Here is a 72,089-nt window from a genome sequence, read left to right on the forward strand (position 1 = left end):
AAACAGCCCCACCATACAAATAAAGTAATGCTGGAGGAATCTGAAGACTGTTGAAACAATGACAAAACACAAACCCAGTTAACTCCTGACCAGATTAATTCAAATCCCCACACTCAATGCTTAGCAAAAGAAAAGGCATGCCCACTTCCAAGACCCCCCTCAAAAATACTATTTACCTCAGTGTCTCTTATTCTATATAAAATGACAATATTTTGAACAAAAATTATTAAACACACACAAAAACAAGGAGAGTGGAGCCCACAGGCACCTAAGAGTGTCTGCACTTGCCCTGTAAGTCGCTGTGCCCAAGGGAGAGTGACATTAGCAAATTAAAACAAAGAAATAACAACAACAACAAAACAGCAAGGACAACAAAAAAAAAAACAGGGAAAAGTTGGCAAACAGGAGGTTAGATCCTCAAGAAATCACACATAGAGGAAATTATATTTTATAAACTTAAAAATATAAAAAGAAATAATACCATAAAAGTAAAAGACCTTTTAAAAAAATACCAGGTAGATTTTTTAAAAGCAAATTAAGCCTCCAGAAGTAAAAACTCTAATCACTGTAATTAAAAATTCAATGGATGGATTAAGCAACAAATAGAGAAAGCAATTTAAAAATATTTCTAAATTGGGAGATCTGAAGGATTTCTTATAATATAATACAAAGCTGAAGAGCTGTTGAGTATGAAAAAAGAAGAGATATTAAAACTAAAATGAAATCCAATATAAGCCCAATAGGAATTTCATTAGGAGACAAAAGACATAATGAGAAGAAGAAATATTTGAAAAAATAATGGCTGAGAATTTTCCAGAATTAATGAAAACCATAAATCTTTAGATTCAGGAAAGACAAAAGTTCCAAGGAAAATTAATGAGTTTGAAAAAGAATCTTCATTTTTCAGTGAAAAAAGTAACTCAAAGATATGGGTAACATAATATAAATCAACAATTCAAAGTTCACTTTTTTTAGATTTCAGTTATTTCTCAAGCAATAATTTCATCAATGTCTGATGAAGGGGAGCAAAATTTGCCACCAGAAATTGTGTCTCTTTAACATGAAGATTATTTTTAAGAAACAAGACTCATAAAATTTTTCTTGTTACTTCACCCTTAACTGCCTAAAAGAATTTTGATAAATGGCCTATAACAGGAACAGAGCTGTCACCAGAGATATCTACAAAGAATATGGGTTAAGTGTGGTGAGGGAGACAGCAGGGGCCAGATCAGAGCGCTCTCCACATCCCATTGTTTCTGCGTGGCAAATGTTTGTTTTGTCAAAAAAGTCACTACAACTTAAACAGTAGATATTTTTTTGGGCAATTAGAATTGTAATTCGGGAGACACAGATTCAGGCAGAAACCCCAAAATGTGTTCCGAGGAAGACAAAAGAGGCAAGGTTTATAAAGGCAAAAAGAGATAAATTATATAAGTAATTTTGAAAAATTTGTGCTTGGTGCTGGCAACAACTGTTACTTCTTGGCTATACATGATTGCAAGCTAAGGCCATCCCTAAGACAAAAAATTCTCATCTGTAAGAGTAAGCATATTTCTTTTAAGGAGGTCAAGATGACAACAGTGAGGCACAGTTCATAAGTTTCATTTCATCTGGGTAGAGACACGACATGTATGCATAAGCCCCATATCCTTAATGGCCTCCTTGCTCCATTTTAGAAACCTTGGCTATGTTACTCTATTTTATTGCTGTCCACAGTTTACCACACATTTGCTTTTCCATCTTCATGTGAATTGCCTTCCTTCCTTTAGAAGTCCCAAACAGCTACCCCTAACATCCTCTCTGGTCTTTAGCTGAATACAGTGTTTAAGGAGATGGCTTTGGCCCTTTTGGTGAGTTACTCAGTTTTCCTGGGTCTCTTCCATGTACACACGTTACTAAACTGATTTTCTCCTGTTATTCTGTCTCATGTCAATTTAATTCCTAGAACAGCTAGAAGAAACTAGAAGGGTAGAGGAAAACTTCTTTCTCCCCTACACAACTAAATACCAAGGACTATGCTAAACACTAAGATTCGAAGGAGTAGAAAGAAGCTCAAACTCTACAGAACCAAGCATGTAAACCAAGCATAAATGTAGCTTGTGGTAATTATGAGAGGAAGCAGAGGGATTGAATGAGCTCATTAAATCCATTGTATCTGTATTTCTACTGCTTATGGCCTTACTCACTTGGAGCACCAGAATACTGGCTGCAAGAATCAGGTAGGACTGAGGCAGTGAGAATATATATCCAAGAGAATATTCCAAGTGGTTTTTAATCAGAAATTTATGAAGATATCAAAAAGGATTGAAATTGAACCTACATATTGAGAACCACATATGCCACATTGTATGTTAAATAAAAATGTCTCCTGACTCCTCAATAAAAAAGCTGATGAGAATTCTTGGACAATCAGAGAACATTCTCTTGGCCAGACTGCTTAATAGTTCTCACTTGTTCTAGCAATCACTAGATAATAAGGAGAAATTAATATACCTGGTAGGTGCCTCTTGGACCAGTTACATTGGCCAGTCCTATTTCTTTTTGCTTGTTTATCTCGTCAGGAATTTATTATCAGAGAAAGTAGGTAAAGACATTCCTTGCTATGCATGTACTCAAAGATATCCTTAAAAGCATCCTCTACAAAAACTATTTTAAGAAGATTTTGATTTTCCCTGATGTATTCTAAAAATGCTGCCTAAATCTTTATTATCCTGCAATGCCTGTTATATCCTTGCTTACTTTGCTACCTTGCTTAATGACTAATCATCTACAAGAAGACATTGCCAACACAGGATGCATTAGTTTGCTAGGGTTGCCATAAAAAAGTACCACAAATGGGGTGACTCAAGCAACAAAAATTTATTTCTCACAGTTCTAGAGGCCAGAAGTCCAAGAACAAGGTGTCAGCAGATTTGGTTTCTCCTGCGGCCTCTGTCTTTGGCTTGTAGATGGTCATCTTCTCGCTGTGTCCTTACAACATCTTTCCTCTGTGCACGTGCACCTCTGGTGTCTCTTTGTGTGTCCAAATTTCCTCTTCTTGGAAGGATACCATTTAGATTGCATTGGGGACCACCCTAAAAGCCTCATTATAATTGAATTGTCTCTTTAAAGGCTCCATCTCCAAATACACTCACCTTCTGAGATACTGGGGGTTAGAGCTTCAACATATGAATTTTAGGGAGAAACAATTCAACTCATAACACTAGATATTTTCAATTTTCAAAATCTTCTTCACTTCTTTCACTTTTCAAAAGCTTCTTGATTTTCAAATGTGTTGTTTTTAACAGAGATGTCTCATTGCTCTCTAGACAGAGGAGACTGTTGCTATGGCTTATGAAAGTAGTCTTTAACATCCAAAAAGTCTGTAATTCTGCATTGTTTTCCTATTAATAATTGGTGCCCTAGTGTTTATATTTAAATTAATATCTCTCTTCTCTAAAATGTACAAATAAATTGAATTTTTCTTTATTAAGCCCAAAGAGAAATATTTTATTTTTCCTCTTGTTTCACAAGATATACTTGAAGAAGAAGAAGAAAGTAGGAAGAGTTACTCCAGTGGTTATCAACATTTATTAAATCTAAAGTAATTAGCATTACTTTATTATATTGCATTGGCACAAGGATAGACTTATAAAAGAAAAGACTAGAATAAGGAGTTCAGAAACAGATCTGTGGATGGACACCTAAATTACAGCATAATTGGTACTGCTTATTAGTGTTATTAGTCAATTGACTAACATTGAAAAAATAAAATTATAACCTAATTTCACACCACACACAAAAATTGAGTCCAAGTATACTGTAGATCTAAGTGTAAAATGTAAAATAGTTAAGCTTCTCAAAGTTAAAATAGTGCAGTGGCTTTCAGAGTGCGATCCTCAGACCCGCAGAATTGACATCATCTGGAAGCTGTAAGAAATGCAAATTCTTGGACCTCTTCCCTGAGCTAAAGAACTAGACACTCTGGAGGTATGTCCCAGCAATCTGTGCTTTAAACTCCTTCCAGATGACTCTGATGCCCACTCAACTTTGAGAACCTTGAGAACTTTGAGATTAAGGAGAGTATCTCATGACTTGGAGTAGGAGTAAATAATTTACAGGAGGTGATCACAATAGCCAAAGAAAAATATCAACAAACTGTATCCCACTAAAGTGAGAAGATTTTCATCCTAATACAACTTTAAGATAGTGAAAAGTAAACCAAAGAATGGGAGAAAATATTCACAATACATACATCCAACAAAGAACTAGTATTTAGAAAATATAAAGAAATTCAAATCAATAAGAAAGACACTGACCTTCTTCCCTGCCACACACACATAAATAACTAAGAACTGAACTAACAATTAACAAAGAGTGTATCTAAATGGCTAATAGATGTATGAAAATGTAAGTACCAGAGTCAACAGGGAAATATGAACTAAAATAGCAGCTGGATACACTATACCCCCACCAGAATGGCTAAAATCAGAAGGGTTAATAATATCAAATATGGGTGAGGATGTGGAGAAATGGAAGGTAGATTGGTATAAGTACAATGAAAACCAGTTTGCTGGTATCTATTAAATGTAAAAAACATGTATAACCTATGACCCAGTATATCCATTGCCATGTGTATTCCCAAGAGAAATGAGTGATTACGTCCACAAAAGGCATGTACAAAAGTGTTCAAAGCAGTATTATTCAAAATAGTTAACATCTGGGGCCGGCCTGGTGGCGCTGCGGTTAAGTGCGCACGTTCCGCTTCTTGGAGGCCCAGGGTTCCCCGGTTTGGATCCTGGGTGCGGACATGGCACCGCTTGGCACGCCATGCTGTGGTAGGCGTCCCACATATAAAAAGCAGAGGAAGATGGGCATGGATGTTAGCTCAGGACCAGTCTTCCTCAGCAAAAAGAGGAGGATTGGCAGTAGTTAGCTCAGGGCTAATCTTCCTAAAAGAAAAAGTAGTTAACATCTGGGAACAATTCAAATGTGCGTCCATAGTAGAAGGGATAAATTATGCTATATTCACAAAGTGGAATGCTACACAGAAGTGAAAACAACGAACTAATGCTACGTATCCCAACGTGGATAATTCTCACAGAAATAAAGTTGAGTGAAAGAAGATAGACACAAAATAGGACTTACTATGTGACTCTAGTAAGATAAATTTTAAAAACAGAATCAAAAGTAATCTGTGGTGATCAAGATCAGAGTAGTTGCTGTCTTTAAGAAGATGTTGACTGAGAAGTGGAGCCATGAGGGAGAATTCTGAGTGCTGAAAGTATTCTTGTCAGGGTGGTGAGTTATGCCTATGTTCCTTCCAGAAAGCAGACTCTAAAACAGGAATGAACAGAAAGTCAAAGTAAACTATACTGATGTGGGGAGATTTATAGATAAGACTTTATTTGGGGACATGATACCTGGTATGAGGAATGGGCCCTGGAAAGAGCAAAACAGGAAAGGAGAGAAAGCCAATACAATGGTGCGTTATCAGAGTGGTCACCACTATGGAAAACCTGGATCTGATCCCATTGGAACCCTCTGAGGAATCATGCAGATCATGCCTCAGTATTGTCCACTGAGGGATCACATATGCATGACTCTTGGCCCCTAATAGTCAAGGATTGTTGCAAGGGGTGTCAATTCTCCTAATCTTGTAGTTTTGAGCAGCCACAGTGATGACCAGCTTCTCACAGCTGTCCCAACCACATCCTAAGAAAAGCCTTCATGTAAAAATGCAAAAGATAAGCAGCGCAGCAGAAGTTAGGATCTGTCGCCAGTTCCTTAGCAATGAATCAGGGGGAAAAGTTGGCTGAGAAGATGTGAGGCAGGACACGAGACGTGTCTGACTGTAAGGTTTTTTTTTAAAGATCAGCCCTGAGCTAGCATCTGTCGCCAATTTTTTTTCTTCTTCTCCCCAAAGCCCCCCAGTATATAGTTGTATATTCTAGTTGTAGGACTTTCTAGTTCTGCTATGTAGGACTCCATCTCTGCATGGCTGATGAGCCGTGCTCAGGGTCCGCACCCAGGATTGGAACTGGCAAAACCCTGAGTGGCCAAAGCAGCACGCACAAACTTAACCACTCGGCCACAGCGCTGGCCCCTGTCAGGTTTTTATGAGCAAACAAACACAAAAATATATACACAAAATCAATCACATTCTTTTCATAGGAAACTTGAATATCCCACAGTCTGTTCAGGAACTGTTTGACTCCCAGTGACCTCTAGTGGTGAAATGTAGGTATTCACAACCATCAAGTTACAGCTCTTCCTCTGAAAACGCTGTACCGCTGAGTTTCACTGCATTCTGAATGAAAAGCCCAGTGCCTGATGCTGACAGCCATCTGCACTAACAGCTGTTCATCTGTTGGGATCCTTATCTTAACCCACCACTTTAAGAAGAGCAGGCAAGCTCCACTTGGTGCCTTGTAAGTAAACTTCATTGATGTGGGGAGCTTTGTAGTAAGACTTTGCTGTAAGTGGAGGATTTTGTCTGACTCTGGGCTACTTCCCCCATATATTTTCTCATACTTAAAGTCAGCCTTAAATGAGATCTCTCTGTTGCATTTGTAACCTAAAAATCCAAATTTCTCCAGCTTTTGGGAGTCACTCTACTTAAATCTCCAAATTAAAATATCTGTTAGGAAGTATGCCAAGTAAATTCTAAGTCAATTTAATTCCGTTATTCTAAAACCACATTAAATAATCTCTCTTTCTCCCAATTTTATTTATATCTTATTAAAAGCATATTCTTTGAGATCAAGTCTTTTCCATATGAAAAAATTGTACATCGTAAAAGCTAATCGGCAAACCAAATGTTCAATTTTACCTGTAAAGGTTTTACTTTTGGGAGTTCTCTTTTGTAGCCATTATTTCTACCAAAGTGAAATTTTCCCAGATTGAATTGTAGAGACATAAATGTTACTATATGCAGTTTTATCCACTATAAATTTTATTTTTGTTGGTTTTGCTACTATTCCTATTTATGTAAAAATTTAAATTAAGCAGAAATAGTTTGACTCATTGATGCAATTTAATAAGATGTTTCATGATTTTCGTTTGTCCTGGATTGATTTATTATATTGCTAGCTTGGTGTTTCCCCAAACTTTGTAAACTGTCTACTAACTAGGCAGGGTCTGGACTGAGGAAAGAGCACAGAGGAGGAACGATTGTTCTGTTATGGAGACTATCATGCCACCTACAGATAAAGATAGTTAGGCTTCTTGTTTTACAGTATTTGGCTTTAATTTCTTCCTTTTGCCTTATTAATTCTTATGTATTAACCTTATTCTTAATTAATTAGGTTGGAGCCTCCAGTACAATGCTGAATACAAATGGTGAGCACAGATATCCTTGCCTACTCCCAATCTTACAAGAAAAGCCTATAATGTCACCATTTAGCACAATGTTAGCTGTAAATTTTTGTTGATGCCCTTTATCAAACTCAGAAAATTTCCCTTTTATTCCTAGTTTACTGGAAGCTTTTGTCATGAAGAAGTGTTGAATGTTTCAAATGTTTTATTTGTATCTGTGGAGATAATAGTATGATTATTCTCTTATATTCTCTTAATGTAGTGAATTATGCTTGATTTTCAAACATTAAGCCAGTCTTCCTTATCTGGAATAAACCTGACATGGTCATTGTATAATCATCTTTTTATGCACTTTTATATTTTATTCAATTTTGTTAAAGATTTTTTGTGTGTAAGTTTGTAAGAATTGTTGGTGTATAATTTTCTTGTAATTTCTTTGTAAGTTTTTAGTGTTAGGGATATGCTGGCCTTGTAAAGTAAATTAGGAACTTTTGCCTTCTCTTCTATTTTCTGAATGATTTTATGGAAGATTGGCTGTTCTTCTTTAAATGTTGGTTGAATTTAACAAGCCTTCTGAGCCAGGAGTTTTCTTTGTGAGAGGGTTTTTAATGAAAAATTATTTTAATATTTCTGATTATACTTCACCTTATTTTTGATATTTCACATTTATTATAGCAATTGACTAGTTAATATCATATTAATTATTACTAATATGGAACTGTTCAGATGTCTTCTTTCTTCTTATCTCAGTTACAGGAAACTGTTTCTCAAGAAACTTTTTGTTTCTAATCTACATTTTTTAATGTATTGGCATAAAGTTTTTCATACTACTTCTACCTTATCCCTTCAATAGTAGGATATCTAGTAAAATCTTTTCTTTTATTCTTAATACTGATAATTTGGTTTTTTAAAATTATTTTATGGAGATCATATTGGCTTTTAACATTGTATAAATTTCATGTGTACATGATTGTGCTTTAGCTTACGTATAGGCTGCATCATGTTCACCACCAATATTCTCGTTTTTATCTGTCACTATAAATGTGCACCCTCACCTTTTTCAACCTACACCCATCCCCTTTGGCTCTGGTAACCACTAATCTGTTCTTCTTATCTATGTTTTTTGTTTGTTGATCTTCCACATATGAGTGAAATTATAAAGTATTTGTCTTTCTCTGACTTGTTTTGCTTAGCATAGTACCCTCAAGGTCCATCCATGTGGTCGCAAATGGTACAATTTTGTCTTTATTTACGACTCAGTAGTATTCCATTGTATATATATATACCATGTCGTCTCTATCCATTCATCAATTGATGGGCACTTGGGTTGTTTTCAAGTCTTGGCTATTGTGCATACTGCTGCAATGAACATAGGTGTGCATATATCTTTTTGAATTAGTGATTTAATGTTCTTTGGATAAATACCCAGTAGGGGAATAACTGGATCCTAGAGTAATTCTATTTTTTGAGAAATCTCCATAATGTTTTCCATAATGGCTGTGCCAGTTTACCTTCCTGCTCCCCAGTGTATGAAGGTTCCCTTTTCTCCACATCCACTCCAACACTTGTTATATCTCATCTTTTTAATACTAGCCATTCTGATGAGTATGAGGTGATATCTCATTATAGCTTTGATTTTCATTTCCCTAATATTTAGTGATGTTGAACATCCTTTCATGAACCTGTTGGACATCTGTATATCTCCTTTGGAAAAATATCTGTTCAGATCCTCTGCCCATTTTTCACAGGGTTGGCCATTTTTCTGTTGTTGAGTTGTATTAGTTCTTTATATATTTTTTAAATTAACCCCTGTCAGATATGTGATTTTCAAATATTTTCTCCTAGTTGGTGGGTTGTCTTTTCATCTTGTTGATGTTTTCCTTTGCTGTTCAGAAGCTTCTTAGTCTGATGTAGTCCCATTTGTTTATTTTTTTCTTTTCTTTCCCTTACCTGAGTAGAGATCATAGTCAAAAAGATACCACTAAGACCAATGTCAAAGAATGTACTGTCTATATTTTCCTCTAGGATTTGTCACCATCGAGCATGACATTGGCTGTAGGTTTGTCGTGTAAGGCCAAATTGCTCTGGCTAAAGCCTCCAGTACTATATTGAATAAGAGTGGTTGGAGTGGGCATTCTTGTCTTGTTCCTGTTCTCAGTGGAACAGCTTTCACTTTTTCACCATTGAATATGATGTTGGCCATGTGTTTGTCATATATGGCTTTTATTATGTTGAGGTACTTCCCTTCTATACCCATTTTATTGAGAGTTTTTATTATAAATGGATATTGAATCTTCTCACATGCTTTCTCTGTGTCTATTGAGAACATCATGTGATTTTTATTCTTCATTTAATGTGGTGTATCTCATTGATTGATTTGCAGATATTGAACCATCCTTGCATACCAGAATAAATCCCACTTTATTGTGGTGTATTATCCTTTTAATGTGTTGCTGTATTTGATTTGCTAGTGTTTCATTGAGGACTTTTGCATCTATTTTCATCAGCCATATTGACTTTTAATTTACTTTTTTTATGTTGTCCTTACCTGGTTTTGGTATCAGGGTAATATTGGCCTTGTAAAATGAGTTGGGAATCACCCTGCTCTCTTCAATTTTTCAGAAGATTTTGGGAAGTATAGGTATTAAGTCCTCTTTGAATCTCTGGTAGAATTTATCACAGAAGCCATCGGGTCCTGAACTCTGGTTTTTGGGAGGTTTTTCATTAATGTTTCAATGCCTTTACTTGTGATTGGTCTATTGAGATTTTCTATTTCTTCTTGATTTACTTTTAGGATGCTGTATATTTCTAAGAATTTATCCACTTCTACGTTATCCAATTTTTTGACATATAGCTTTTCATAGTATTCTCTTAAAATCTTCTCTATGTCTGTGTTGTCCATAGTATTCTCTCCTCTTCCATTTCTCATTTTATTTATTTCAGTCTTCCTTCTTTTTTTTGTGGTGAGTCTGGCTAACAGTTTGTTAATTTTGTTTATCTTTTCAATGAATCAGCTTTTAGTTTCATTGATCCTTTCTATTGTTCTTTTAATTTCTATTTCATTTATTTCTGCTCTGATTTTTATTATTTCCTTCCTTCTACTGATTTGGGGCTTCATTTGTTCTTCTGTTGTCTATTTCCTTTAAGTGTATTGTTAGATTGTTTATTTGAGATTGTTTTTGGTTTTTGAATAGGCCTGTATTGCCATAAAACTTCCCTCTTAGTACTGCTTTTGCTGCATCCCATAGGTTTTGGTATGTTGTGTTTTTTTGATTTTCTCCTTAAAGAAGAACATTTACTTTCTCAGCACCTGTGGGGCTGGAGTTGGAGACAACACTGATTGGCAAACAGAGAGCTTTCCTAATTCCTTTTCTTCTATTTCTATAAAATCCCTGCTTGGAAAAGAGACATACAGATCAATGGAACAGAAGTGAAAGACCAGAAATAAACCAACATATCTATGGACAGCTAATATTTGACAAAGCAGCCAAGAACTCAGAGTAGAGGTAGGAAACTCTCTTCAATAAATGGTGCTGGGAAAACTGGACAGTCACATGAACAAGAAGGAGATTAGACCAGTATCTTACACCGTACAAAAAATTAACTTAAAGTGGATTAAAGACTTGAATGTAAGACCTGAAACCATAAAACTCCTAGAAGAAAACACAGGTAGTACAGTTTAGCATTGGTCTTAGCAGTATCTTTTCTTTTAGTGAGGAAGATTGGCCCTGATTGGCCTGTTGCCAATCTTCCTCTTTTTCAATTTCCTCCCTAAAGCCCCAGTATATAGCTGTACATCCTAGTTGTATGTCCTTCTAGTTCTTCTATGTGAGATCCTCCACAACCTGGTTTGATGAACATTCTGTAAGACTGCACCCAAGATCTGAACTGACAAACCCTGGGCCACTGAAGTGGAGCATGAGAAATTAACCACTATACCACTGGGCCAGCACTTAGCAGTATCTTTTTAAATATGTCTCCTCAGGCAAGGAAATCAAAGCAAAAATAATAAAATAGAACTACATCAAACTAAAGAGCTTCTACACAGCAAAGGAAACCATTAACAAAATTAAAAGACAACACACTAATTGAGAGAAAGTATTTGCAAATCATACACCAGATAAGGGGTTAATATCTAAAATATATAAAGAGCTCATAGAATTCAACAGCAACAAAACAAACAAACCAATTATAAAATGGGCAGAGGATTTGAATAGACATGTTTCCAAAGAAGATATACAGGTGTCCAACAGGCACATGAAAAGATATTCAACATCACTAATTATTAGGGAAATGCAAATCAAACCACAATAAGATATCACCTCAGACCAGTAAGATGGCTATAATTAACTAGACTACAAATAACAACTGTTGGAGAGGCTATGGAGAAAAGGGAACCCTCACACACTGATGGTGGGAGTGCAAACTGGTATAGCCACTATGGAAAACAGAGTGAAGGTTTCTCAAAAAGTGAAAATAGAAATACCGTCAGATCCAGCTGTTCCACTACTAAGTGTTTATCCAGAGATCATAGAATCCTTAATTCAAAAATAGATATGCACCCCTATGTTCATTGCAGCATTATTCACAATAGCCAAGACTTAGAAACAATCTAAGTGCCCATCGATGGATGATTGGATAGAGAAGATGCAGTATATATATATATACAATGGAATACCATTCAGCCATAAAAAAGACAAACTCGTCCCATTTGCAACAACATGGATGGATGTTAGTGCATTACGGTAAGTGAAATAAGTCAGATGGAGAAAGCCAAACACCAGACAATTTCATTCTTGGGGAAGGTTTTAAAAACAACCATAACAAACAAACACAAAGACTCAGAGAATAGATTGGTAGTTCCAGAGGGGAAGGGGGGAGATTGAAAGGGGTAAAAGGGCACATGTGTATGGTGACGGATGACAGTTAGATTTTGGGTGGTGAACACTATGTAGTCTACACAGAAATTAAAATATAATGATGTATACCTGAAATTTACATAATATCATAAACCAACATTAGCTTGATAAAAATTTTCTTTAAAACATCAATAATGATTCTAGTTTTATATTTATTTATATTTTCAAATCACTCCAAAGTTTAGTCGAGAGCTAAAAGTAATAGTATTATTCTCGTATGATATTTTTTAATTACTTAAACATAGATTTGCACTATATCTTATACTACCAAAATTTTTAAAAGAATGTTCACAGATCAAAGAATATAGAATGTCATAGAATCTTTTCAAGGATTTTCAAATGTTGTTGATTGCATTTTTCATGTGTGGTGGCACTGTCTTATGGCTGGCTCTTCAAATCATTTTTGTCTGTATTCAGCTTTTGTAACTTGTCTGTGAATGATTTATATAATTCTTTTACAGTCATTTCAGATACTGGGAAAATTCTTAAACACACAAAAAGATGTTTCATGTGGAAAGATATAAACTTGGAAATAAATAAATTTAGTAATTATTTTACCTGGCTTAACTCTGAGGTTATATCAAATCTTAAAGGAAAATATTTAACATTTCTTACTTTATTTAAAATTATTTGATTCATCTCATCTACCATGATCTTAATTCCTTAGTTTTGTATTCACTTCCGTAAGCAATGTTTTATATTATTTGTTGTTAATGCGAGTCTTCTGCATAAATGTTCTGCCATAATTTGGCATAATTTGCTATAGTACTTACCAAATGAAAAGAATACTAATACCTTTTCTTGGATGGTGCTCTGAATGCTTGACTTTGTTCTGCCAAAAAGTGAATCACCCATATTGTATGTTCATTCACAGCATGTCAATATTTTCTAATAGTCCCACTGCTTCATCCTTATATAATTTAATCATATTTCATTTTTAAATACTTACTATGTGTTCAAGTATTATTAAGGAGTTTTCGTTTCCTTTTGCTACTAATATATAATAACCATGTTAATTATTTAATCATTCTCATTCATCAGATCGTTTTTTTCATTCCTAAAGAATTTCAGTACAAATTAAATCATAATACATTTGAGGTTTTTTTTTTTTTAAAGATTTTATTTTTTCCTTTTTCTCCCCAGCACCCCCCGGTACATAGTTGTATATTCTTCGTTGTGGGTTCTTCTAGTTGTAGCATGTGGGACGCTGCCTCAGCGTGGTTTGATGAGCAGTGCCATGTCCGCGCCCAGGATTCGAACCAACGAAACACTGGGCCACCTGCAGCGGAGCGCGTGAACTTAACCACTCGGCCACGGGGCCAGCCCCTACATTTGAGTTTTTTTAAAGGAAACAAGAATCTAGTTATTTTTCACCAACTGAAAAATTTTGTGTGTAATAGATGTTTCAAAACCTCTTATCTTTACTTGAACTCTTTGCTGAAATATAACGAACATTCAAGAAAGTGCACAATCATAATTATAAAGATCATTGAGTTATCACAAAGAAAATACGTTGGTGTTCAATTCATTAAGGAAGTAGAATTCCTTATTCCACTCCCTAAATTACTCCTCTCATCTCTAAATGAAGCCTCTCTGCTAACTTCCAACATCATAATTACTTTTACCCCTCCTTTGGCATAGTTTACCTTCTTCCTAAAGAATGCCTTTCAGCATTACCTTGTATGATGACAAATTATTCCACTTTTTTTCTCAAAAAGCAGTATTTGTCTTCAGTTGTGATGGGTATTTTAATGAACGTAGAATTCTAGATCTTCACTTTTATTGTCTTAGCTTGCTGAAAGCAACATTACATTAATTTCCGGCTTCTATTGTGTTTTTTGTTTTTGTGTTTTGTTCTGAGGAAGCTTTCCCATGAGCTGACATCTGTACCAATCTTCTTCTGTTTTGTCTGTGGGTCACCTCCACAGCATGGCTGGAAAGTAGTATTGCAGGGTCAAGATGCCATCATTAGATGAGATACTGCTGAAACTCTCCAGAATTACTTCACCACAACAATGCAGGGGGATTTCCACCTCTCCCACATCCCTGCAGATGCAGGGCTTCTGCAGCTTTCAGATTTTGCCAATTTGGTGGTGTAAAAAGATAGCTTGTCTTAATTTGCATTTCTCTAATTACCAATGAGTTTGAGTAGAACTTTAATTTTAACAAAAGATATTATATGTATGCTTCGTTTATTAATGCATCTATTCAGTATTCTTTTATTTTCTTTTGTTTGTTTTCACGGAAGATTAACCATGAGCTAACATCTGCCACCAATCCTCCCCTTTTTTCTGAGAAAGACTGGCCCTGAGCTAACATCCGTGCCCAAGTTCTCCACTTTATATGTGAGATGCCTACCACAGAAGGGCTTGACAAGTGGTGCCATGTCTGCACCTGGGATCTGAACCAGTGAACCCTGGGCCGCCAAAGTGGAACGTGCAAACTTAACCACTGCACCACCAGGCTGGCCCTATTCAGTACTCTTTTAAACATTGTCATTTATTAAACGTTTATATGTTTTAAAAAATCATGTATTTTATTTTTATTTTTAAAATTTCAATCACTTCTGTCAAATCTTCACCCATTAGCTTTGTTCAGTGTATACTTTATTGAAGAGAAAGCCACAATTTTATAAAGTAAACTGAGCAAGTTTTTTTTAAAGATTGCCCCCTGGGGGCCAGCCTGGTGGCACAGCAGTTAAGTTCACCTGTTCCACTTTGGCAGCCCAGGATTCGCCAGTTTGGATCCTGGAGCGTACATGGCATGGCTTTGCAAGCCATGCTGTGGCAGGTGTCCCACATATAAAGTAGAGGAAGATGGGCATGGATGTTAGCTCATGTCCAGTCTACCTCAGCAAAAAGAGGAGGATTGGCAGATGTTAGCTCAGGGCTAATCTTCCTCAAAAAAAAAAATAAATAAATAAGGATTGGCATCTGGGCTAACACATGTTGCCAATCTTTTTTTCCTATTCTTGTTTTTTTCTTCTTTTTCTCCCCAAAGTCTCCCAGTACATAGTGGTATATTCCGGTTGTAGGTCCCTCTGGTTGTGCTATGTGGGACACCACCTCACCATGGTCTGATGAGTGGTGTCATGTCTGCGCCTGGGAACCAAACTGGTGAAACCCTGGGCTGACAAAGTGCAGTGTGCTAACTTAACCAGTTGGCCATGGGGGTGGCCCCAAGAAGCTTTGTTGTTAATTTAATTTAATTTAATTTTTTTTGCAAAAAACATCATTTTTTGTAGTTTGTGGTTCAGAAGCAACAAGATGCAAAATAGCAGAAGTATCTGTGCTGTTCCCAACCCTGACCTGGACATGCCCACTGCTATCCTCCGAGGGATGGAGAACTCAGGGCCCCTGCCCAGCAGGAACTGGCTTAGTTATAGACCCCTAAAAAGGGCCAACTCCTCAATGTTCAAGGTCAGGAGCAAGCGATACCAGCATCCTCAGGGGCCCTTGTTTAACTAGAACTGTGTTTGTGTATGGAGAGTGGGGGCAACGACCCACCATAGGCCATTTCTCCCCAAGGCTCTAGAGTTTCCAAATTAGGAATTGAGTTTGAGAAATAATTCCCCACTAATAGGTCATAAAGATATTCTGCTATATCATATGCTATAAACTTTGTGGTATTATCTTTTGCATTCAAGACTTTATTTCAATGTGAATAAGCCTTTGCTTGTCTCTTTCAAAATTGATTTAGATATTAGTAGCCATTTATTCTTCCATGTAATAAAAAATAAGTTTATTGAGTGCTTCTGAAATCTAATTGGAATTTTAATTAGGAATTTACTGAAGTTATAGAATGATTTTAAAAGAATTACAAGTTTTTATAATAATTACTCCTTCTGTAAAATTCCAATTATCAGAAATGCTCTTATGATCTTCAATAGTTTTTAGAATTTCTCTGTAGAAGTCTTGTATATTCTTTCTTTAGCTAATATATAGCTATTTTATGCATTTTATTGCTATTATAAATGGTATCTTATTTTCCTTTTTTTGGTTGTATAAAAAAGGACTATTGATTTTTTAATATTTGATTCGTGTCTTGATGTCTTACTAAATTTTCATTGTAGCTTTAAAGGTTCCTTTTTATTCTATTAGTTTTCTGGGTAGAGATCATATCATCTAAAAGAAGAACTATTCCCTTGAAATCCTTACAGTTTTATTTACATGTTAAATTTATAACTAGATAAGTTATGAGCTCTTTTATTATTCCCAGTATTTTATTTTTTATTTTCTTGTATACAATCATATAAGCTGAAAATAATGATTTTTTTTCCCCTTATTTCTATTTTCATACCTCCTTATGTTTCTTGCCTTACTAGGTTAACTAGAACTTTCAGCACTACTGAGTAGTGATGACTATAATAAACAGACATCTTGTTCTTGATTTTCCCTGGATGCTTTAAAGCTTCAAAATTAAATATATCTCACGTAGATTGTTTGTAGCTACATTTGACCATGCAGTGGGAGTTTCTTTCTATTCTGAGTTCGTAATATTTTATCAAAATGGACATTTAAATACATCAAATTCTTTTTCTATAACTCTGGAGATGATTATATATATGTCTTTTTTAATCTGTTGAAAGAAGTGATTCTATTAAGAGAGTTTTAATGGTAAACAATCCTTGCATTCTATAGATAAATACAACTTCATTTGGTGCTTGTTTTTGTTTGTAAATATTTTATTGGGGTCTATATACAAAATTTCTGAGTAAATATACATAAATGAGATTAGCTTATAATTACTATTTTAATATTCGTTTTGTTTTTTTCTGGAGGAATTCTTGCTGACTTCGTTGTCATGAAAATTTTGCCTCCTAACATTAATTGGGATGGTTTTCCATCTTTTTCTCTACTTAGAACCCTGTGCATGAAATATGATTATCTGCTGCTCCACGTAGTCTGTACCTAGAACCTTGTGCAACTGGCAACAACTTTGACTACTTGTTCATTTTCTTAACAATTATTCATATATTCTGGTTTTCTCCCTCTTCTAGCATTTTGTAAATAAAATTTACTCTATAACAAATGTATTGATATAAATTATATATAGCATTTTCTTATTTTAATCTGTACATTACTTATTTGTAATATGTCTACTTTTCTAATATTTATTACTTTTTTAATCTTTTAAGAGAAGTTTGTATTTTTATTTTCTCAAAAAGCCAGCTGTTAGTTTTGTCAGTCATCTTTATCAATTTTTCTTTTGCTTTTTAACTTTTACTGCTTTTAAATTAATTTTCTGCTTTCTAAATTCTTATTGATTTTTGCTCTTTTTCGAGCTTCCTCAATTAAAATGCTCATTTATATGTTTTCAGTCTGTCTTATTTACAAATAAATGCATTTAAAGCTATAAATTTCCCTATACATGTCACTTTAGAATCATCTATGAGCCAGAAAAAGAGATGTGCTCACCTATGTAAAAACAATGCAAAAACTAATACGTAGTGACCACTGTTTAAAAATCTCAGAATAATTAAAATTAAACAAAACCACAAAACACCAATCTATGAGCGCAGATATGCACTTAGTTCACAGTCCATGTCCGCTTCCCATTTTAAATACTGAGGTACTGAATTTACAAATTACCGCAGAAAATTGAGCAAAGCATAAAGAAATCATTTCTGAAACTTATAGACCACATCAATTATCAAATTCACCATGTCGTTTTTAACTATGGCATCTGGACCAGTCTCTCTCCTGGACTTTTCATAAGTTTCTAACAAACCCTGACGAGGAATCAAAGTGCTGGTTCTGCTGCTGGGTGGGTGAGTGACTTTGGAAAGGCTCCCTGCTCTTCATTGTTTTCTTTAGTTAAGTGGAGGCAAAAATATTTACTCTCAGGGTTTGCATAAAGATGAAAAGACAATGTATTACAAGCATTTAATAAAACAATAACGTCATCAAATTCACCAATTACTGTTTCTAGCCCCCCAACTAGCATCACACAGAAAATGTTTCAAAGCAAAAATTGCTAATACTAATTTTCATGATACATGATATAGACTGTTTTTTCCTTTATTCTTGTTAAAATTCCCCCTAATCTCTTACTTCTGCCTGTGATGAAGTAATAGGTAAAATCCAAGACAGCGTAAGAATTTAATAACATGAGAACATGAATAAGAAAAAAGCAGAAGAGGAAGAAATCAATTTTAAAAAACAGAGGAAAAGGAAGAGGGAAGTTAGAGAAATGTTGCAAGTAAGAGTAAAATTTAGCCAAGAGTTCCCTGAGGTTCACATACACCAGAGAGGATGCTTTCAGTCACAAATGAGAGAATATCCAACTTCTTGGGCTGAAAAAATAAAGGGAATTTATTGACTGACGTAACTGAGAATCGAGAGTCATTCAGGCATTAGCGAAGTTCAATCTAGATCCTTTCACGTGCTGTCTAATGACTTTTTTTTAACATTTTGTTGTTTTCAGAATTACTGACTTATAAATGATAAATGAAAGTTGTATATATTTAAAGTGTACAACTTGATGTTTTGATGTACATATATGTTGTAAAATAATCACAACAAACAAGCCAATTAACATACCCATCGCCTCACATACTCACCATGTTCTTTGGTTTTCTTCTTCTCTTTTATGGTAAGAACACTTAAGATCTACCCTCTTAGAAAATTTCAAGTACAAAATTTCTCTGTCTTCTTGCCTGTATAATTTCATCCTCAGGCTTGCTTCTCTGATGCTAAAGAAATGGCTTTAGTTGTTTCAATCTTTATCCTCATAGCATAAAATCCAAGACTAGAGACAACATCACTTTCCCCTACATTCAGACACAAGAAGCACGCTTCCTATAGACTGTGCCACCTTAGAGCGGGTGCCTGGCCCTGAACACCCCAAGCAAGGATAAGTGGGATCTATGTCATGATTTCACTGAAATTATTGATTACCTGTTCATCCTTTAGCCTATCACATCTTTAAGGATGCTTTCTCATGATTGCCTTAGGCTGATCAGAGTCCAGGACCGCAGAGGACGATGGAGTCAACCAACCAAAAATCACATGGCTGCTGTATTAGGGTGAAAAGGTAAATTGGAGCCTAGAGAAGCAACCAACTGGTGTAACCCAGGTAGGAAGACTGCAGCGGTCCCACTGCTTGCTCTCTCCCATCCCATAGTTTTCACCTTTCCCTCTCACCTATCTCAATTTTATTTTCCCAAATTTCCAAATGTGCGGCTGCTGCCACCTGCACTGGTTCCCTCTGGATGTTCTACTTGCCTTAGGCATCCTCGTTCAGCCCCCTAGACAAATTAGAGTTAAGTCCATTTCCCTTAGTGCAATCCAAATAAATTGTCATGCTAAGAAAGAAACAACAAACAGTGAAAACAGTAAACTGTAGAATCAAATTAAGAAGGCAAAATTTTCACACTTGGAAGATAGTGACGAGCTTTCTCCTCCACTGCTTGATACCTAACAAGTCTCTGCTACATAGCAAGTGCTTAAGAATTAGTTGTTGAAATAATTAGTGAATCCTAAAGTAATTGAAGTTTACCAATATGTATGTTGACTCATACTGCTGTTTGGAGTCATTATTCAGAAAGAGTCGATCTTCATTATTCATAAATTCTGTATTTGCTAATTTGCCTGCCTGCTGAAATTTATTTGTAACCCCCAAATAATTACTCACAACAGTTTCACAGTCATTCATGGACACCTGCAGAGTGAAGCAAAATTTGTCACCCTCCTCATGCGTTTCTAGCTGAGACCCAATAAGGTACCTCTATGCCTCCTTTTTTCAGTTCTCACACTGTAAACAAGTGTCCTTTTCACAGCTCTTTAGTGCCACATTTTCTGCACGTTTCTGCTCATGGTTGTTGGTTTTCTGGTTCAAAGGGCCCTGAAGCATAGTGCTAAAGTTCTGTCTAGTGTTCCTAAGCATGAGAAAGCTGTGATATGGCTTATGGAGAAAATGCACACATAGATTAAGCTTTATTCTAGGATGAGTTGCAGTGTTATGGCCATGAGTTCAGTGTTAATGAGTCAACAATGCAGTAACTCCAGAAAAAGGTAGAGGACATTCGCTGATCTGTACGTGGAGCCACTTCAGAGTGTTAAAGAAATGTCAATAACGCTTTCATGAAGCTATGGAAAGTTGGAAAAGGAGCTAGATCTGTGGATTCAAGAGATGATGACTGCTTTTTGTTTGTTATTAAAAACTTAGTGGACAGCACGACTGTGTCACTGAGGGCCCAAGAAATTTACTATCACATTACCGAGGGTGGGGAAAATGTTAAACAATGTTTGGCTGGTGTTTTATTATAAAGGCATACTGCATATATAAATATTATAAACATATTATTTGGAAGTGTATATATTAAATAAGGTGACTTTACAGAGAAATACACTTAAAACAATGCTATGTATTCGTCAGTTGATACTAATGTGCTGATCAGAGGCTCACAGGAACCTAGCCTTGTATTTCCCATAGAAGTGATGGCTCAATATTCACTAACTCAGTGTTCCCAGTGACTTTAACACAACAGACATGAATAGGGAGGATGTACTGTATATTCTCTCTTTGCCTTGATCTAATGTCAATCTTGAGCATCAACATTCCTGTTCTCTTTTTGACATCTTCTATTCTCTTCACTGACACCTTACAATACCTATATCAGTGCTTCTCAAATTTTTTTTTTTTTAAAGATTGGCGCCTGGGCTAACAACTGTTGCCAATCTTTTTATTTTTTTTCTGCTTTTTCTACCCAAACCGCCCCCCTGTACACAGTTGTGTATCTTAGTTGCACGTCCTTCTAGTTGTGGGATGTGGACCGCCACCTCAAAGTGGCCTGACGAGGGGTGCCATGTCCATGCCCAGGATCCGAACCCTGGGCCGCCGTGGCGGAAAGCGAGAACTTAACCACTCGGCCATGGAGCCGGCCCCAGTGCTTCTCAAATTTTAATGCACTTATGAATTCTCTGCTGATTTTGATAAATGCAAATTATGATTCAGTAAGTCTGACACCTAGGATTCCATATTTCTAGCAAGTTCCAAGGTGATAACTCTGCTGTGTGTCCCTCAACCACACTGAATAGCAAGGGCCTACCTTCTGCCTTCCTCATCTTGTTTAGAATACCTGGAGCAATAGTTTCACTCCGATAGGTCTCTACAGTTCAATAATAAGAATGGTCAGAGGCAACATTGTGCTTCTCCTCAGGGGCTCAGAGAAGTCACTAAGGAACTAGGAAAGTGTGAGTTTCTTGGCCAAGTGAGAAGACTTTTAACAAGAGGAGCATCAAATGTCTCAACTACAAACACTCAAGAAGGAAAAGAACAAGAAAAGACAATAAATTTGGCATAAATTCAACACAGATTTTTATTGTGAACATGTTACATAAGGTAAGACACTTGACCAAGGATACAAATACTAAAAAGATGTGGACTTTGTCCTCTGAAAGCTTAAACTTATAATGGGAAAAGGGATCCAAACAGCGGCAATCAAGGGCAGGAAGCAAGAAGTGGATTTGGCAAAGTACAGTTCAAATGTGCTGGGAGTTCAGACAAGGCAGAGACTGCTTCCACTTGTAAATCAGGGTAGGCCCTCTGGAGGAAGTGACATCTCAAAAGGACCTGATGACTATTAATATTTGAATATGTGGGGGTTGCTAGGAACTCATTCTATTCAGAGTTAAATTTTGACTTCTAAAGTCCTGGAACCCAGGTCAGAACAACAAATCCTGAAAAATCACATTTAGCTTATGTTGAAAACTGATCATCAAGCAGAAATAAACAACAAAAAATATTGGACAAGAAGAGTTGAGTGGATGTCATCTTCATGTTTGGTTTAGATAAATCCTGAGCCCCTGTACTGCTGGGATCTCATTGTGAAGGGAGAGGAGTTCTTGGAGTTGCACAGGGTTTCCTGACAAGAATAGAGACAGAGATGGAGATCACTCTACATGAGGTGGAGGTGAGAAGTGAGGGGTAAGAAGGAAGGGAGGAAGAGAGCCGAGGAGAGAGAAAACAAACAGGATGGTAAGACAAGTGGGGAATGGGGCAAAAACTGGGAAGGATGGATACAAAGAACTCACCGGCGTTTCCTAAGCCAAAATGCCAGACCTGTCAGAAGGACCAGGGACACTATCACTCCCGCGAAGATCAAGCCCATGGAGCTGTCATTTTCTGTGGATTTGGTTGAACACTGGGTGTTAGTTCAAATCCACCAAACTCTATTGTATTCCCCTAGTATTCCTTTGTTCATTTGAGTGTCTATCTCATCAATCTCCTCTCTTCCTATTTCTTCTCTCATCCCTCTTCTGAGATCAATCCTTCATCTAACCCTCAATATCCCATTACATCTGCACATACCTCATTTTCCACTTTTCTATTTCTTGGGTAACTTACTTTTATTTCTTTTGGGTCTGAAGTCCCTAGAAACCCAAATTTTCCATCTGGCCCTGCTACTCTTCTGGAGGACCACCTACTCCCTTTCCCAGCTTGGGCCCCAGTTCTTCCTTACCCCAGGAGAGGATGATGTCCTGGCCTCCTAGACTGCTGTGTCTCACGCGACAAGACAGGCCAGCTGCCTCAATGGCTTCCACATCCAAGGACTTCCGAAGATACCATGTCCCATCTGCATTGGGCAAGATGTCACTTCGCTGAGTGCCAGGATGCTCCTGCTCGCCCTGCATCCACATCACCCAAATAGGCTTCGGATGGAAGCCAGAGACATGACAAACAAGCGTCAGATGGCCAGGACCGGAACTGGGGCCTGTGGACAGCCAGGCCTCTGGCTTTACTGCAGAGGAGAAGAAAGATATTGAGATGAGGACTCTAACATAGATTTAGTGGTTCATATCTATTATCAGTTTACATATACACATCTTCCCCACATCTAGGAATCTGTCACCCATTATTCCCTCTCCCTCTTGGTTCCTTCATAGGCAAGGGTTGATGGAAAGGTGTGATTGTAGAATAGAGAAGAGTTAGAGGAAGGGTGCAGGACTGACCTTGTCGCTGGAGATCTGCCTTCCCCGCATCAAGAATTCCCAGGAGGAGACGTGGGCAGGTGTCACTGAGGAACCTGTCTGCTATTTCTAGGCCGACTTGATTCAAATTGAATAGTCTACAGGCATCCTGAGCCCTACTTCCACCCTGTGGAGATGGCAACCATGAAGTGTTCTGGAAGCTTATGAAATCTGATCCTTGATAAGCAACCCGTATGAAGCCTACTGAAGTTTCCCCAAAGCGCAGCTCATAACCTGCTGTTGTCTGTACCTCAAAGGGATCTGGGGAAGAAGTGTTGGCAATTAATGGAAAGAGGAAGTAAAAAAATGAAATGAATGGAAGCAAAAGATGATAGAATGAGAAGGGAGAAGTTTAGGAGATTTGAGGGAATTGAGCAAAGTTTGGTTTCGGAAGAGGTTTAGAAAAAGAGGAATTGGTGGTAGTTGGAGACAGAGGAAGAGACAGATGACACCAAGAAGGGGGAAAGTTGTTTACAGAAAGCAACATGAATAGTGTGAGCAAGAGAATAAGGTAGGACTCAGTGTGAAAGAGTTGGGATTATAATAATCTAGGGCGAATGGAATGCAATAGGTTACAATGAATGTATCAGCGGAAATTGCTGAAGGGATGGAATGGGGGAGAAAATCACACCTAAGGAGTCAATCAAAGATTGAGGAAGCTGAGGGTTTCTGGTTGGAGTCCAGAGAAGGGGCTGATCACAGGAGACTACTAATGGAAGATAATAAGGCACAAACCTGCAGTCAATGAGAGGAGAGTTTGTAAGCAGCAGAAAACTTGAAGCTTTTGAAAAATCAGGGTCTGCGTTATACCTCTTTCCCCAAAGTGTATAATAGCAGTTTAATGATCAGGAGAGGTAAGGTTCAGAAGTGAGAGGAAGCTGTCTCAGAGGAATAGGAAACTCAATGAGACACATACACACACACCTCCCACTCATATCCCCACATCCCATGGAAGGAACTGAACTCACATTCAAGCTGCCATTGACTGGCACGGTTCTGAAATGCCCGAATTAATTGAATGGAGAACGTAGAGCATAACTTTTCTTGTTCTATCCACTCCTCATTGCTGAAGTTGCCCTTGGACCATGGCCACAGGAAAATGTAATTGCCTGAGTTGCTGTCCCACTTATGAGTCTGCAACTCATCCACCCAAATTGAGCCCAGAGTTTGTACCCAGGAACGGCTGTAAAAGGTATGGATCCGGATGATTTCGAAGGAGATCGGCTCCTGGAAGCCTGTGGCAAAAGAACAGATAAAATGAGGACAAAAACAGATATTGAGAGGGAGGCAGAAAGGAGAAAGAAGGGTACTAGAGAGGGGAAACTTAGAATCGGAAGGAAAGGGGAGCCATAGTTATCTTACCAGATGCTTGCCTGCCCCAGAGCCCCATGCTTTAAATTCAACCCTCAGAGGGGCACAGGGATTTGGTCAGGGATAGTCAGAATGGAATGAGGCTGACATTCTCACCCTCCAGATATATACTTGGGAAAACCCTCCACACACACACACACGCACACAGACCCTCTTGCACCCAACTTGGCAAATGCCAGACTTCTTACCATCTTTATTGTCACAACCTGGGAGGAGAATCACTAGCAATGAAAGCTGCAGAAACCGCATTTCATCTGTAGATGTTCTTTCCTTCTCTCAGAAAAGTTGGTCTTTGATTTCTGTTCTAAACAAACCTACTCCACAATGCCTCTATTCTGACTTCCTTCTCCAACCAACAGAAAAGCCTCTCATTAATCACTGTCTACTCCTTCCTTAAACCCTGGACTGTCTTCTCAGAACCTCATTTCCCCTCCAGTTCTGTGGACTGCCTGTTCAGACTCATTTCACCCCCAGTTCTTACTCATGTCTCTGGCTCCTAGTTTCTCTCTTTGCTCTAGTTTCCAATTTTTTCATCTTCCGCTAGTTCATTTCCTGTGGAACAACTCTTGTGTGGCATTGGAAAGTCACTTTACTTCTAGACCTTTTTTTTTCTCTCTCATCCAATAAAAGCATGAAACTAAATGGCTTCACAGGACCCTACCTAATCTTCTCATGACCCTACCTAATCTTCTCATTTCCCTACTCTTTTCAGTCACTCTGTCCTTCTCTAGATCTTATGAATATTCCCCAAATATTCTCTTCCCCTGTCTCACCTCCACCCCAACTCACTCATTTCTCTGAGTCTCACTGATTGCCGTATTTTCTTTTTCAGAATCCCTATGATTGCCCTGTGTAACAATATAAATTACCACCAATTCTCCATTACTCTTAGGGAAGAACCAGTATCCATCACAGAGACCACAGGAACACTAAAACACATAAAGAAAAAGCCTGTTTGACTTGAGTGATGTATATTCACTCACGAGTCACTTAGCATGTGCTTAGATCCAAGCATCTTGCTACTCTCATGAATATCCCGTTGTTGACAATGTGATCACTTTATTCAAGGAACTGTTAGTCTACTTGAGAAGAAAAATACTTAAATGAAGATATATAAATCTTTTTTTCAAGATATATAAATCTTAGTGTGCTGAGTTTTATTATACTCTAGAGACTCTCTAGACAAAAACAACATGCTTAAAACAATATCTTCTAAAATGATGACCCTTAACTGAAGTTTGTCCACTCAACTTCTAGACTTCAGTGGTTTGCTGGGGCTGTTACATCTATAGCCCTATTGTGCTGGATCCCCAACATCTAACAGAGTGCCTGGCAAGTGGTAGGTAGTCAATGAATAGTTTTGAACAAATGAATAAATTCGGTTCAGTCATCCAATGATTTTTTCAAATTATGAATATCTTCAACATGAATTTTTTTTAAAACATGAGAAAGTGCTACTTGTAACCCTACTTGGTGAAATTGGAATCTTATTATTTTATTTAGGATGAAAGCATATGCCAACAAATGGGGAGTTTACACAGAGGGTCCTGCTGTAAACCTATTACTTATAACAACAAACCAGTGAGAACTTGTGGGAAGTGAATAGAGTATTCTAGAATTATTTATCCAAGATTCCCTTCTTATCGTTCCTACTTGAATGTTCCGTGCTTATCTTATCATAAGCTAGTCCACTGGATATTCTGGCCTTCATTTTTCATGGTGTTTATAAATATTTCACCACTCTTAAATACTTGTTTGTGCTTTGTCTCATCTGGATAAATGTGTTTAGACTGTTTATTTCATTATTTCTTGAATAACAAGGAAACAGAAATTATCTCAGGCTAATTTAAGAAGGAAATAATTTTTGGGAAAATTAAGATTAAAACATAGAAAGCTGGAAAGAGCTTCTATCCTATACTTATAATTTAAAAACAAGGGATAATGAAAATCACAACTTCTCCTGAATATTCCAGAAAGCAGAAACAACAGGGCAACCCATAACCCGGAATCTAAGGAAAGACAGACTGCTCTAAGGAAACAGGGGGTGCAAATGCTTGCTGACTTGGGACAGATGTCAGATGCTAAATAAGCCGGTAAGAATAAATCAGACAAATTGTTATCAAATCACACACACACAAAAAAACAAACAAACAAACAAAAAACAGGAGCATGTAGAACCCCTGAGAGCCATAGACACAGGAAATTGACTTATATCTCGAAGGATTTTCCATGGACTTCACCAGGGGCTCCTGAAAGATTAGAGACAAGGACACAGACCAGAGAAATCCTTTCTGGTGGTGCAAGCTTGAGGTATGAGAGCAGCTATTACATGAGAAAGGCAGGAAGTCCCTACCAGATCTTTCTCCCCACCTACCACACAGAAAAAAGCCTTAACCTGGTGGGGGAAGGGCAGAAAGCCCTGTTGCCTTCAGAGCATGAGAAAACACACTGTAGCTGGGGGAAAAAGAAAAATTGACAAAAGACAGAAAACCTTCCTGTTCTGGACTATTAGAGGTTCCATACCTTGAAGAGAAAGTCAGGAATTCTTAAAGGCCCATAAAGAAAACCTAAAGAACAAAGCTCCTGCCTAAGAATGAGTCTGAACTAGAGCAAAGACAATGTCCCTCCTCCCTCTCCCAAGCAGGTTAGCAAGCATCAAGTCACGAGAGCCCTTAAGTCAGGAAGAGGAGCAAGAGTATGGAGATAATTCCTCTTGAGACACAGCACAAAGGACATACAAAATCCTGAGAGGGAAGCAGACATTAAGAAAACCCTCTGGCAAACAGCCCCACCCTACAAACAAAGTAATGCTGGAGAAATTTGAAGACTGTTGAAACAACAACAAAACATAAGCCCAGTTAACTCCTGACCAAATTCATTCAAACCTCCACACTCTATGCTTAGAAAAAAAGAAAAGGCATGCCCACTTCCAGAACCCCCTCAAAAATACTGTTTACCTTGAGTATCTATTGTTCTACACAAGATGTCAGCATTTTGACCAAAAATTATTAAACACACATGAAAAGCAAGAGGAGTGGAGCCCACAGTCACCTAAGAGTATCTGCACTTGTCCTGTAAGTCATTGTTCCCAAGGGAGAGTGACACTAACAAATTAAACAAAGAAACAACAAAAATAGCAACAACAATAAAACATCATGACAGGTTGAAAGAGAGAAACATCAAAAGAACAGAATTTTTTTTATATTATCTTTAAAAGCAATTTTTTCCACTGTTTGAGTATGAAGACTCACATTTTCATTTTTCACTGTACCTCTAAAATTATATAGCCCCAGTGCTTATATCCTTGAGTGTGGGGTAGAGAAAGTAAAGGGGAGCATTTTGAGTTTGGGTAGGAAGGAGAAGGAAGACAATTAAATGAGGAATGGAGTTCTGAGACCAAAGTCTTGGGAGATGGTCAGACACCAAGAGGCATAAAACATACAGGACGAGGAGGATGAATCAAAGAGGAAGAGCAAAGGAGAAGGAAGAGGATGTGGAGAAGAGAAGGGGGTTAGAGGAGAAGTAGGAAAGCAGAAGTGATGTGGGGTCGGTGAGCCGAGGAGTCGAAAGAAAGATTTCTTAGACTCTTAAGATCTGGCAGTAGTGCTCTTTTATTTAGAGAATAGTGTGGAATAGCATGGGGACAGGACCCACGGGCAGTCAGAGCTCCTGCTGCTGCCCCGAGTTGAGGGTTAGGGCTAAATTTAAGGCATAGGTATGTGAGTCATCTCTTTACGAAGACAAAGGAAAGAACATGAAAAAAAAGTTAAAATGGTATCAGTGCAGGTGGGGTCTGGTCATTGAGTGATCCCATGACTTTTAGACAAGAATCAAATCGGATTAAGTAAAGGTTAGAAAGGTTAGACGTCACCACCCTAAACCAGTTACATGAGATTGCCAGACAGCAACCAACTTAAGTTCTTGCCTTCCCCATTAAGAGCTTCTACAGATAAGACCATTCCCCCTTCTTCCTGGCACAGAGAGGGAGGCATCTTCACAGATAGAGGTTTCCCTTAGAAATGTAAATGTTTCCCAACAAAGGGGCAAAACAAATTCCACTCCTTGGAGCCTGAATCTCATCTGTAGTTTTAAAACTAACCAGCCTAAAAATCCTCATCAGAAGGAGGAGGAAAATGGAAGCAGGAGGAAGTAGAAGAGGAGGCTGAGAGGGAGAAGGAGAAGGATTACAAAGAGAAATGGAGCAGAGCCACAAATTTCTTCAGCTCAGCCCTGTGGGCAAAGTTAATCCTGATCATGGATGCAGGATGCAGCTGATACTTGAGTGAGGATCCCACTGTGGTCTGAAGCTTTCAACCAGCCAGGCTTGCCAGTGCACATTCAGCTATGGAGGATGAAGGACAAGACCTGAAAGAGGAGAAATGAAAGGAGCTTCTTGGGAGCTTCAGGATATTAAGAACTGGGAGAGCTGAGAAAAAGCAGAACTGGAGGCAACAGTCAAGGGATAAAATGAGGGCAGGGGCAGGTAATTCAGGACCAGGATAAAAAAACAAAAAGGATTGGGAGAGAAGGAGATGGCTATAGACGTCACTGATAATTGTGTGCTCCCAGACATAGGAAATCCCAGGCGAGAAAACTGGGATGTGTGGGATATATCTTGATTAGAACTCAACCAGGCAGGGTATCTCAGCTATCCTAGGGGCATCCAGCATTCTTTCTTGTGTCACCAGAACTCCCTGGGATCCCTATTCTTGAATCTTTGGTGCTCAGGCAAGAAGCTTGCTTATGTTCTTCCTAACAGGTCTTATTTACTCCTTCTGTCACTGACTAGCTTCACAGAGGAACTCAAATGTAGGTTTGGAAGCATTTAACTGTTCTTCCAAAGTGTTTTTTTTTTTTTCTTTTCCTTATGGTAAGAAGATGCAATCACCAACCACCTTGAACCAGACCAAGCCTCACCACAAGAGCTATGCCTATGACCTGTGCCTTATTTTTAATGCTAACATTTCTCCAGGAGAAGCTTAGGCCTTATTACTATAACATGCAGTGTATGTGGAAGCATGCTTTCCAACTGAACCTGTACAAGACAGTACCCACTTCTTCTTTTTGAATATTCATTCCCTACCTGAAATAAAAGCTCTCTACTTCCCTTTGTTCGGGGACACCATGATTTTGGAAATGATTCCTCATGGTCTCCTATTTCCCACAAATATACTTTACCTTGTGAGACAACTCCTTCTGGTGGAGAACCTCATTTAACTCACCAGAAGGCGAATTTACTTTGGTTTCGGTAATAACTTGGCTCCCAATGTGGAGCTTAGCCTTTCATGGTGCTTATTGCCACCATCTTGACATCACTGCCCCATCAGGAGACCCAGCAGCCACAGTGAGTGCTTTGCTCAGAGGATGTCTCAATGGAGGTCAGTGAAGCCAACCCCACAGCATGGCTATAAGAGTTATTTCTTTATAGTTGTCTCATAAAGTTTGTGTGTTGGAAACTGGCTTCAGGATTCAATTCCCCATGCAGAGGTAGCTTGGCTCAGGGGAGTGAGAGTCCCCCCTGGTTGGAAGTATTGCATGACCCAGCCACTCCAGAAGGACTGATGCTTGGTTCTGAGGAACAGGAGAAATCCTCGTTGACTAGTCAGGGATTTGAGTCAGCTCTGGAGTGACAAGGTGGGGGTTCAAGGTCCCCCTGAAGTCATGGAGACTGTATTTGTGTTGTGCCTGTGATCAGAGGAGGGGTCCCCTTACATGGAGTTAAACGTCTTCTGGAATTACGGAGTCTTTTTGTTTGTTTGTTTCTTTTAGTCAAGGTCGCTTAACATTAACCTTTTTGTCAAGGACACTTCATTTGACATCAATCTTGTTTTTCCACAGTCTGGCTTTTCTGGACTCCCAGGTCTTTTTTTTTTTTTAAGGATTTCATTATTTGGTCTGAGTCTAGTTTCAGGATATTAGGATGCTAAACCTTTTCTGGACCCAACCTTGTGGCATCTGCATCACCACTAACTATTGCAAGTTGCTCCAGGGAGGTTAGAAACAACCCATAAGAAAAGACACTAGAATATGGGGAAAGCAAGCTCTATCTCAAAGGAAAGCCCATTGGGCTGCATCTTCCAGAATTGGAAGGACTTTGGATATTCCCTATTGACCTGAGAGCAGATGATCTTCTTATGTAACACAGCCTGGCTGCAATATTCACTGGAAAATGGGGAAAAAAATGGCCAGAAAATGGGACCTTAAATGTTAACTCCATACTACAATTAGATCTATTTTGCAAAAGAACCAAGAAATGGGAAGCAATCCCTTGTGTACAGTGCTTCATGGCACTATGTCTAAATGAAGGGTTAAAGGTTGAATCGAAGACTTCAAAAATACTTCCCATTTTACAAGATCTTTCTGATGAGGAGGACCTGCTCTTCCAAATGAGGAAACATGGGACTAAGGGAAGCCCACCTCAGAGCCCACCTCACTCACATACTCCAGCTTTAGCCCCACTGTCAGACCAGCTGGTGAGCCCTGAGAGACCTCCACCTTCTTCCCTTTCCTCACCTCTGCTTAAACCAGAGGCCATAACAATGTCAAACCTCTTACTGTTCCCCCTAAGCAACCCCTCTACAGGAGTTGGACTCTCCAACAACAAAAGATCCTCACCCTCCTCTTCCAGATAGTACAACTAGATGAGAAACCAATCATAAACCTGGGATGTGTCCCCTAACATTACTGAAACCAAATGGGTTCCATCCTGGTGAGTTAAATGAGACTCTTGACCAGAAGTACTTGTCTCACCATGTAAGGCATATCTGCAGCAAATAGGAGACCATGAGGAATCATTTCCAGAGTCATGGCATCCTCAAACAAAGGGAAGCTGGGACCTTTTATTTCAGATGGGGAATGAATACTCAAAAGAGAGAGGTGGTTATTTGCTTATGCAGGCTCAGCTGGAAAGCATGCTTCCACATACACTGCAGTTTACAATAACGAGGCCTAAGCTCCTCCTGGAGAGATCTTAGCATTAAAAATAAGGCAAAGACCATACATATAGCTCTTGTGATGAGGCTTGATCTGATTCAGGGTTGTTGTTGATTGCATCACCTTAACATAACAAAAGGAAAAAGAACAATTTGCAAAAACAGTTAAATGTTTCTAAACCCATCCTTGGGTTCCTCAGGGAAACTAGTGAGTGACACTAAAATAGGTGCCTTATGGTAAGGGGAGAATTATTAATGTGCACATCCCCTTTTCCACCTCTGATTTGTATAATTGGAAGGCACACACTAAAAGACTGAAGGCTGACCCAGAGGAATTCATAAACCTGACAAAGGGAATCTTCTCCACTCATAATCCAAACTGGGAAGATATTCAAAGTCTGTTAACTTAGCATGGAGGAAATGTCGTCTGTTCTGTTAAAAGCTAGAGAACAAGCAGATAGTGAATAAGAGCCAGGATCAGACATTCGCAGGCCTGGTGAACAGGCTGTGCCAAGGATTGACCTTGAATGGAGTCCCAATGTTCCTAATGATCAAGAAAAGCTATTTTTGGGATCTGCTTTTGAAAGCCAGGAAAATAATAAACCAGTCCCCTATTAACTGGTCTAAATTAAGACAGATCTAACAGGGCCCTGAGGAAAACCCCTCCTCTTTTTTTTTTTTCCAGAGGCTGCAGGACTGTTTCAGGCCATATACAAATTTGGGCCCTAAGGTCCAAGCCAGTAAAGTGGTTCTTAATGCCTATGTCATATCTCAAATTGCTCCAGACATCCACAGGAAACTCTAAAAATTGCCTATAGGCTCTGATACTAATCCTGCACAACTAGTAGAGGCTGCATTTAGAGTGTTCAATAACCAGGATGACTCCAAGAATGAACAGGAAGACAAGAAGGTGAAAAGGCAAGCCACTCTCCTAGCTGTGGCCCTCCAGTCTACTCAAGGTAACCTGAGGGAGAGAAGAAATATGCCATGGGTGAGTCACTCTGGCCCCCACAGAGGGACCAGAAAGTCACAAACAAAGTTCTGGGGTAATCAGTGTGCTTGCTGCAAACAGGAAGGCCATTGGTGGCAGGACTGTCTGAACCATCCCCATAGAAGTGACAAATAAAAATGGCAAGCAATAGGATATATTGGAGTATATGAGGAAGCCATTTTGTGTAAACCTAATTCGGCCTGATCTTGTCTTTCCAAAAGGCCTGACTGAGGCCGTTGAGCATGCATTGTATATCTGCTTTAGATATTCCCTATGGCAAGAACAAAGGCCCTTGAGATAAAGGTGTAACTTCCCTCCCCCTCCCAACATTGCCATTCCCTTAAGGATTAAGCATCTTTCCTTAGGCTAGGAATGGATTGCTGCGCTCACCTGTGACCACCAAGCTCGAGACAATAGACTTGCCTCCTGCTATGCCCGCCAAGATAGCAGACCCACTACCTGCTGTATCCATCAAGCGATGGGCCGACAGGGCAATCTTGTGACTATTGTGGGAGGGACATTTCAATCATATGTGAAATGTCCTGTATTGGGGTATATAACCACTCTGTACACCTCACTTCTTTGGTTCCCTGTCTTCCTTCGGGAAGAAAGGCCATGGGCCATGGTCCTCACATTTCAGCTCAGAATAAACTCTCCCAAATTTTCATTTATAGATTGGTTATGGATTATTTTTTCGACAGAAGGAAGTGATTAAACAAAACTGAGCCATGGCAACTTCCCTTGACTATCGATGAAATGTGATAGGGCTGTGGAACTCCCCAGTTGACTCTAGGAGCCCTGGGTGACCTTGGCAGTAGGAGGAGATATGTTAAAATTCTTGCTCCATACTGGAGCCACATTCTCCATGTTGAATGCTCACAAAGGGAAACCTTTCTAAACAAAAGTGTGGCATAAAAGAGATATCACAAAAAAGAGAGAGACCAAAGATTTCTGGAGCCCTTGACCTGTGAAATAGGATCAAAAATACTGAAGCATTCTTTTCTGTATGTACCAGAATGCCCTGTTCCCCTTCTATGGAGGGACATGCTATCTAAGTTAAGGGCCTCAATAAGCTGGTAACAAGATAAAATAGAGATCTGAGTCCAAAAAAGTCAGGAAGTTGAGCTTATTGCCCTATCACAGGATTCACCAGCACTTGAGAAGGGAGAGTTTCTGCTAAATTTTTTAAACTGTGCTCACTCAGAATTTTGGGCACAAGTGATGAGGATTATCTTAGGCTGGTTAGTTTTAAAACTGCAGATGAGAAGAGGACTGGAGTTTGCTTACCCTTTGTTGGGAAACATCTACATTTGTAAGGGAAATCTCCATCTGTAAAGATGCCTCCCTCTCTGTGCCAGGAGGAAGGGGGGATGGGCTTATCTCTGGAAACTCTTAATGGGGAAGGCAAGGACTTAAGTTGTTTTACTGTCTGGAAACCTCATGTAACTGACCCCCCACCCCAATATCCTCCTTTGTCTTTAGCTGAAGATAATATTTAAGAGGTGATTTCTGGCAGTTACTTAATCCGATTTGATTCTTATCTAAAAGTTACAGGACCACCCAATAGCCAGACCCCACCTGCAGTGATACCATTTTAACTTTTTTACATATTCTTTTCTTTGTCTTATAAAGAGATAACTCACATACCTATGCCTTAAATTTAGCCTTACTCTCGACCCATGTTTGCAGTGGCAGCAGCAGCAGCAGCTCCCCATGTCAGCAGCAGCTCTGACTGCCCATGGGTCCAGTCCTCATGCTATTCCGCACTATTCTCTAAATAAAAGAGCACTACTGCCAGATCTTGATAGTCCAAATCTTTCTTTTGACTCCTCGGCTCACCGACCCCGCATCACAAGGACAGGTGGAGAGAGCAGAGAGTGCCATGCCAGCAAAGATAAAATTGAAGCAGACAGATCATTGGCCCCAGGTAAAACAATACCCCTTGAAGCCAGAAGCCATCAAGAGGAATCTTGCCTGTAATCAATAGGCTTTTAGGACAGGGATCTAGCAGGCCATGGAGATTTCCATAGAACACTCCCATGTTACCCCTTAAAGGGCTACGAATAGGGGAATACAGATGTGTTCAAGACCTTAGTACAGTCAATGCTCTACAGTGCTGGCCCAGGGCCTCTCTTCCCGAAGGAAGAAAGGGCACCGAAGAAGTGGGGTGCACAGAGTGGTTATATAGCCCCCAAAGGGGGTGTTTCACATGTGATTGAAAAGTCCCTTTTACAATAGTCACGAGGCTGCTCTGTCAGCACAGCGCTTGATGGAAATGGCAGATAGGTCTGCTGTCTCAGTGAGCGTGCAGGGTGGCAGGTGTGTTGCCTCGCGCTGGGGGGGGGGGGGGGGGCGGGGTCACAGATGAGCGCCGCAATCGGTTCCCAGCCTAAAGAAAGATGCTTAATCTTTAAGGAGATGCCAGCGTTGGGAGGGGGAGGGAAGTCAGTTACAGGAGGTTACCAGACTAGCACAATAAAATGCAGATTTTAAGTCCTTGCCTTTGGTATTGATTAAGAGTTTTTGGAGAGTAGGTCATCGCCTTTCTTCTTCCTGGTACAGAGAAGGAGGCAGCTTTTACAGATAGAGATTTACCTTACAAATGTAAATGTGTCCTAAGGAAGGGCAAGTTCCATTCCTCAGAGCCTCCTTCCCTGTCCCAGTTTATCAAAAGTAATCAGCCTCAAATAATCCTGATGCCAAAGAGACATATCTTCGGGTGGCCAATTCCAGGTCCCCACACTAGCATGGGGACAGGACCCATGGGCAGCCTGGATTTATAATAGGAAATATCTTCATTTTGTTTCTGGCACAGAGCTCCTAAAACTCTTCTAATTTCCCACATAAGAGCCCTAGGGACATCTTTTGTTATAATAATTACTTTAGTCCTCAGTTACTGAAATAACCCCTGAGGAATAAAGGTGAAATGGGTGTCTTTTGTTATGCCTAACAAGCCCCTTTCAAGTACACCTGAATTTATGTTAATAAGGTGACTTTTGGAAAGCCCCTAAGAGTGAGGGCTGGTTGCCAAGGAAACCAATTGTGTGATTTGGGGATTAGAATTTTCAGCCCTTTCCCCTTTCCCACACCTCTGGGACCCCGCGGGCATGGGGCAGTAGTGCTCTTTTATTTAGAGAGTAGAATAGCATGGGGACAGGACCCATGGGCAGTCAGAATTTCTGCTGCTGCTGCTGCTGCCCCCGCTGGCATGGGGACAGGGCCCATGGGCAGGCAGAGCAGCTGCTGCTGCCCCCGCTGGCATGGGGACAGGACCCATGGGCAGGCAGAGCTGGTGCGTAGGGACAGGACCCACGGGCAGTCAGAGCTCCTGCTGCTGCCCCGAGTTGAGGGTTAGGGCTAAATTTAAGGCATAGGTATATGATTCATCTCTTTACAAGACAAAGGAAAGAACATGAAAAAAAGTTAAAATAGTATCAGTGCAGGTGGGGTCTTGTCATTGGGTGATCCCATGACTTTTAGACAAGAATCAAATCGGATTAAGTAAAGGTTAGAAAGGTTAGACGCCACCACCCTAAACCAGTTACATGAGATTGCCAGACAGCGACCAACTTAAGTTCTTGCCTTCCCCATTAAGAATTTCTAGGGATAAGGTCATCTCTCTTCTTCTTCCAGGTACAGAGAGGGAGGCACCTTTTACAGATAGAGATTTACCTTACAAATGTAAATGTGTCCCAACAAGGGCAAGTTCCATTCCCCAGAGCCTCCTTCCCTGTCCCAGTTTATCGAAAGCAATCAGCCCAAAACAATCCTGATGCCAAAGAGACATATCCTGGGGTGGCCAATTTCAGGTCCCTACAAGGTCATCCCCCCTTCCTTCACAAACGCAAATGTCTCAAAAGGGCAAGCAAAATTCCAGTCCTCGGAGCCTGCTTCTCACCTCCAGTTTTAAAAGTAACCAGCCTAAAAGTCCTCATCATAAACCGTTTTAAAATTAAGCAGCCTAAAAATCCTCATCAGTTGTCAGAAGAATAATGTACAAACCAGACCTCCTGTACCTCCCCTGGCCAAAGCAACTCAAATTCGGGAAACTTTACCAGAAGACTGGAAAGTTGAATTTACTGTTATGCCCACAGGCCCTGGAGCATACAAATACCTCTTATTATTTCTGAATACATTAACTGGATGCATTGAAGCCTTTCCTTGTGGGTTGGAAACAGCGAATGAGGTAATAAAAGTGTTGTTAAAAGAAATAGTTCCCTGTTTGGGGTTGCCTAGATATCAGCAAAATCCTGTTTGGGTAGGGCCTCAGCTGGTGTAATTAACCACTCACTCATCCCTAAAATTAGAAGGAGCCACACCTTAGATCCTCCACACAAGGGTAAAAAAGGCACCCATGTCGAAACATCAAGAGAGATTATCACAGACAATTGATGACTCCAAGTTTTCCTGCAAACCACTCTCTAAGTTTGAAACTCTTGTCTCAGCAACACTAGACAGATAAGTAATGACTGGCTATCCATCCCAGGCTGTGCCCTGGATCCTAACCAACCCCATACCATTTAGACACAATATACTTCCAAGGAGGTTGCATGTTCCTGGGCATCAAGACTAGGTCCATCAGAGAAGGATGGGCAGCCCAGTATCTAGACTATAGAAGAGCTGGTGGAATCTGGAGTGAATAAGTATGCCCAGATCCTAAACATCTACTAAAGACATTGAGGTTATAAAATTACAGATGGTTGCAACAAATAACTCGGTGCTATGCCTGTGGTGATCCACAAACCTGTTTGTGATTGGCTTGAAATTTGGCTCCTTTGCTGCTCCCTATGACAACACCCATGCTTAGCAGGAAGCAGTTACAGAAGATGGACCTTAAATCTGTGCCCCTCAAGAACAAGGAGTAGTATAAGAACTAGGGGAGGGATTTTGTCACCAACTGGTTGCCCAGAGGAACTCAAGGGTGGGTTTGGAATGATTTAACTGTTTTTCCAAATTGTTCTTTTTCCTTCTCTTATGTTAAAGAGATGCAATCACCGACCACTCTCAACCAGCTGCAGCCTCACCACAAGAGCTACATCTATGACCTTGGCCTTATTTTTAATGCTAAAATCTCTCCAGGAGGATCATAGGCCTTATTACCATAACCTGCAGTGTATCTGGAACTGTGTTTTACAACTGAGCCTGCACAAGCAAATGCCCACCTTTGCCTTTTGAATACTCATTCTCCATCCTAAATAAATGTCCCTGCTTTCCATTGTTGGGGATGTCATGACTTTGGAAATGATGTCCCATGGTCTCCTGTTTACTACAAGTATACTTTACTTTGTGAGACAACTACTTCTGGTAGAGAGTCTTATTTAACTTGCCAGCAGGCAAACCTTCTTTGGTTTTGGTAACACTTTCCCAAACACCATCATGGCTCTTGAATTCCTCCCTCTTCTGTAAAGCTCTCCTCAGAATCCAGACGTGACCTCCCCTCCCCACATAGCCCCACACTCATCTGACATCCCCTCACCACCAACAGAAACTTCAACTTCCAAGCTAGAGAAATCTTCTGCTCTTATAACCTTGGACCTTTTACTGAGCTTCTCATTTTCCCTTCCACTCTGCTTCAAGTTTTTCTCTCACCTTTCTGGCTCCCAGTAGCTCTTCCTGCATCTGGTTGGTGTGCTTCTTGCCTCTCACAGCAAAGATTTTACAGTAAAATGATCTATAGACTGAGAGTCAAGAAGAATTACTGTGTGGGACACCCGCTGCATACCATGTATCTGTGAAATATCAACATTCTGGCCTCAGTTTCCTTATCTGTAAAATGACTGGATTGAAAGAACTGAATATTTTCTATTATCATTTTTGGCTCTGACATTCCATGTGTCTTACTTCTATGGGCTCCTGTTCCTTCCCACTCATGTATTCTTCTCTTTCTGCACTCTGTTTCTCCCTCCTTTCTCACTCTTTCATATCTTCACTATCATTCTCCACTTAGCCTTCATCTCAGCTCTCAAGTCCTGCTTTCCATTTTCTCATACTCCCTATCCCATCAATCTCATCTCAGTTCCTTTTCCCTGACTGATGATCAAGCCTAAAGCTTCATTTTATCACCTGGCCATTGGATTCTTGTGTGTAAATATATAAGACATAATTATGGATTCTATTTCAGGCAAGATGGCAGCCCATGCAACCTGACAAGACATATGATGCAAACAACCAGAAAGTCAAGAGAAAAAATGTCTTTTAATTCTTCAAATGCAGATCTGCATTCACAATAAAATAAAGGAAACCCCCTAGGGAACAAAAAAAGAAGAAAATGGGAACCCAGAGAGGGAAGCAAGAACTAACACTTGACCATAGGAGGCCTTGTACAGGTTCCAAAGTGTTTGGCTTTTGTGGTCACTTGGATCAGGAGACAAGGCCTTGAGACCAGGCAAACAAGGAGACAGATGCAACTGAAGCTTCTACTACACTCTCATCTAGTCCAAGAAAATATCCACCCAATTGTACAGGGGAGGAAGCTTGCTGGTCTGTGTGTTCACTGAATGTTGCTTTGGCTTTTGTTTGTTTCTCATTCTGGGACTTACTAATCACAAGTTTGAAAATATTCTACTTGTGTGATCTTGAAGTATATGATCCAATAAATTAAAATAAAAAGTGATTCCAAGTTTTTAATAACTCTGAGACACTTAGTGAAATTTAAAGAAAGTTAATCTCAAGAGAAGCACCCTTAACACAAACTGAAAAAGATTTCCATATGTAAAGTCTTTCCTAATATGAGACCACAATCCAAAATTAGAGAACACAGAGAAAAAATAATTCATCATGGAGGAAAGTTGGCAGACAAAAAAACAAGAAGTTAGATCCTCAAGAAATCACACATAGAGGAAATGATATGTTAAAGCTTAAAGATATAAAAAGAAATAATACCAGAAAAGAAGGAGACATGGTCAAAACATAACAGACTTTATAAAAGCAAATTAAGACTCTAGAAATAAAACTCCAATCAGTGTAACTGAAAATTCAATGGGTAGATTAAGCAACAAATAGAGAAAGCAATTTAAAAATATTTCTAAGTTGGGAGATCTGAAGAATTTCTTTTAATGCAATGCAGAGCTAAAGAGCTATTGAATATGAAAAAAGAAGTTAAGAGATATGAAGACTAAAGTGAAATCCAATATAAGTCCAATAGGAATTTCATTAGGAGATAAAATATATAATGAGAAGAGGAAATAATTTTTAAAATAATGGCTGAGAAGTTTCTAGAATTAATGAAAACCATAAATCCTTAGATTCAAGAAGGCAAAGGCTCCAAACCAAATTAATGAATTTGAAAAATAATCTTCATTTTTTTCATAGTGAAGAAAGCAACTCAGAGATGTAAGTAACATAAATCAATAAGCCAAAGTTCTCTTTTCTTATATTTCAGGTTTTTCATAAGTAATAATTCCATCAGTGTCTACTGAAGGGGAACAAAATTTGCCACCCCAAAATATATCTCTTTAACATGAGTGTTAGTTTTAAGAAACAAAAGACTCAGAAGATTTTGCTTGTTATCTCACTCTTAACTGCCTAAAATAATTTACATAAATGGCCTGAAACAGTAACAGAGCTGTCACCAGAGATATCTACAAAGAATATGGGATAAATGTAGTGAGGAAGACAGCAGGGCCTAGAGATCAGAGTCCTCTCCGTGTCTCATTGTCTCTACATAGCATGGTAAACATTTGTTTTATCATCTGAGAAAAAATCACTACAACTTAAACAGCAAATATTTATTTGGGTAATTAGAATTGTAATTTGGGAGACACAGATTCAGGCAGAAACCCAAATGGTGTTGCAGGGAAAACAGAGGCAAGGGTTTATAAAGGTAAAAACAGATAAATTACAAAGGTAATTATACAGTTTGTGCTTGGTGCTGGCAACAACTGTTACTTCTTGTTTATACATGATTGGTTGCTAAGGCCATCTCCAAGGCAAAAAGTTTTTATCTATTGAAGTAAGCACACTTATTTTAAGAAGGTCAAGATGACAACAGTGAAGCACAGCCAGAAAGTTTCATGTCATCTGGGTATAGATGTGGTATGTGTACATAAGCCCCATTTTAGAAGTCTTGACATATGTTACTCTATTTTATTGTTGCTGTCTACAGTTTACCAACATTTGCTTTTCCATCTCCAAGTAAATTGCCTTCTTCCCCTTTGAGTTCCAAACTACTACCCCAAACAACCTCTTTCATCTTTAATTGAAGATGGTATTTAAGGTGGTGGATTTAGTTGTTTAGGTGAGTTACTCCATTTCCCTGGGTCTCTCCCCTGTATATATGTTATTAAACTTTGTTTCATTTTATTCTGTTGTTCTGTCTCATGGCAATTTAATTCTAGGACCAGCCAGAAGAACCTAGAAGGTTAGAGGAAAATTTCTTCATTCTCTGCACTACTAAATACCAAAAGCTGTGCTAAACACTAAGATTAGAAAGACTAGAAATAAGCTCAAATTGTAGAGAACAAAACATGTAAACAATCAGAAGTGTAGAGAGTGACAATTCTCTGTAAGAGAAAGCACAGGGATCGAATGAGCCTCAATAAATCTGTTTTATCTATATTTGCAGCTTACATGTCCTCACTCTGAGCACCAGAATATTTGCTGCAACAATCAGATAGGGGTGAGGGAATGAGACAATATATCCGTGAAAAAATTTCAAGTGGTTTATTTTGTCAGGACCCTTATTATCAGATAGAAAGTAGGTGAAGACATTCTTTGCTAAGTGTTTACTCAAAGTTCTCCTTAAGAGCATCCTCTATGAAAACTATTTTAAGACTTTGATTTTCCATAATATATTCTGAAAATGCTCCCTAAATGTTTATTATCCTGCACTGCCTGTTATATGCTTGTTTACTCTGATGCCTTGCTTAATGACTAATTATCCAGAAGAAAACATTGCCAACACAGGATGCATTAGTTTGCTAGCGTTGCCATAACAAAATACCACCGACTAGGTGATTCAAACAACAAAAATTTACTTCTGACAGTGCTAGAGGCCAGAAGTCCAAGATCAAGCTGTCAGTAGGTTTGGTTTCTACTGAGGAATCTCTCTTTGGCTTATAGATGACCATCTTCTCACTGTGTCCTCACATCATTTTCTTCCGTGCACATATACACCTGGTGTCTCTTTGTGTGTCCAAATTTCCCCTTCTTATAAGAATACCATTCAGATTGGATTAAGACTCACCATAATTGGCTCATTTTAATTAAGTTGGCTCTTTAAAGACCTTATCTCCAAATACAATCACATTCTGGGATGGTGGGTGTTAGGGCTTCAACATATATATTTTAGGGAAAAACAATTCAGCTCATAACACTGGATATTTTCACTTTTCAAAATCTTCATTTCACTTTTCAAGATCTTGACTTTCAAAATGTGTTTGTTTTTTTTTTAACAGATGTGTCTCATAGACGTCTAGACTTTACAGGCTGCTGCAATGGCTTATGAAAATAACCTTTAACTTCCAACAAGTCTGTGATTCTGTATTGTTTTCCTATTAACAATTGTTGTCCTAGTATTTACATTTAAACTGACATCTCTGTTTTCTAAAATTTATAAATAGTGCTGATTTTTCTTTATTAAGCCCAAAGAGAAAGATTTTCTTTTTCTTCTTGTTTCACAAGATGAGAAGAAGAGGGAAGGGGGGAAGGGAAAGGGGAGGGGAGAAGGAGAAGAGCTAGGAGAAAAATGCATGGAGAGTCACTACAGTGTTTATCAAGGTTTACTATAAATCTAAAGAAATTAACATGACTGTATGACATTGCATTGACATAAGGAGAGATTACGGAAGAAAAGAATAGAATAAAGGAGCTAGAAACAGATCCATATATATGGACACTTAAATTACAACATAATTGATACTGCTTATCAGTGGTATCAGTCAATTGACTAATATTGAAAAAGATAAAAATTTTACCCCTATTTCACACCACATATGAAAATCAAATCTAGGTATATTGTAGATCTAAATGCAAAAAGTAAAAGAGTTAAGCTTCTCAATAGCACAGTTGTTTTCAAAGTGTGATCCCGAAACGAACAGAATAAATATCATCAGGAAGGTGTAAGAAATGCAAATTATTAGACCTCTTCCCTGAACTAAAGAAGTAGACATTCTGAAGGTTTGTCCCAACAATCTGTGCTTTAAAAGCCTTCCAGATGATTCTGATGCCCACTCAAGTTTGAGAAGCACAGATTAAGGAGAATATCTCATGACTTTAGAGTAGGAATAAATAATTTATAAAAGTAGATAACAATAAATATAAAGAATAATACCTGTAAACTGTATCCAATTAAAGAGAAAATCTTTTCATCAAAATAAAATTTTGAGAGTGAAAAGCAAACCAAAGACTGGTAGAAAATATTCACAATACATATATCCAACAAAAGATTAGTATCAAGAAATTATAAAGAACTTTAAATCAATAAGAAAATGATTGACCCCCTCATGCCACATACACACAAATAGCTAAAAAACTTAAACTAGTACTTCACAAAGAACGTATCTAAATGACTAATAAGCATATGAAAATGCATTAAGTACCATTAGTCAACAGGGAAATATGACCTAAAGCAAGAGTTGAATAAAATACACCCCGAATAGAATTGCTAAAACTAAAAGAGTTAATAATATCAAATATGGATGAGGATATGGAGAAGATGGAAGGTAGATTGGTATACCCAATATGGAAACCAGTTTGCCAGTATCTATTAAATGTAAAAAGCATGTATAACCTGTGACCCAGCAATTCCATTTCCATGTATATTCCCAAGAGAAGTAAGTATTTATGTTCACAAAAAGACATGTCCAAAAATGTTCCAAGCAGCGTTATTCAAAATAGATAAACTCTGGGAACAATTAAAAGTCCATCCACAGTAGAAGAAATAAATTATGCTATACTTACACAGTGGAATACTACCAGCAATGAAAAATAATGAATTATTACCACATGCCCAACATTGATAAATCTCATAGAAATAATGTTAAGCTAAAGAAGACAGACACAAACAGGACTTGGTGTATGATTTTAGCAACAAGAAGTTCAAAATAGAATCAAAACTCATTTATGGTGATAGAGATCAGAATAGTTGTTGTCTTAAAAGGACTAGGAAGTGGAGCCATGACGGAAACACAATGGTGAGGTATCAGAGTGGTCAGCACTATGGAAAACCAGGACCTGATCCTATTGGAACCCTCTGATGAATCATGCAGCTCCTGCCTCAGTATTGTCCACTTGAGGGATCACATAGCCATGATCCCTTGTCCCTAATAGTCAAGAACTGTTGCATGGGGTGTTACTTCCCCTACTCTTGCAGTTTTGAGCATCCACACTTATTAGCATCTTCTCACATCATGAGAAAAGCCTTTGTGCAAAAATGCAAAAGATATTCAAGGCAGCATAAGTTAGGTTGTGTCACCAGTTGCCTTAGCAATGGCTGGGGGAAAAAGAGGGCTGAGAATAGGTGAGGCAGGACACAAGTGGTCTCTGATACCATCAGGTTTTTATGAGCAAACAAACAAAAAACATAATGTATACAAAATCAATCAATTTTTTTTCCAGGGGAAAACTTGAATATCCCACAGTCTGTTTAGGAACTGTTTAACTCCCAGGAACCTCTAGTGATGAAATATAGACATTCACAAGAATCAAGTTACAGCTCTTCCTCTGAGAATTCTGTATTGCTCAGTTTCACTCCATTCTGAATGAAAAACCCAGTGCCTGATGTGGACCATCACCTAAAGTAACAACTGTTCATCTGTTGGGATCTTGATCTTAACCCACCACTTTAAGAAGGGCAGGCAAACTCAATTTGGTACCTTGTAAACAAACTCTATTGATGTGGGGTGCTTTGTAGTTAAAATGTTGCTGTAAGGGGAGGATTTTATCTGACTGCGCTACTTCCCCTCTGTTTTCCATAGTTACAGTCAGCCTTAAAGGAGATCTCTACATTGCATCTATAATCTAAAAATTCTAATTCTTCAACTTTTGGTGATAGTTAACTTAAATTTCCAAATTAAAGTATCAATAAGAAAGTATATCAGCTAAATTTTATTAAGCCAATTTAATTCCATTATTGTAAAATCACAAACAATTGATCTCCATTTCTCCCAATTTTATACATATTTTATTAATATTTTATTATGGCAATAATTCTTTATGTGAAAAAATTATACACGGTGAAAGCTAATTGGCATTTCGAATGTTGTATTTTACCTGTAAAAGTTTTGCTCCTGTGAGTTTTCTTTTGTAGCCATTATTTCTACAAAAATGCAATTTTCCCACACTGAATTGTACAGACCTAATGTTACTATACGTAGTTTTATTCTCCGTAAATTTTATTGTGTTAGTTTTGCTGCTATTCATGTTTATTTTTGAAATTTAGATAAAGCAAAAATAATTTAGCTCATTGATGTGATTTTAATGAGATATTTTATGATTTTCATTTCTCCTCGATTGATTTATTCTATTGCTAAGTTGACTCTCCCACAAACTTTGCAAACCGTATACTAACTTGGCAGGCTCTGGACTGAGAGAGAAGGCTAGGACAGGAGCAAATGCTCTCTGCTACAGTGACTATCATGTCACCTACAAATAAAGATAGTTAGGCTTCTTGTTTTATAATCATTATAGTTGTAATTTCTTTCTTTTCCCTTATTAATTCTTATTTATTAATCTTATTTTTAATTACTAAAGTTGGGACATCAGTACAATGCTGAATACAAATGGTGAGAAAAGACCCCCTTGCCTTGCTCCCAATCTTCCAAGAAAAGCCTATAACCATCACCAGTTAATATGACGTTAGCTGTAAGTTTTTGTTGATGCCCTTTATTAAATTGAGAATGTTCCCCTTTATTTCTAGTTTACTAGGAGTATTTGTCATAAAGAGTTGTTGAATGTTTCACATATTTTATTTCTATCTGTTGAGATAATAATGTGATTATTCTCTTATATTCTGTTAATGTGGTGAATTATGTTTGATTTTCAAATAGTAAGCCAATCTTCCTTATCTGGGATAAACCCTACATATTCATCATATATAAAATTTTTATGCCCTGCTAGGTTTTATTTAATTTTGCTAAAGATGTTTGTGTCTAAGTCTGTAAGAAATGTTGAGTATAATTTTCTTGTCTTGGAATTTCTTTGTAAGTTTTCAGTGTTAGGGGTATGCTAGCGTCATAAAGTAAATTAGGAAATTTTGCCTTCTCTGTCCTTCTGAAAGATTTTGTGTAAGATTATTATTTCTTCTTCTTTAAATGTTGATTGAATTCAAGTCTTCTGGGCCAGGCATGTTCTTTGTGGAAGGGTTTTTAATAACAAACTTTTAAATATTGGCTTATAACATTGTGTGCATTTCAGCTGAACATCATTTTGTTTCAGTTTCTGCATAGACAGTATCATGTTCACCAGTAGCAGTCTAGATTTTATCCATCATAAATATGTGCCCCTTTACCCTTTATGTCTTCCTTCCACTTCCTTCCCCTCTGGTAACCATCAGTCTTTTCTCTTTACCAATGTGTTTGTCTTCCACATATGATTGAAATCGTACAGTATTTGTCTTTCTCTGTCTGACTCATTTCACGTAGCATAATGCCTTCAAGTTGCATCCATGTTGTCACAAATGGTACAATTTCACCTTTTTTATGGCTAAGTTGTATTCTCTTGTATATATAGACAACATCTTCTATCTGCATTCACCCATTGATAGGCATATGAGTTGCTTCCAAGTCTTGGCTATTGTGAATAACGCTTCAATGAACATAGATCATGGATAAATATAAATAAATATTTTTGAATTATTGATTTCATATTCTTTGGGTAAATACCTATTGTAAAATAGCTGGATCAAAAGGTATTTCTATTTTTAATTTTTGGAGAAATTTCCATCCTGCTTTCCATAGTGGCTTCACCAGTTTGCATTCCCACCAGCTGTGTACATGTGTTCCATTTTCTACACATCCTCTCCAACACTTCTTATTTCTTGTTTTGTAAATTTGAGCAATTCAAACAGGTGTGAGAGGGTATCTCACTGTACTTTTGATTTGCATTTCCCTAATAGTTAGCGATCTTGAACATCTTTTCGCGTGCCTGTTGGCCATCTGTAAATCCTCTTTGCAAAAATGTCTATTCAAATCTTTTGCCTCTCCTGTCACATAGAACCCACATCTGTTTAAACCATTGATTTAAGGTAGATGGCCTGTCACATAGGGCTGGAGTGATGGTACCTCCCCCTCTTGCATCTTTTTTGTTTTGTTTTGTTTTGTTTTGTTTTTTGTGTTGTTTTCTGCATTTTCTTTTTTTTATTAATGTTATGATAGATTACAACCTTGTGAGATTTCAGTTGTACATTTTTGTTAGTCATGTTGTGGGTACACCACTTCCCCCTTTGTGCCCTCCCCCAACCCCCCCTTTTCCCTGGTAACCACCGATCTGATCTCCTTATCAATATTCTAACTTCCACCTATGAGTGGAGTCATATAGAGTTCGTCTTTCTCTGATTGGCTTATTTCGCTTAACATAATACCCCCGAGGTCCATCCACGTTGTTGTGAATCGGCCAATTTTGTCTTTTTTTATGGCTGAGTAGTATTCCATTGTGTATATATACCACATCTTCTTTATCCAATCATCAGTTTCTGGGCATGTAGGCTGGTTCCACATCTTGGCTATTGTAAATAATGCTGTGATGAACATAGGGGTGCAACGGACTCTTGAGATTTCTGATATCAGGTTCTTAGGATAGATACCCAGTAATGGGATGGCTGGGTCATAGGGTATTTCTATTTTTAACTTTTTGAGAAATCTCCATACTGTTTTCCATAGTGGCTGTACCAGTTTGCATTCCCACCAACAGTGTATGAGGGTTCCTTTTTCTCCACAACCTCTCCAACATTTGTCGCTCTTGGTTTTGGATGTTTTTGCCAATCTAATGGGTGTAAGGTGATATCTTAGTGTAGTTTTGATGTGCATTTCCCTGATGATTAGCGATGATGAACATCTTTTCATGTGTCTATTGGCCGTATTCATATCTTCTTTTGAGAAATGTCTGTTCATGTCCTCTGCCCATTTTTTGATCGGGTTGTTTGTTTTTTTGTTATTAAGCAGTGTGAGTTCTTTGTATATCATGGAGATTAACCCTTTGTCGGATAAGTGGCTTGTAAATATTTTTTCCCAATTTGTGAGCTGTTTTTTTGTTTCAATCCTGTTTTCCCTTGCCTTGAAGAAGCTCTTTAGTCTGATGAAGTCCCATTTGTTTATTCTTTCTATTGTTTCCCTCAACTGAGGAGTTACAGTGTCCGAAAAGATTCTTTTGAAACTGATGTCAAAGAGTGTACTGCCTATATTCTCTTCCAAAAGACTTATTGTCTCAGGCCTAATCTTTAGGTCTTTGATCCATTTTGAGTTTATTTTGGTGTGTGGTGAAAAAGAATGGTCAATTTTCAATCTTTTGCATGTGGCTGTCCAGTTTTCCCAGCACCATTTGTTGAAGAGACTTTCTTTTCTCCATTGTAGGCCCTCTGCTCCTTTGTCGAAGATTAGCTGTCCATAGTCCCCCTCTTGCATCTTGGTTTGCTGTGATGCCATGGTTCTGCATAAGGGTATCAGCTATCTGTCATCCACTGCATTTCAGCATCTGCACTTCACTGCTACAAGTGCTACAAGAACAGATTAATAGTTGCTTTCTCGGATCACTTACGATTTTCCCAAACCACTGTAGAAACTATAGCCAGCTCTCCATTATCCTTAGAGGTAAAACTGCGGTCGTCTCAGAGAGCATAGGACCATGAAAAATATAAAGACTATGCCCTCCTGTTGAGTTTAATTCACATATTCACTCACCAAAAGAATCACTGAACATATGCTTGTGTTAACATAAAAATAAAGAACCAAAACGAGTGGCAGAGAGGCATTTATTTTGGGATCAAAAAATTGCAATTTAGGGTACACAGCTTCTGGTAACAACCCAAATGGTGTCCTGCTAGGGAGGAAGATGCAGATGCTTTGAATGGTAAGAGAGGGAGATTTGCCATACAAAATGTGTTAATTGGGATTGAAAGCAGAAAGCTAGTCTTGGCTAAACATAATTGATTACTAAGTCTATCTAAAGGGAGGCAAAAGACCATCACTGTGACAAGTTGCAAGTTTCTCACAGCATTCTCAGAATATTTGTATCCTAACTCAATTCAAAAGTTCAAGTTCTGACAGATGAGGATGTGCATAAGACCCATTTTCTTAACGGCTTCCTGGCTCTACTTTAAAGCTCTTAGGCACAAGTGACCCCATTACGTTCCACATTTCACATTTTCCCCTTTTGATTGAGATTTTTCTCTGAAAGCATCACTGATCAACCATGGAATTCTTCAGTCCCACGTAGCTGGGTTAGACCTGTCCCAGAAAGTCATGTCCCACATCGAGTGAAATTTTCTTTTCTTTTTTTTTTTTTTTTTGATGATGATTATTCCAGGGAGTGAATGTTGTAAGAGATAGGCCACATTTGAGGAACAAGGAGGTGGTCAGGAAATGACTCTGAGGCAGTTTCCTTCACTCGGGTATTTCATTCTGTTAATTTGAAGCCTTGTCTATCATTTAATACAGTGAGAGACCATAATCTTGGTATTTGTAGAAGTTCTGGAACAAATCTGAATGATTAGTAGCATAGGAAGTTTAAATACATGTACTCATAGGAAAATTACACTAATAACAAAAAAAGTTAAGTGATATTCTGAAACCAGCAGCTAAGTGGGTCTTTCTTAGCAAGAATGTTGAATTATTGGGATCTGTCCCATGGCTGAGTGGCTAGAGTTCTGCACGCTCTGCTTCAGTAGCCCAGGTTCACCAGTTTGGATCCCTGGCATGGACCTACACCACTCATCAGCTATGCTGTGGTGATGACCCACATACAAAATAGAGGACAATTGACATAAATGTTAGCTCAGGACTAATCTTCCTCAAGCAAAAAAAGAGGAAGATTGGCAACAGATGTTAGCTCAGGACAACTCTTCTTCAGGAAAAAAGAAAAAGTTGAATTATTATCATGAGGCTCAATAAATTTGTCAGTGTGATAGAGTAGGTCTATTATGAAGAGGATCAGTAATAAGGTTAGAGTGTTGTTTGTGAATATGCTGGCCTGGTCACAAATCTTGGGAAAATTGTCAACATCAGATGCTGGCTGCTTTTTTTCCTAGTCAATTTGTTTTGGAGGTGCTAGCATTTGTACAAGACTTTATGTCATGTGGAGCCTTCTTTAGCTGTGAGATGTATCTACAAGGGTCAATGCCTTGTAGTTCTACAGCAATTTCAGCAGTCAGGAGCACTTGGTAAGGTCCTTTCCAATGGAACTCAAGGGCTGTCTTCCTCTGATGATGTTTCCAGAATCCCCAGTCACCAGGCTCTAACTGTGACCAACAAGATCCTTTAAATTGGAATCCACAGAAGCTTCGTTAACCTATTAATGATAGGCTTGAGCATAAGACATTAGAGACTTACACTATCTGGTCATACTAACATAAGACAACAAGGGATCAACAAAAGACTGTATGCCAACAGATGTTGATCTGCCAGTGATTATCTCATGTCAAGTGTGTTTATGTTTTCCAAAGGGGGTACTGCAAACAATCAGTGACACTGAAGGCAATACCTTAGGCCAGGGCAGTCCAATCTGTAGGTATATAACAAAATCTCAAAGAGAATTACCAGGACTAGAATCTAATATCTACAAAGGTAAAAACATAATTTTTCTCTCTACAAATGCCTCTGCTATTTCTACCAAAGATAATCACATTAAACTAATATGTTTGTATTAAAGCTTGGCCTGGGGGCTGGCCCAATGGTGCAGCGGTTAAGTTTGCACATTCTGCTTCAGCGGCCCAGGGTTCATCGGCTCAGATCCCGGGTGTGGACATGGCACCACTTGGCAAGCCATGCTGTGGTAGGCGTCCCACATAGAAAGTATAAGAAGATGGGCATGGATGTTAGTTCAGGGCCAGTCTTCCTCAGCAAAAAAGAGGAGGATGTTAGCTCAGGGCTGGTCTTCCTGAAAAAAACAAAAAACTTGTCCTGGTTATTTACATACGTAAGAATGCCTGAATTTTGGATGGATCAGATAGAAAAAAATAAATGTTTCATCTTTATTCACAAAGGTATCTTACCAAAGAGAAAAGATTTCTTTAAATCTGGAAAGCAAAACGTTAGATCATCTTGCTCAGTTCATGAAGTTCCATAAAATTAATACTTATTCTGCTTGAATCCAGTTTTTCCATTAGTTTTCTTACCTTTGCCTCATGATTGAGGATGATAGGGATGGTGATAATTCCAAGAAGTTTTTTTGCCAGGTTTTCATCAAGATTCACATAATATGTCCAGGGAAGAGGGGGCCTCAATCTCTAAAGACTATGAAAGGTATACCCCAAGTGGGAAATATATTTTCTAAGTTTCTTTGCCATGGTGAGGGTATCAGCTTGCAGCAGGGGGAGACTTTAAGCCATCCAGAGAATATACACACAATAACAAGAACATATATATATATATACTTTTTAAAGATTGGCACCTGAGCTAACATCTGTTGCCAATTTGTTTTGTTTTCTTCTTCTCCCCAAAGCTCCCCAATATATAGTTGTATATTCTAGCTGTAGGTCCTTCTGGCTCTGCTATGTGGGATGCGCCTCAGCATGGCTTGATGAGTGTGCTAGATCCGTGCCCAGGATCTGAACGGGCTAAATCCCAGGTTGCCAAAGCAGAGTGTGCAAACAACCGCTCGGCCACGGGGCTGGCCCCAAGAACAAGAACATATTGGTAAACCATATTAAGTGTCAGTTGAATGAAATCCAGCTGCAGGTGTTCAAAGTGTCCAGAGGGAAAAGGTTTAAGGACTCAAGGGGCAGAAATAGCTTTTCCTAATGCACTATGGTAGTTGAAGGAATGCAAAAACTAAGAAACATGATTTTCAAGGGAACAAGGAAGAGAATCAAGCGGCCATCTCGGGTTTCCCATAGGCTTGACTATTTAAATTGCAGTCATTGTTTCTCTCTCTTAATTTCTCTGATTCGGGGACAGGCTGTTGCCATATTACGAGGACATCAGGATGGCAAAACTCTGGCAATGAGGATGCAGAATGGACTTCATCCACCAGTGCCAAACTTTATAGATTCTGTTGTTGCTGCCTTTACGTCAAAGTCAGCTAGGGCATTTCGCTGACGCTCAGATTCAGTCTTTTCAGTACCATCTGGAATTTTGATGACAGAAACTCACTTTATTTATATATTTCCTTTCTATGAAGTATTTTTGCCAAAGCATCAGGTATCTATATATACTGAAAGACTTAAAAATGCTTCATTATAATGCAATTGACAAATAAATTTGGTTATTTCTGTGACATACAACATTTTAAGATAAAAACTAGTTATAGGTGATAACCAAGAGATAGCAGATATTTAGGAATTTTACATAATATGTAGAATGTTTATATACCTATGAAAATACAATATAAAGAAAGCTTAGTGTTATTATTTTATTTGACAATGCTTTCCATGTAACTTAACATATCAAACAAACTTAATTAGTTTAACAAATTTTTTGAAATCTAGGTCAAAAAAACTTCATTTAGAATCTGATTTTGGGAAGTTCGTTAAAAAAATCAAAATAAAATTTCAAAACATTTGGTCAAATAGGATCATAGGTCACTGTGAAATAATAGTCAGTTATCTGTTTAACCATGATGACAATTAAAGACTTTTAGGCAAATATGAAAGTTTAGATAGTTTTAAGAAGACTCTTAACTCTTATAATTAGAGACCTGATAAGAACAGCACAGGAAATTATTTTGATAAAACAAAATTTCTGCCTTTTAGGTAGACTACTCAAAAGTAAAGAAAACCTTTAATAATCTCTTTGTCAAGAGCAGAGAGCTCTTTCCAAAAGTCCCAGAAAACTTTATCCTTCTAACAGAGAGAAAACCAAATTCTACCTTTGCACCAGCTTATTTTAGCATTAAAACTCATTTACTTCATTAAATTTCCTGCAATTTTTTCCAGCTTGACTATACATAAAACTTCTTTTCTCAGAATGCCTTTTTCATAAACCTTCTATAAATTTCTTTTTTATATTCAGAATTTATCCTTTTCTCTTTCCCATAATCAGTTTTACTTAAGTACAAATTGACTTTCTGAACAAAAACATATACATTCTTCATACCTTCTCTTACGGAAAACATACATTTTCTCATATCATAAATTTCTCAATGTGACACAAGACATGTTTAAAATAGACCCAAACATCTTTTAGTTTTTTCCTTTTTTTTGTATACAGAAACAAAAAGTAAATCAATGCAGGTTTAGTAATTAATGTCTAATTTTACATCTTCTTTGGAAATGATCTAGATACTCAGTAAATTTCTATCCTTTAAATAAATTTGGAAAAACTCTAAGGCTTCAAGTTGCCAAAAGGTTTTTAAGTACATATACTATAACATAATTTTTATAAAAAGTTCACCTAAGAAATTTTTATATTGCTTACATTTATTTAATTTACTTGTTCCCAATAATTATGTTTAGGTTACACACAAAAACTTCATAACACATTATACAAAGTCAGTCATCAATTTTTTGCTGACAAATTTTGTGACAGATAACATAAATTTGACTCAATAAATCTAGGTAGAAAAAAATTTTATATCAAATACTGATAACTCTAAGGACACACCTACTTCAATTAACCTAACAAATTTAAATTAGCTTTAACACCAAATATTTTGAGAGAACACATGATCCTGAAATTCATTTAGGTTGGTTTCTATTACATTTTTGAGAATATACTCAATTTATATAGTGTTTTTAATCAAATTAATAGAGTTCTGTTAAAAACTAGGAATTGAATTAAAAGGAATTGCTGGAAATTGAATTGCTTCTAGAGTTACATTTCCAGTTTTGCAAAGATTTGTAAGATGTAACTTAGATGACATAAGTTGATCCACCCCAGCTACATTATCCTTAATTTGCTTCTTTCCCTCTGGGTACATAGTTTTATTTTAGCTTAGAGGAGAAAGTCCAAAAAATGCCTATCAGATTCTGAATATCAGCTTCAAATTTGGCCAAACTTCTGATTATAAAGTTATTAAATCTTTTCATATATCTTACTAGGTTTCAGTTGGGACAAACAGAAAGTATTTCTGGCGGTATTAAACACCATTAATTCCAATTTTAGTTTTCTCTAGACTGTTTAAAGAAATAAGGTAACAGTTCACCAGGGAAACCCTCAGAGACTTGTCAACTCAGGGAGGGGCCCATATCAGGGCCCTCCTACAAGAATAGCTTTGAAAGTGTCTGTAGGGCCACTAACTTGGTGGGCTTTTGTTTCCTGTTGTGTAATCTTTTCTTTTAAGTATCTTTTATATCTTTAATTTTTCATTAGCTTTTTTTTGGAATTTTGAATCCTTTGCTTTTAAGAGCACTTTTAAATGATATTATCAAATTAGAATGTTCCTTCTACTGGCCATTGTAATTTCAAATAATCCTTAGTGAATTTGATTCATTGAGACAGGCATTTACAAGAGAAGAGATTATAGTTCTTAAACATAAAATCAGCTGGCTTTCTTGAGAGAGGAATTTCTCAGGAAACTTTAGAAAATGACAGACCCACATTAAAATAAAATCACACAAACAAGAAAGACAATAGGGAAACCCTTCAAATATGTCACAGGACTCACCAATTAGGAAAAAAAAAGCCCTATTTAAGGAAGTCCCTCCTGTAGCAATGACCACGAGCCAAAAAAGCTGTACTGGCACTGAGATGATGGTTTCCTGGGCAGCCAAACCTGACACCCAAAAGAAGGCACTTACCTGGACCAAATGTAAAAATGTCAGAACCTGAGGGGGCTTACTTTTGGAAGGGTGAGATCTCTGTGGAAATGGTGAGAGTAAGGGACTCTTATTGGTATGGTACCCAGTTCTAGGGGACACTATTCCACAAGTGTGAGGTTACTTCTGGTCCCACTTCTGGCACCATGTATGTTAGCCTAAAAATAAAGAGCCTAATGTGAAGTAGAGACAAGTTTAAATTCAGATTGAAGAATTGCAATTTAGTGGACCCAGACTCTGATAGCAACCCAAGGCTGGTCCCATGAGCGAGTAAGATGCAGCGGCTTTTAAAGGCAAAAGAGAGAGGTTTGCATTATAAGGGATGTTATTTGGGGTTGGCAGCAGAAAACTAATTTTCACTAAACATAATTGATTGCTAAAGATAGCTAGAGGGAGGCAAAAGTCCAACACTGTGACAAGCTGGAAGTTTCTTGCAGCATTCTCAGAATATTTGGATAGTGATTCAGCCCAAAACTTCATGTTTTGGGAGTAGGCCCAATGGCATAGTGGTTAAGTTCACACAGTCCACTTTCATGGCCTGGGATTCACAAGTTCAAATCCTGGACATGGACTTCAACACCTCTCATCAAGCCATGTTGTGGAGGCATCCCATTTACAAAGTAGAGGAAGATTGGCACAGATGTTAGCTCAGGGACAATCTTCCTCACTAAAAAAAAAAAGGAAAAGAAAAGCTCATGTGTTGCCTGATGTGTATGATTGATTTCATGAGTGTCTGGCTCTATTTTAAAGCCCTTAGACACAAGTGACTCCACTTTGTTTCACATTTCACACTTGGTACCAAGCATCTTAGTAGGACATACACAGATTGATAACGTATTCACTCTTATCAAGGAGCTTTAAACTACAGGAGAAGGATACTGAAACCAAGAATTAAAATACGTTGTGACAATTGCCATTTCAGTGTCTAGAATCCCAGATACAAGGCTATTCAGAACAATATTCTCTAGGGAAGCATGTTGACTGCCTAACCCCTGGGGTGTCCAGAATTGGAAGTTTTGAAAGTACAGCAGGTTTTTCAATCTGAGAGCTAAACTTCTGTGGGATGAACAACTATGTTGGATAATGGTAGTCAGAAAATGCGGGTCACCATGCCATTTCTCTCCATAATTTGTAAAATCTGCCTCTTCCTCTCTAAACTCACTGACATTTAACACTGCTTTCATCAGGTGTGACCAAGATTACTGCCACAATGCCTTAGCTGTACATCAGTTAAAATTCTCTCCATGTCTATTCAGCACTCTGCTGCAGAGTTGCTACATAAAATATAAACCCAACCACATCAAGCTCATGATTAAAAATTTAAATTTCTTTCATGAAAAATAGACAAACTCCTAAGGACATCAGTATAATGCACAAAGGCTTATCCAGCTCAATCCCCAACAAAAAGCATAGGAGAAGTAGAAGGGAGTGGGTTCCATGAGAAGGGAAACTGACAGACTATTTTTCCTGGTGAATACTTATGAACATAGATTCAAGAATCTGAGATTTATATAAAAGACAATTGAGAGAGAAGGAAGTGGTTATATAGGCCATCTAGGCACACACAATAACAAAGGAATAATCTGAGATGTATGGGATATTGTATGATTAGAATCCGACCTGAGTAGAGGGTCCTTGGTATCCTGGGGGAGCCCAGTACTCTTTCTCTGTCACCAGCCTTCTCTAGGCTCCTTCTGCTTGCCCCATTGGGACTCAGGCCAGGGACCCCTCATATTAACTTTTAACTGGGCTCTTATCTGGCACTCCCTGAGGTTCACCTCCTGGGATTATTTTTGTCCAACTAAAGATGGAGCTCTCTTCAGAACCCTGATGTCGTGTCCTCATTCCATACAGTTTCACATTGCATTATCCCCCTCTCTGCCAGTTGAAACCTCACTCTCTGCTTACTTCCCTATTTGAGCAACCACACTGCTTCCCACAACCACTTGACTTTTACTGGGCTTTCATTTCCCAGTTAGTACTTCTTCCAGTTATTCTCTCCCCGTTCTGGCTTCCACTAGCTGTCCTTGCCTCTATTCTGTGTTCTCCTCCCTCTCATACCTACAACAGTGCGAAAAGTCCCATCCTGAGTGTGAGGATATACTCCTAGATGGACCACTTACGGGAATGCATTGATTAACACTCTAGACGTCAGTGTGACCCACTGTGGAATGACTGGATTGAAAGAACTTGATATTCTCTAATTCTGCTTCTACTTTAATATTCTTTGATGTGGTGTATGTTCACATTGATTGTTATCTACATAGTCTTTTCATTCTCTGCTTCCAGGTCCCCATTTCTTATTTTTCTATGGTTCCATGTTGTTCTCTACTTACCCTTGATCTGAGTTCCCAGGGCCTCCTCTCTATCTCATCACCATTCCTACTTAATTTCCCTACCCACTCATTCTAAGCACTGCTTACCACCTCAGCTAAACTTTGAAACCAAAAGCATTGCCTTATCCCTTGGCCCTTAGGTCTCTGTGCATAAATATATGAAGTTCAGACAAGATGCTTTATTTTCTAGGTAGAAGCCAGGAAATTTAAAAAATAAAAAAACCTGCTAAAAAACAAATAGATATACTGGCTAAGCTACAGTTTTAAAAATTATTTTTACATGTGTACACTGACATCACAAAATGATAAGGAAATCTTCAAGAATAAAACAGATAGACATTGAAAACTAGAGAGGGAAATGGAAGCTGACACTTGAGCTTCCTAGGGCATTGTCAAGAGTTGGTTCCCAAGGGCTTTGGCTCAAGCAGTCACATGGGTGAGGAGATAAATTCTTGAGACCCTCAAAAAATGATGCAAGTTGGATATGAGACTTTTTCCTACACCTTCAGTGAAATTGGACCAGGAGAAAAATCTGTCCAAATGAATAGGGATATAGCAAGGAATCACATGGTTGCCTCAGGCTCTGGGTAGAAATTTTTAAAATTATTCTTATGAAAATTCTTAATTACATTTGCCTTCACATGAATTTGGCATTGAAAAAATATTCTGCTTAATTTGGAATCCCCAATCCAATAAATTAGTAATAAAAAGTGGCTCCGGGAGAGGATGGATGAATAGGCATAGCACAGAGGGGTTTTAGGACAGTGAAAATACTGTGTATGATATTATAATGATGGATATATGTCACTATGACTTTACTCAATACAACAGAATGTACAAAACCAAGAGTGAACCCTAAAGTAAATTATGGACTTTTTGTGATTATGTATTAGTGTAGGTTTATCTTTGGCAAAAAATGTGCATTCTGGTAAGTGATACTGATAATGCGGGAGGCTATGCATATGTGGGGTCATGGGCTACACTTGAAATCTGTATACCTTCCTCTCAACTTTGTTATAAACCTGAAAACTGTTCTAAAAAATACTCTAGAAATATTTACTTTATGAGCAACTATTGATCAATGAAGAAATGAAAGGAAAAATAAAAAAATACCTAGAGAAAAATGAAAATGAAAACACAATGTATTAAAACTTTGGGGATGCAGCAAAAACAATATTAAGAGGGAAGTATATCATAATACAGACCTACTTCAAGAAACAAGAAAAATCTCAAATAAACTATCTAACACTGTATATAAAAGAACTAAAAAAAAGAACAAAGAAAACCCAAAGGTATTAGAAGGAAGGAAATAATAAAAATCAGAGCAGCAATAACTGAAATAGAGACTAACAACAATAGAAAAGAGCAGTCAAACTAATATCCGGTTTTTTGAAAAGATAAAATTGGTGAACCCTCAGCTAGACTCATTATGAAAAAAAAGAGACAAGGCTCAAATAAATAACATCAGAAATTAAAGAGGAGAAATTACAACAAATGCCACAGAAATACAAAGGATTACAAGAGAATTGTGAAAAGCTAAATAGCATCAAATTGGATAACCTAGAAGAAATAGATAAATTCTTAGAATCATACAACCTCCTAAAACTGAATCAAGAAGAAATAGAGACTGAATAAAAACAAAAGTCCAGGACCATATGGCTTCTCTGGTGAATTCTATCAAGCATTCAAAGAGGATTTAATACTTACTCTTCTCAACATAAAAAAAGGTCACTTGTGACAATCCTATATCCAACATCGTACTCAGTGGTGAAAAACTAAAATCTCACTAAGAACAAGACAAGGATGCCCACTCTCACCCCTCTTATTCAACATAGATTGGAAGTCTTAGCCAGAGCAACTAAAAAGAAAAAAGAAATTAAAAGAATCCAAATTGGAAAGGAAGAAGTAAAACTCTCACTATTTGTAAATGACATAATTCTATGTGTGAAAAACCCTAAAGAACCCACCAAAAATCTATTAGAAATAATTATCAAACACAATAAAGTTGCAGTGTACAAAATCAACATACAAAAATCAGTTGCATTTCAATACACTAATAATGAAATAGCAGAAAGAGAAATCAAGAATACAATCCCATTTACAATGGCAACAAAATAAAAATCTAGAAAAAAATTTAACCAAGGAGGTAAAAGGCCCATACACTAAAAACTGTAAGACATGATTGAAAGAAATCATAAAAAACATAAAGAAATGGAAAGATATTCCACGTTCATGGATTGGAAGAATAAACAGTTAAAATGATCATAATATCAAAAGAAATTTACAAATTCAATGCAATCCCAAGCATAATCCCAATGACATTTTACCTGAAAATAGAACAAAGAATCCTAAAATTTATATGGAACAACAAAAGACCATGAATACCCAAAGCAATCCTGAGAAAAAAGAACAAAGGCAGAGGTATCACATTTCTTGATTTCAAAATATATTACAAAGCTGTAGTAATCAAAATAGCGTGGTACTGGCAGATAAACAGACGCATGGATCAATAGAACAGAAGTGAAAGTCCGGAAATGAAACCACACATCTATAGACAGCTAATTTTTGACAAAGGAGCCAAGAATATAGAATGGAGAAAGCAAAGTCTCTTCAATAAATGGTGTGGGAAAACTGGACAACCACATGCAAAAGAATAAATCTAGACTGTTATCTTACACCATTCACAAAAATTAACTCAAAATGGACTAAAGACTTGAATGTAAGACCTGAAACCATGAAATTCCTAGAAGAAAACAAAGGCAGTACATTCTTTGACATCAGTCCTAGCAGTATCTTTTTGAATATTGTGTCTCCTCAGGCAAGGGAAACAAAAGAAAAAATAAACAAGTAGAATTACATCATGGAAAAAGCTTCTCCATGCCAAAGGAAAATACAACTCACCAGCTAGAAGAAATTATTGGCAAATCAAATATCCAATAAGAGGTTAAATTCCCAAATATGTAAATAACTCTTACAACTCAACAACAAAAAAATGAACAACCCATTCAAAAACTGGGCAGAGGATCCAAACAGACATTTTTCCAAAGAAGACATACAGTTGGCCATCAGGCACAGGAAAAGACGTTGCACATTACTAATTATTAGAGAAATGCAAATCCCAACTAAAATGTGATATCTCCTCACACCCATAAGGATGGCTATAACTAAGGAGACATGAAATAACAAGTGGAGAGTGTGGAGAAAAGGGAACCCTCATACACTGTGGGAATACAAACTGGTGCAGACACTGTGGAAAATAGTATGGAGATTTATCAAATAATTAAAAATAGTAATACTGTGAGATCCAGCTATTCCACTTCTGGGTATCTATCCAAAAACCAGGAAAACACTAATTTGAAATGACATATGCACCCCTATGTTTATTGCAGCATTATTAACAATAGCCATGACTTGGAAGCAACCCAAGTGCCCATCAATGGATGAATGGATACAGAAGATGTGAGATATATATATATATATATACACACACATACAATGGAATACTAATAAACCATAAAATGAAGGATGAAATTGTGCCATTTGCAAGAACTTGGATATTCTTTATGGGTACTATGCTAAGCAAAATAAGTCAGATGAAGAAAGACAAATGCCATATGATTTCACTCATTTGTGGAAGATAAACAAACAAACAAATGCATAGACCTGGACAACACATTGGGGGTTCTCAAAGGGGAAGGAGAAGGAGGGAAGCCAAAAGGGGTAAAGGGGCACATACGTATGGTTTTGTATGTAAACTAGACTTTTGGTAGTGAATATCTGCAGTCCATACAGAAGCTGAACTATAATGACATACACCTGAAATTTACATAATGTCGTAAACCAAATTGACCTCAATAAAATTAAAAAATAAATCAATAAGATAAATAAATAATTTACATTAGTAGTGTTGACTTTAAACAAATAGGCAGCCAGTTATTTCCCCAGCAAAAGTGAGTTTATTCATAATCAACCGAGAATTACAATTCTGGATCTGCAACAATGGCGAGGCATCTGCAAGTCCCTCAGCAGCAATAAAATAGAAATTCTTCTATAGAGGAGAAGAGGAAATTCAGAAGACTACTGTAAACAAAGAGTCCACTGGAGGAATTGAGTGTTTGATGCATAGTGGCTTTTCACTGGCTGAAGTGTCACAGTCTCCATTGCCTGAGCTTCATGCCAATCAAGAAGAGGAAGTCTTTCTTCTTTCCCTTGGGCTCTGCTATCACTTTTGGTGTAAGAGCTCCCCCTTTTGGACCTCCCAACATGAATCTCATGACGTTTCTGTTTATTAATTTGACAGTAGTAATAAATTGTAAAGCCAAAAAAGTTTTTCTAAACAATCAATAGGGAAGAAAAACAATTTTGATCAACTTATGCTAGAGGACAGACTGAATTATCTTTTGATGTTCTCTAGGGAAAACGATACTACAAAATTATCCTAGAAAAAGACCATCAAAAAACATGCAGGAAAACATATAGTGGAAAAATATTTCAGAGAAGTGACAGGCAATTAATTTAAAAATCCTTTTATTTTTTCTGAATGATATGCTCTTTCTGGTATTTAGTCAGCTTTTTAAAATTTGAAATTTATAGTCATTTCTGTCATATCTTTTAAATACTAAGTATTTTACATTTAAAAAAAAGTGGTTCCAAGCTGGTCACTTGAGAGAAGCTAATGCAAAACTGATTTGTAGGCGTCCATAGTCAATGCAATCTTCTTTTTTCTAACACGGGCAATTCTTGCTTTCACAATTTTAATGTACACAAATTTTAGTTACCATTGTTTGTTTAAATAACACCAATCCTCCAAGAATACGGCTCAAATTTCAGTTGCCACAGTATATCAAATGTTAGAAATTGAATAAAGTACAAACTTTACTACTAGCTGTTCAGTCCATCAATCACTATGGAAATAACAAACGTGCAGTCAGTAACCAAAGACAGCAGTGACCAATCATATGACTTCTTTCAAAGTTTGCCGGTGACTGTTATTCTATTCCACCCACTGGCAGCAAAGTGTGTACGTGTTCTGTTTCCTTGTATTCCAATAATAAATCCATGTGGCATTTTACATGAAAGTAATAGAAAGACAGAATTGGCCAACAAAGATGAAAAAGGCTGGAAGTGAGATTCGAATTGAATGTAAACGCAGCTATAGAAGTGGCTGAGCTCGGGACTGTTGATATTCCCACTGTTTCAGAAATTATAGATATGAACCGAGAGGAACTTGGTGAAGGCACACTTAACATAAATGAGGTAAGTGATTGTGACAAAAAGGATGCCGTTGTCCCAGATGAAGTGATGCTGCCAGGAAACTTCACATTTAAGGAACTCTCAGAGATATTCCTCAGTATCAAAAACCTGAAGTGTAAAATATTGGAAGCTGACCCAAACTTAGAAAGAAGTATGAAAATTCACCAAGGCATAGGAAGGATACTTCATATCTTTAAGTTATATGATGAGACTAAAGCAAGCACTGCTCAAACCACTGTTGGTAAATTTTTACAAAGAAATAAAACCCTTTAATTCTGTATGTTTCTATTGATTTAAGTAGCAATGCTCTAAATTAATATTACTTTTATTATTTTTTAATTTTCCTGTTTATTTATTACTGACAGTGAGAAGGCTTTGATCGTTTTGACAAAAATTTTGGGGGCCAGCCTGTGGCCAAGTGGTTAAGTTCACACACTCTGCTTCCGCGGCCCAGGGTTTCGCCAGTTCGAATCCTGGGCGCAGACATGGCACCACTCATCAGGCCATGCTGAGGTGGCATCCCACATGCCACAACTGGAAGGACCCACAACTAATAATACACAACTATGTACCCAGGGGGATTTGGGGAGAAAAAGGAAGAATAAAATCTAAAAAAAAAAGTTTTTTTAAGTGACAAAATGATCATAATTTTTCCCATTGATTGTTAAGGTTCTTTTGCATGGTTTCAGCTGGCATGATCAATTTTTACAGTCCCACACTATCATGCAAAGCAAAGACTGACTTTATATCATAAGACTTGGAGTCACAATCGAGAATGCGCAGTTTTTTAGCAATGATATTTTCTTATTGACATGATCACTTCATTTTTCTTTGAAGAATCCCTTAATCCTTTGAAGCTTGCAAGGAATTAAGTACATTGAATTGGGATTCTAATGGCATTCTGTTTATGGTATGAATTTTACTAAAATATCATGCCAAACTGGCGCCAAACACACCAGTTTAAGGGATATTTCGGAAGTATACATTTGCCTGTTTTCTAGAATCCATAATTTTATTAATATCTTCAAAATTTCTAAAGAAGTATTGCAGATTATCACAAATTGAGTTCCTACTCCCATGATTGTATTAGTTGAATTCTTCATCATATGGTCAAGGATGATTTTAATTTTATATTTATTTATGTTTTCAACACACTCCAAAGTTTTGTTGAGACTGAAAAGTAAGTGTACTATTGTTGTACAACATTTTTAAAAACTATTTAAAGATAGACTTATGCCATATCTTTTACTACCAAAATTCTCAAAAGAATGTGCACAGATCAAAGAATACAGAATGTCATAGAATTTTTTCAAGAATTTTCAGATGTTGTTAATATATTTTTCCATGCGTGGTGGTGTTATGATATGTGTGACTATTCAAGTCAGTTTTTCTGTATTCAGCTTTTGCAACTTGTCTATGAATGATTTATATAATCATTTTCCAGTCATTTCATGTACTGGGAAAATTCTTCAAAAACAAAAAAATTTTTATTTGGAAATACACAAATCTAATAATTGTTTTATCTGGCTTAATTTCAGGCTATATCGTCAAATCTTATTGGAAAATATTTAGCATTTCTTACTTTATTTAAAATTATTTGGGGCTGGCCCTGTGGCCGAGTGGTTAAGTTCGCGCGCTCCACTGCAGGCGGCCCAGTGTTTGGTTGGTTCGAATCCTGGGCGCGGACGTGGCACTGCTCATCAAACCACACTGAGGCAGCGTCCCACATGCCACAACTAGAAGGACCCACAACGAAGATTATACAACTATATACCAGGGGACTTTGGGGAGAAAAAGGAAAAAGATAAAATATTTAAAAAAAAATTATTTGATTCACCACATCTACCAAGATCTTAATTGCTTAGCTTTGTGTTTCATTTCCTAAATAAAATGTTATATTATTTGTTGTTAATGTTAGTCTTCTGAACAAATGTTCTGACATTATATAGGCATACTTGGCTATAGTATTTACTAAATGAAGAGAATACCAATACGTTTTCTTGGATGGTACTCTGAATGCTTGATTTTGTCTTGCCAAGTTTTGTCTCAGTTTTGAATTACTCATATTATATGTTCACTTACAGCATATAGTGATGGTCTCAACAGCATTCATAGTTACATAATTTAATCGTTAGATATTTGAATACTTACTATGTATTCAAGTATTAAGGAGTTTTCACTTCATTTGGCTCTTAACGTGATAAATCTACTGATCTTTTATTCATTCTCATTCATCAGATGTTTGTCATTCCTAAGAAATTCTGATATACATTAAATAGTAATAATAGACATGAAGTTATTTTCAAAAGCAACCAGAATCTAGTTATTTTTTCACCAATCAAAAAAATTTGTGTGCAAGAAATGTTTCAAAACCTCCTATCTTTACTTAAACTTTCTACTGAAGTATAATGAGCATTCAGAAAAGTACATAATCATAATTATAAAGTTCATTGAATGATCGCAGAGAAGCACCCCTGTGTTATGCAATTCAGATCAAGATGTAGAATGTCACTAGCACCTCCGAAGACGCCTTAGGCCACTCTCAGAATTGCTCTATGTCTCATCCCTAAATACAACCTCTATCCTGACGTCCAACATCATAATTAGTTTTACTATCCCTTTGTAATAACTTACCTTTTCCCCAAAGAACACCCTCATCATTTTGTTGTATGGTGACAAATTATTCCAGTTTTTTCTTATAAAAAAAAATGTATTTACCTTCAGTTTTAAGGGATATTTTTGTTGAGTATAGAATTGTTTTTCTTCAGTTTTACTGTCTCAGCATGCTGAAAATAATATTCCCATTGTGGTTTTTTGGAAGTCAAATGTTCATATAATTGTCATTCCTCTCTAAGAAATGAGTCTCTTGTCTCTGGCTATTTTTAAGATATTCTCATTGTCTTTGGTTTTGAGTAGGTTTACTATGACATACTCGGTATGACTGACTTTCTTCATTTTTCCCCAGTTCATTGGAATATTTGAAGCTCACTTTCTGTTTTGGAGGGTCTCAGCCAAAATTTCATCTCAACAATTATCTGCTCCATTCTTCTGTTATTTTGTGACTCCAGCTAGACATATGTTTGACCTTTTAATGATATTCCCACAATTTCATACTTTATCTTTTCTATATTTTCCAACTTTTGTCCTTCCAAAATTCAGTCTGGACATCTTCTTCTAATCTAGCTTCCAGTTCACTAATTCTCTCTTCAGGGTGGTGCTATCTGCTATCACATCCTTCCATTTTTTTTAACTGCTATCATTTTATTTTTCTATTAAAGAATTTCCATTTGATCTTTTTTTATTGCTTCCACTTCTTTGCCAAAACTCTCAATCTGGTTTTTACCTCCTTGAGCTTGTTAAGCCTACTTATTAAAAATCTATACTTGATAACTCAATTATCTAGGACACTGGTAATTCTGCATCTGTCGTCTGTAGTCCTTTTTAAATTTTTTTGATATTACTTTCTCTCGGTATGCTTCTGGGTGGTGTTTTGCTGTATTTTTGTCTTTGTTTTTGAGTGTTGATCATTTATATTTAAAAAATGCTAAAATAATTTGGGGCTTAGGATGATGTTACCTGCCTTCAGAATCATTTAGGGACATTGGCAGTACAAAATTACTTTCATAATTTCAGAGATTAAAGTAATTTGAAACTCAGTTATAGTTTCTGCCAGGCTTACTCTCTTGCTGCTTCACGCTTACTCCTAGGATTGTCACAAACCAAATTCAGGCTCCAGTGATATCTTTGAAGATTTATGAGTCTGTTGAAACTTTATTTAGCTTCTCAGTCTATTTAGCTTCCTCTCGTGGAATCAGAAGATGCTCCTAGGGAAAAAGCAGCCCAAATACAAAGTTCACCTCTGTGAGTTTTTGTCTTTTCCCAGATACTGACCCATTAATTCATCTCTGTTGGTTTTTCAATGCCTTGAGGCAGATTTTATTTTATATTTTTCTTCCTTTTTCTAGTTGTCCTTGATAAGAGAGTTGGTCCAAATTCGTTTGTCTACAATTTCTAGAAGCAGAAGCCCTTCTATTTCTTTTTTAATTGTTTATTAATAAAACTTACCATTCTTCCCTGAGTGAAGCCTCAACTTGTGTCTCAGAAATCTAGGCAATAACAGAACAGGTATAGACAAATTGAGACTATATACTGGGAAGTGATTCCTGAGAGTAAGTACAAGTGACATGAACTCACGGTTAGTTTCTTCACAGGTCTCCTTCTTGACTATGAAGCCAGTTCTAAATAACGTAGAATGGAAACCAAATTTGGGTCATCTCATCTAGGCTACACACCTGGTCTATACTGAAAGCCAAGGCAAAAACTGGCACTAATTGTTTATTGATTAATGTTTGAAAATAATCCATTTCTAACAGCTGTCTGACTCCTTTTACAGGATCTTTGCCTCAGCCATTCCCACTGAGGCAGTCTAATTGAAGGTCAGTGGTTATAGCATCTCATGCACATTGCCTAAGTTTGCTTTGGCCTTGTGGCCTGTATTTCCAGTACCAACTTTATTTATTAGGCTTGTGCCCTTATTTAAGGCCCAGAAAGTAAATCCCTACTTCCATAGGAACACATTCTTGCTCTAGCAGATGCTGTGGCTAGTCAAAAATATACCCCCTTCAGGACAAATATGCTCTTTGCCTAAGCTTAGGGAGGTATTGGCTGCTGACTGATCACAGTTATGTCCTTCTCCAGGAACTGCCAACAGTGGAAAATGGTTTCTTTGTCCAGGGAAATGTGTCTTCCCTGGGGAGAGCACACATCAAATGTGGGAATAAAAAGTTACAGCCTTATGACCTGTTTTAGGAAATCTCTGAAAGGCCGTCCTAGCTCCAGAACTCTCTGAGCTTGATTAAATCCTCTGCTGCAACTGCATCATACCTCAACCTCTCTGTCTGCTCAATTCTACCTCCTTCTCTCTTCTTCAGGTGTTGTTCCTGAGAACACTTCCTAGCAAATGTTCTACAGGCACGGGTCCATCTGAATCTGTTTCCTCAGAAACTGACCTAAGTCACTCATTTATGTAAACACAGGCACTTGACTCAGACAAAGCCATCCTAAGCAGCAGCAATCTGCCACAGTAAAAACCTCAAATGAACACTAGATGCAAAGTCCTACAACTACTTGTCCAGGCCACAAAGATATAGAGGCCACTGCACAGCATACAAAACCCAGATATTTTGAACCATATAGACCACTGCACATCAACAAGGTCAAAACTCTTGTGATCATGCTTTAATTTCTAAAGCCAAAGGCCATTTGCTTTGACTCTACAAAAAGATTCTCACGCATTACTTTATCCAACATTTCCACAAAACTTTTTTCTCCATAGTTGCCTTCTAACAAAGACCCTGGTAGTCCCTTTCTTAATTGTCTCCTGAATTAAATTTATTCTCCTGAACTACAGACGTCAATCTTTCATCTTATCAAAATTAGTGAAAACACAAGCTAAAAATGTATTCCAACTTTGATTATAACTTCCTTGTTTTTTGTTTTAAGTTACAACTCTTCCCCTAGATTCAGTGTAGATGAAGTTATTTTTTCTTCTTTGGATTTATCTCAGTGAAATGAGTTATGAAATATTTCACTTTAATATTTTCCCAGAAGTTCATGCTGATTTCTAACATGTTTCTTTTCATTTAAATTTTGGAACGGCTGCTTGCATTTTTCTCCCTTGCATTAGAAAATATATTTATACAAATAAATTTTAATGATATTGACAAGATAGAAATGAACTTATAGGAATAACACAGACGCCATGGTCAAAAATTTGATTTAGCCTTAGCAAATAATAAATGATCCATATAGGTCATTACAATGAATAAAATAAAGAGCTACAGGTAAACATTTCACAAACCAAAGCTGTTAACCTTTAATTGATATTCAGCCAACATCCTGGATTTTTTAGGGTAAAGTCTGGCTGCAAGTGTCAGAAAATTCAAATGAACACCCACTTTCAAAACATGTGGTTATATTCCCTGTGATGATGTATATATTCTCTGCCTTGTGAAGAGACTCGAAGTAGGCAATTCAGGGTTGTTCTGCCATTCCATTGGTCAGGGACTTGATCCCCAGTTTCTTCTTTTATTTGGTCATTTTTTTGATTTTTTGTTTTGCCTTGTTTGTTTCATTGTGGTCTTTGCCATGCTTGATCTCCATTCCAAAGGGCATCCTATAGTCTGAGATGGTTGCCAGAGGTCTTCCACCAAGCTTACCTTTGAGGCGGCAATAAGGAGAAAGTAGGAAGCTAAACACAGCCATCTCCCACTGCTTCAGATCCACTTTGCAGAAGTTGTACGCCCCATTGATCAACTGCAGCCACATAACCACAATCAACTAAAAGGGTGCCTAAGAGATGGAGCTTTTATTCTGCCCTGTTAGTAATTGGGGGGTTGATTTATCCTACAGGAAGTGGAAATAGATTCTGGGAGACAATCAGTGGTATAATCCCATTTGGCAATTCATCTATCCATTTAGGCATGTCGGTGTATAGTTAGGACCAGTTTCACTTGAATAGGTAACCTAGAAATAACATTGCTCAAAGCTCAAAGATCATGGACACTTTCCTCAGGGCCCTTTATACCCAAATTAGGGCTCATACTTGTTTTAAACATTTTCCTGCCACCTAATGGTAAAATATAGACATTTATCCCAGTCTGTAGCTTTTGATGATTATTAAAACCCTGACATTTTTAACAAGAGGGTTTTCATGTTGCAGATATTTTGATTGTTTGCTTACAAATTTAAGTATTATCTATAATAATACATATTTTTATGGTTTTTCTCTGAGAGGGTACTTCCCATGGTGCAACCCATTTTCCCAATTCAGTCTCTATTTCACAGAGCATCATTAAACATTTTCCAATTTTTGCTTTGTTGTGTTGCTTTGCCTTCATCATCTTTTTTTTTTTTGGAGGACGATTAGCCCTGAGCTAACTACTGCCAGTCCTCCTCTTTTTGCTGAGGAAGCCTGGCCCTGAGCTAACATCCATGCCCATCTTCCTCTACTGTATATGTGGGACACCTACCACAGCATGGCTTGCCAAGTGGTACCATGTCCGTACCAGGATCCGAACTGGTGAACCCAGGCTTCCGAGAAGTGGAACATGCGAACTTAACCACTGCGCCACCGGACCAGCCCCAAGCCTTAGTAATCTTAAGCACAGATTGTCGAGTTAATCATTCTCCTCCATTTAAAGGCTCATGGATATCATTTGGTCTGAGCAGACCTCCTCTTCAAACTGTTTGATTTATTTATTTATCCCCATTTCCTTCTCTTTGCCACATTTTAATGTATTAATGTGTTATCTTTCTGTTTTCATCTGTTCTTATAAAATGTTCTTTGATGTGTACACTTTAATTTCCACAAAAGATATTATACTGTATGCTTCATCTATTAGTGTACTTCATTCAGTATTCTTTTAAAGATCTTCCGTATTATTCTGTGTCTATTCTGTTGTTTCTACCTACTGCATAGAATCCCATAGTGGGCGTCTTCTGCATTTATTTGCGTGTTGCCATAAGGATGAACATTTAGCATGCTTCCAACACTTCACTACCATAAAAATGCTGTGGTAAACATCTTTATACATGTTTCCTCTGGAGCTGGGTAAATATTTTCTATTATACATATTCAAAGTGGGATCGCAGGCTCAACATCATTAGACAAGATCCTGCCACAAAGTCTCCAGAATTACTTCATCACCAACAACACATGGGCACTGCCATCTATCCCACATCCCTGCAAGCACAGGGCTTCTGCAGCTTTCTGATTTTGCCAATTTGGTGGTGTAAAATGAGTTCTTGTCTTAATTTGCATTTCTCTAATCACCCATGAGCGTGAGTACAACTTTAATTTCAACAAAAGGTATTGTATGCTTCATTTATTAATGTATTTCATTCAGCATTCTTTTAAATTTTACCATATTACTCTGTATATATATACTTATAAAATACATATACACATTTTGCTTTTAGAATTTCAAATGCTTCTCTCAGTTTTTCACTCATTAATTTTGTTCAATGTATACTTTATTGAAGAGAAAGCCTTAATTTTATAAAGCAAAATTCAATAATTTTTACTTTTAGCTTAATTTAATTTTTTCTTCTTTTTTTCAAAGACCCATCAATTTTATTCAGTTTGTGGTTCAGAAGCAACAAAATGCAGAACTGTGGAACAGTCTGTGCTGCCCCCACAAATGGACATGCCCACACTTGTCCTCCAAGGGGTGAAGAACCCAGGACCCCGTCCCTGCAGGAATGAACTTAGTGACAAGACTCTGGGAGGGGCCAAGCTCTTAAGGGTCAAGACAGGTAGTGAGGGTCACCATCACCCATAGGGACCCACTGTGCAACTGGAACTGTGTATATGTGTATGGAGGTTGGAGGGAATGACCCACCATAGGCCATTTCTCCCAAGACTCCAGAGTTTCCAATTTGAAAATTCAGTTAAAGAAATAATTCCCCACTAATGGTTCAGAAAGATATTCTGCTATATTATATGCTACTGACTTTGTGTTATCTTTTGCATTTAGGTCTTTATTCCACTGTGAATAAAGCTTTGCTTGCCTCTTTCAAAAATTATTTAGAAATTTGTAGTCATTTATTCTTCCATATAATATCTTAAAAAAAATTTACTAAGTACTTTCAAAATCCAACTGGAATTTCAATCAAGAATTTACTGAAATTATAGACTAATTTTAAAAAATTATAACTTTTTGTAATAACTCCTTCCATACAACTCCAATTCATCAGAAAATTTTGTGATCTTTAATAGTACTAAAAATTTATCTGTAGAATTCTTATATATTCTTTCATTAGCTAATTTTTATCTATTTTATAGACTTTGCTGCTATTATAAAAGGTATCTTATTTCCTTTTATTTTTTTATTGCTTGTACTAAGAAGGGCTGTTGACTTTTTTATATTTAGTTTGTGTCTAGATACCTCAGTAAATTTTCATGGTCGCACTAACGGTTCTCTTTTTATTCTACCAGTTTTCCAGGTAGAAATCATATCTTCTTAAAAAATACCTATTCTGTTGAAATCCTCACAGTTTTATTCATGTGTTAAATTTGTAACTAGATAAGTTTTGAGCTCTCCTATTATTCCCAACATTTTATTTTTTATTTTCTTGTGTACAATCATATGATCTGAAAATAATAATTTTTTTCTTTATTTCTATTTCTTACTTTCTTATTTTTCTTGTCTTATTGTATCAACAAGGACTTTTAGTATTCTATCGAATATGATGAGTACAGTAGGCAGACATCTTGTTCTTAATTTTCACTGGAAGGCTTTAAAGCTTCAAAATTAAATATAGCTCATGTAGGCTATTTGTAGCCACATTCGACCATACAGTGGAAGTTTTCTCCCATTTTGAGTTGGTAATATTTTCTCAGAATGGACGTTTAAATATATCAAATGCTTTTTCTGTAACTCTGGAGATGATAATATGATTTTATTTCTTTAATCTATTGAAGGAAGTGATTCTGTTAAGATATTTTTAATGGTAAACAATCTTTGCAGTCTATGGATAAATCCCATTTCATCTGGTGCTGGTTTTTGTTTGTAAATATTTCATTTGAGTCTATATACAGAATTTCCAAGTAAATATACATAATTGAGATTAGCTGATAATTACTATTTTAATATTTGTTTTGTTTTTTTCTGGAGGATTTCTTACTTGCTTTGGTATTGTGAAAATTTTACCTCAGAAAATTAGTTGGGATTGTTTTCCATCTATTTCTCTACCTGGAACATCGTGTGTGAAATAAGATTATCTGTTACTCTATGTAGTCTGGACCTAGGAACTTGTACAAATAGCTACTTTCACTACTTCTTCATTTTCCTTAACCATTGCTTCTATATTCAATTTTTCTCCCTCTTCTAGGATTTCTTTAATAAAATTTTATCTATAATAAATGTGTTCATATTAATTATATATAGAATTTGCTTATTTTAAGCTATATATTGCTTATCTGTATATGTCTACTTTTCTAATAATACTTTTTGATCTGTTCTGAGAGAGGTTTTCATATTTTTATTAATTTTATCAAAAAGTCTGCCTTTAGTGTTGTTGTCAGTCACTTTCATCAATTTTTGTTTTGCTGCTTTTTTTTTTAACTTTTACTGCTTTTAAATTAATTTTCTACCTCGTAAATTGTCAGTGA

At 37.4% G+C, this 72,089-nt stretch overlaps 1 protein-coding gene and 1 long non-coding RNA gene across 4 annotated transcripts; one reads left to right on the forward strand and one right to left on the reverse strand.

Moving 5' to 3' along the window:
- Positions 1 to 6,274: 6,274 nt before the first annotated feature.
- Positions 6,275 to 39,202, forward strand: LOC111773503 (uncharacterized). Its single transcript, XR_002808001.2, has 4 exons — positions 6,275 to 6,410; positions 7,287 to 7,320; positions 19,171 to 19,292; positions 38,604 to 39,202. It is a non-coding gene; the product is annotated as an uncharacterized lncRNA (long non-coding RNA).
- Positions 21,513 to 25,260, reverse strand: CD1A4 (CD1a4 molecule). Of its 3 annotated transcripts, none has more exons than XM_005609926.4 (6): positions 24,748 to 25,260; positions 24,157 to 24,423; positions 23,171 to 23,449; positions 22,681 to 22,959; positions 22,253 to 22,343; positions 21,513 to 22,083 (listed from the first exon to the last, which is right to left on the reverse strand). In XM_005609926.4, the coding sequence occupies exons 1-6, from the start codon at positions 24,806 to 24,808 to the stop codon at positions 22,041 to 22,043; spliced, it is 1,020 nt and encodes a 339-aa protein (XP_005609983.2). In that variant the 5' UTR covers positions 24,809 to 25,260; the 3' UTR covers positions 21,513 to 22,040. The 3 variants fall into 3 exon arrangements, with proteins under 3 accessions (XP_005609983.2, XP_023496026.2, NP_001239227.1); XM_023640258.2 differs by having other exon boundaries at positions 22,681 to 22,794; positions 24,748 to 25,120; NM_001252298.1 differs by having other exon boundaries at positions 22,041 to 22,116; positions 24,748 to 24,808.
- Positions 39,203 to 72,089: the final 32,887 nt, after the last annotated feature.

The sequence above is a fragment of the Equus caballus genome, chromosome 5 (genome assembly GCF_041296265.1).
Source record: "Equus caballus isolate H_3958 breed thoroughbred chromosome 5, TB-T2T, whole genome shotgun sequence".
Lineage (NCBI taxonomy): Eukaryota > Metazoa > Chordata > Mammalia > Perissodactyla > Equidae > Equus > Equus caballus.

Bases quoted from the DNA above. Each gene is read 5' to 3' on its own strand.
- CD1A4 (NM_001252298.1), bottom strand. From the start codon at position 24,808: ATGCGGTTTCTGCAGCTTTCATTGCTAGTGATTCTCCTCCCAGGTTGT. The intron at 23,450-24,156 runs GTGAGTTCAGTT...CTTCTTCCCCAG, and splicing joins CAGTCAATGGCAGCTTGAAT to ATCCCTTTGAGGTACAGACA. The intron at 22,344-22,680 runs GTAAGGAAGAAC...CCAAATCCACAG, and splicing joins GGACATCATCCTCTCCTGGG to AAAATGACAGCTCCATGGGC.